The sequence below is a fragment of the Theropithecus gelada genome, chromosome 1 (genome assembly GCF_003255815.1).
Source record: "Theropithecus gelada isolate Dixy chromosome 1, Tgel_1.0, whole genome shotgun sequence".
NCBI lineage: Eukaryota > Metazoa > Chordata > Mammalia > Primates > Cercopithecidae > Theropithecus > Theropithecus gelada.
In genome coordinates this window covers 143,665,189-143,737,277 of record NC_037668.1, presented here as the reverse complement: position 1 = coordinate 143,737,277, position 72,089 = coordinate 143,665,189, and the positions used below count along the sequence as shown (strand labels likewise).

Genomic DNA, 72,089 nt, shown 5'->3' with positions numbered 1-72,089 from the left:
CCTGCCTAGGGCCACACAGCTGGAAAGGCAGAGTCAGGACCCAAACCCAGGCTCCCAGATCCCCAGCCCATATTCTCTGCACAGTACTATCCTTCCCCTAGCATATTGTCCCTGGTGTAAGATGTCTGTCATATCAAAACTACTCTCATTGTTATAGAAGTTAAAGTAGAAAGAAATTCATTTTTAGAATAAAGTTATACAAACTATATTTTTGTTCTTTGTACTTCCTGGAAAAGAAATCATGTTTTGTTAAGTTGCCTTTTGCCTTATTAAAATATTATTAAGATACTTCAGACCCCCATCTCTCTCCTGTGCTCCCTTCCCTGCCACTGACTGTATGACCCCTAACTGTCTTCCTAAAAGCCTTGTCAACTGCACTCTGTTCACCTGATTGTTATGCCTTTATTCTTATAAGTATGGCTTTTTGCTTATATTTTAATAGAATAGTCATACATACATACATATATAAAGTTATATATATGTGTACACACATATACATACATATGAAAGAACTTGAAAAAATTCATGGAAAATGGAATTAAAAGATAAATATAAAATACATAATCTTTGTTTCTCAACATAAACTCTATCAAATTCAAAACACAATTGTAACTGATAATACCAGCCATTTAGTCCACCCCTAGAGAACTGAGGGCCCTGGGAATTTAACCATGTCAATGCAGTAATTTTTACATTATTAACTAGAGAAAAATGGGTGCCCTTTAAAGATTTTTTAAGATTAGGAAACAAAAAGAAGTCAGAAGGAGCCAAATCAGAATTGTAAGTTGGATGCCTAATGATTTTCCATTGAAGCTTTCACAAAATTGCCCTTGTTTGATGAGAGAAACAAGCAGGGGTATTGTTGTGGTGAAGAAAGACTCTCTAGTAAACTTTCCTGGGCATTTTTCTGCTAAAACTTTGGCTGGCTTCTCAAAACACTCTCATAATAAGCAGATGTTGTCATTCTTTGTCCCACCAGAAAATCAACCAGCAAAATGCCCTGAGCATCCCTCAAAACTTTTGCTATAAGTTTTGCTCTTGACTGGTCAGCTTTTGACTGGACCACTTCCACCTCTTGGTAGCCATTGCTTTGATTGTGCATTCTCATCTGGATCGTACTGATAAAGCCATGTTCTATCTCCAGTTACAATTCTTCAAAGAAATGCTTCAGGATATTGATCCCACTTGTTTAAAATTGGCATCCAAAGCTCTGCTCTTGTCTGCAGCTGATCTTGGTGCAACAGCTTTGGCACCCATCAAGTAAAATTTTTGCTCAGCTTTAATTTTTCAGTCAAAATTCTGTGAGCTGAACCAATTGAGATATCTATGGTGTTGTCTATTTGTGCTATTAATAATTGGTCCATTTCAATTAGGGCACAAACAAGATTAATGTTTTTCTCACAAATTGATGTGGATGGTCTGCTGCTATGGGCTTTATCTTCAACATTGTCTCATCCCTTATTAAAACAAGTTATTTATTTGTAAACTACTTATGTCTCTGTAAGCATTTTGTAAAGCATCAGTGATTTTACTATTTTTCCACCCAAGGTTTTTTTCTTTTTTGAGACAGAGTCTCGCTCTGTTGCCCAGGCTGGAGTACAGTGGTGCAATCTCGGCTCACTGCAAGCTCCACCTCCCAGGTTCACGCCATTCTCCTGCCTCAGCCTCCCGAGTAGCTGGGACTACAGGTGCCCACCACCATGCCTGGCTACTTTTTTGTATTTTTAGTAGAGAAAGGGTTTCACTGTGTTAGCCAGAATGGTCTTGATCTGCTGACCTCATGATCCTCCTGCTTCAGCCTCCCAAAGTGCTGGGATTACAGGCGTGAGTCACTGTGCCCGGCTTTCCACCCAAGTTTTAACACCAATTTGATGGTTTTTTTTTCCTTGCTTACATTTTAGCAGAATTCATGCTGCTCTGTTAGGGGCTCTTTTCAAATTGAAGTTTTATTCTTCTTAGTGCCTCAAACTGGATTCTATTCAGACATGTTAAAACAAGTTAGTACAGGTTCACTTTGGTACAAAAAAATCTTAAAATTCATACATAGTTTCCTCAAAATACACATTTCCCATGGACATTTTGAAGACCCTTGTGCATATAGAAATACATATATATTTAAAAAGCAGGAACGCAATATCACAATTTACCATTGTTGTGCACCACCTATGGGTAGACATGAACTAAAGAAATGTAGGTACCCTGAGAACAAGGGACTCATCTTCCTGTACACACAGTGTGTTTGCTTTGTTGTTGCCAAAATCCATCACTGTGTCTGGCATAGCAGACCTTAACTAAATGGCTGTTTACTAATGATTGAAGAGATGGAGGATGGAGTGGGGGAAGGAGGAAGGGCCATGTAGTTTTTGATGTGTGCTTTTCAGGAGCCAATGAATTTATCTTTTAATGTGGTGTTACTCTGCCACCATTAAGGAAACTCTAGCTTCTGCTACTTGCACACCAGTCCAAATCTTTGGGTAGGACTCGCAGAGACCAAATTAATGGATTGAAATCAAGAAAATTCATGTACGTGGCACTTTGTTCATGAATTCTCCCAACCATTGGTTACATTAAATGTCATTTCATCAGTCACCAGTTTTAACATTTTTTTTCAAACCCAAGCCAGTTTCCAAATCTAAAAACCTGATTGTGTTCCACCAAAATAACAGGTTACATGGAAAACACCTAAGTATAAATTTTGTTTAAATGTAGTTATCTAAACAGAATAAAGCAAAACAAAATTAAAAGTGGCTTGGTTGAATTGGATTTTTCAAAAAAGCATGAGACGTACATATAAAGAGAGCCTTGGTCAACAGTATTTGCTGAGGACCATCTGCTCGCAGAAGCTTGCAGTGGTTGTTTGGGAACGATGTTACCCAAAGAGAAGATATATTTCTGCAAAACACAGCTATACAATAAGGCAAAAATGTACACCTTAAATGATATCTTATGTTTTTATTGTATAATATTCTGTACAGAGGCCATAAGAGAAAGAATGAAAAGAACTAGGGTAGAAACAAGAGAAAAAACAGACTTGAGGAACTGAGGTTTATGTAATCCATCCCAGACCTTTAAATTATATTTAGAGCATTTCATGGAGTTCAGACACATCATAAGAGTGGGGAAAACATGACATTGGTCACAAAGCTATTAAGAGACTGGCATTCTAACCATGCCTCTGCCTCTTAATGGCTTTATGACCTTAGGCCAGACATTTAAACTCTTCAAGGTTCAATTTTCTCATCTGTGGAGAATTGCCTTGGAATTGGTCATCTTGGTGTTTCCTTCAGTACTGATATTCCAAGATGGTGGTCAATCTTGTTTTAAAATATTTTCTGTGACCTCCCCAGGTACTCAGTTTCACAATTTAATAACATACTTGTATACATGTATTTAATTGGAATCTCCCCTCCTGCACTTTAAACTAATTTCTTTAGTTTGGTCCTTGGCAGAATTATAGAAGAAGAGGCATTTACTTGATGATGAAACACCATGTGCTTAAAACAAATAATTAACTCTTTTTTTTCATAAAAGTAATATACACTTACTGTACAAAAACTTAGAAATATAGAAAAGTAAAGAAAATAAAATAATAACCACTTGTAATTCCACCCCAAGAGCTAATAACTGTTTATATATGCATTTCTTTCTGTTTTTTTAAACATAGGATTATGTGCCAAATAAATTTTGCGCATCCTTTTTAAAAATTTATATTCTCATGAGGATGTTTCTTGTCATTAAAAATGATTTAAACACTGATTTTTTTTAAACGATGATTTAATATCCTATTGTATTCAAAGAGATAAAGTTCATTGTTAGACTTCTTTGTTTGTATGGAATTCTAGTTGATTTTAAACTATCATTTATTTTAACCAAACTAATACTAGTACATGTTTTAAAAGTTAAAAGATAGCTACAAAACTCTTAAGACAGGAGATGCTTCCCCTTCCTTCTTTTCTTCAGGGCCCAACTTCTAATGACAGATATTTTTTAACTCTTTGTTTATCTCTTTGCTTCCATATTTCAAAATTACGTGCTTATATACTTACTCTCATTTTTGTCAGTTTTGTCACCAAGGTTAGTGACTTCATAAGATGAGGAATGAGGATTTAGCATGCCTATCCCAACGACTACCATATCCCCTCTTACAATTCTCTCACCAGAATACAATTATAATTTTTGGTTAAATAAACATTGACACCATGATTATAAATATATTCTTTACTGCTGAGACAAGTAGTATGCTATGATTAAATTTAATTTTTTGCATATGCAACATTTTACTTTACTAAAGACATCTTTCTTGGAGCCCTTTTATTGTCCTGTTCTAATTTCACTGGTTGCTTTCTGGACCAGGTCACATCTGTTGTCCAGATACTTATGATTGCAATAATCTTGGATAGTCTCCTCACCTCTCTTGTGTTCTGTGTCCCCTATTTTTCCAGTTGTCATGTCCTGCTCTGTTTTGGTTCACCCTTTCATTAAATGAAGCACATTCTTCAAAAGTTTCATGAAGAAAGGAGAATGGGAAGTAGAATTTTGAGGCTTGGCATATTTTAAAAATGTCTTCATTTTTCCATCACCATCACAGTTGATGTATAGTTTGGCTGGGTATAGTATTTTAGATTGAAATCCTTTAGAACTTTGAAGACATTGCTGCACTGTCTTTCAACTTCTAGTGTTGCTTTAAGTAGTTCAATGCCATTTTAATTCCAGGTCTCACATGTGTCATCCTTTTCTTTTTCTCTCTCTGAAAGCTTTTAGAATCTTCCCTTTATTGGTTGTGTTAATTTGCAATTTCATCATGATCTGCCTTCAAGAATTTATTTATTTACTTATTTGTTTATTCATTCAAGCTAGGTACTTGGAAATTTTTATTATAAAAACTCACGTTCAGTTACGGACTTTTAAAAAAAATTGTTTCTTTGATAATGTATTTCCTTCTGTTTGAAAATGTTTTGCCAATTTTCACAATAAAACAGCATCTATTTTAATTAACTTTTTGATAACTAATAACAGTATGACTTAATTCACTGCTGATATTTTATTTTACAAATAATATATTTATTGATCTTGTGCTTGATTCAAACACACAGAAATACAGTGAACAGGTTGTATTTCTTTTCTCTCCCTATATTTCTACTCCCTTCCTAAGATAGCCATACTTAAAAATGTGCTGTGCATCTTTCCAGTCACCTTTTTTAACATATATGTAGACTCGCATTTGTAAAGTATGATAATAAAATCATACTACACTTTTTATTTTGCAATTAGATTTTTTCCACTTGTCAATAAATCCTGGATAATTTTTGGTGTCTGCACATATACATTTCCTAGTATATAGCACCACACTGATTTATCCAATTATATATCTATTAAGATGGTTTCATTTTTCTTAATGATACTTAAAAGCAGATTATAGATTAAAAATATTAAACTTTTAAAATAACATTTTACCATAAACTATCATATGCTTTGATGGCACTCAGCCCTCAAGCTGATGAATTACTCTAGACTATGGATCAAATTCACTGGCCCTCCCATAGCTAAGTAAGAGACAGAAGAGAAAATCAAAGATGCAAGAGACAAAAGATAAGTATTGTGGTTTACATCAGGGGTTCCCAACCCCCAGCTTAGTGGACTGGTACCTGTCCATGGTCTATTAGGAACCCAGATGCACACCAGGAGGTGGACTGCTGGCTAGCGAGAGTATTACTGCCTGAGCTCTGCCTCTTGTCAGATCAGCAGCGGCATTAGATTCTTGTAGGAGCATGGACCCTATTGTGAACTGCACATGTGAGGGATCTAGGGTGCACGCTCCTTAAGAGAGTCTAACTAGTGACTGATGATCTGAGGTGAAACAGTTTCATCTGAAACCATTCCTCACCAGCCCCACCAGGGAAAAACTGTCTTCCACAAAACTGGTTCCTGGTGCCAAAAAGGTTGAGGACCACTGGTTTACACAAAGCTCACACTTACCTTCAAGAAATTGTACTGTGTACTGGGGGGTGTATCTCTGTTCTGCTGAGAGGTGGCTCACCACAATCTTAACTGTGCTTTACTGGGGACTGGTGATTCAGAATAGTCATCTATTCTGTATTGTGTGCAGTCTCACCCCCAGCAAAGCAGGTAATAAATATAACCATAATAATGGTAATATCATTTGTAGAGTACTTTATATTTGCACAGCTCTTTCAAATGCATTACCTCATTTATTGTGCACAATGCATAATAATAGCCATGCAATTTGTCCTCGTGGCTCCCATCAGCCACATATTTATTAAAGCTCAGAGTCTGGGATTGTGTCAGCCAGCTTTTCAGGCAGGCAGACCTGGATTCACAATTTCCTTCTCAGTCACCAGTTGGCTTTGTGACTTTGGGCCACAACTCAACCTACCTTAGTCTCAGTTTTCCAGGCTAGCATTCATGCTATGAAGTATGGTTGTTTTAATTAAATATATTGTAAAAACATCTAGCACAGAGTTCAAATATTTTAAATTTGCAATAACTTAGAAATTTGCTTCCCTTTTACTCAATCCAAATGTCTAAAGAAAATAGACATACCCCTTTATTTCTTCTTGTTTTCGGGATTTGCTTCTTAAAGGAATGCTAACAATGTCTAGAGACCTATGCTCCCTTTAATAGGCCAGATAGAGGGCAGGAAGAGAAGATAGAAGTCATCAGGAGGTAGGAGTAGGGTGGGGCTGGGGAAAAGCTGTTGGCACGGGGAAAGTAAACGGGGTCCATTTGAATTCAGAATAAAGTGTGTTCAGGTGGTAGGGCTGCCTCGTATCAAACCTGACTCAGCTATTAGAGAACTTAGACTCATAACGTCTTCCAAATTGATGAGTTCCAAATTTTAACCACAGACACCTGTAATTAGGAGATTGTGTGACACAGGTTTCAACATAGCCTCAGTTAGTGTTTGTCTGCCTGTAAATCCTCTCTGGGTTCTGGAGCCAGGAACTCACAGAGCCTCATCCCAGAAGGGAAAAGTGATTCAGGAGAGATGACTCACTTGGGTGATTTGTTTTAACAGACACAAGCTGCTTGTATTCTTTTTCCTTCACCCTGTAATCTCCTTTCTACTGACTCTTTTCTGTGTTCTCTGCACTTCTTTCAAAGCATTATAGGGCCTGGCTCCATGAGGGACAAAAGCAAAGAACAGTTGATATGACATCTCAGAGAAAACCAGCCCTCAAATTCCCAAGGAGCTGGATGGTGACTGGCAGGGACTGGTTTTCCTATGAACTATCTCTATTGGTGCGAGCTATTCCTTAACATTATTTGATGAATCTGATTTATGATTATTTTCATCTGAGAGTCAGGTGACAAGACCAATTACAGTCTGTCTAAAAAGGTCAAAAAAAAAAAAAAAGAAGAAAGCAAGTCATTTCAGCTGGCTTTATTGATATTCAGTGACAAAGGCCAATTGTGCCTACTAGCAGTTTTTAATGATCTATTGATATACTCAAAAAGTACAGTGATGATTCCATTTAGTGCTTTAGATTTAAAGAAATGTGTCCGCAATATTAGCTAAGTCTTATTGTTTATTAGACATGTAAAGTGTCATTAAGTGACTTTTTTGGTTTCGTTTTTGTTTTTGACAGGTTAGAATGCAGTGGCACAATCTCAGCTCACGGCAGCTTCCACCTCCTGTGTTCAAGTGATTTTCCTGCCTCAGCCTCCTGAATAACTGGGATTACAGGCATGCGCCACCATACCCAGCTAATTTTTGTATTTTTAGTAGAGATGGGGTTTCACTATGTCAGCCAGGCTGGTCTCGAACTCCTGGCCTCAAGTGATCCTCTTGCCTCAGTCTCTCAAAGTGCTGGGATTATAGGTGTGAAACACCAGTCCCCGCTGGTTTTTTCTATTTCTTGATCTGGAAAAATTGCCATAATTACATCAGGTTTCTTTCAAATCAGTTTGTCTATTATAATACACGATTGAATGAGTTAATAAGCTTCAGCAGATATGGGTTTTTCTAAGGAAAATAGCATAGCATGTTTGATATGACCTCACTAAATAAACCCACTATCAATCTGCCGTTCCACAGACTTTTAAAAAAAAAGCTTTATTGGCAGTAGATTTCTCAAAGCAGTTCTAATTGTTGTTTGCCATTTTTGTATTCAACTAATGTTTACTTAATCTTACAAATTACACTATACAAATTTCCGTTTACAATAGTTTATAGATACTATTTACCATACCAGCTTTCCATTTATCTTGAAAAATGTACACAAACCTACTCCCCTTGGCTGATCACTCACTTCTCTTCTTTTACACTTTCTTATGTCCTTAGAGTAAAAAGAATGCACATTATTTGCTTGTAACATTAAAATATAGTTTATATATATATATATATATATATATATTTTTTTTTTTTTTTTTTTGAGACAAAATTCTGCCTTGTTACCCAGGCTGGAGTGCACTCTATGAGATCACGGCTCACTGCAGCCTCAACCTCCTGGGCTCAGGTGATCCTCCCACCTCAACCTCCCAAGTAGCTGGGACTACTGGGTGCGTGTCACCATGCCCGGCTAATTTTTTGTAGACACTGAGTTTCGCCATGTTGCTGAGGCTGGTCTCGAACTCTTAGGCTCAAGCCATCTGCCTGCCTTGGCCTCTCAAAGTGTTGGGATTATAGGCATAAACTATGGTGCCCAGACTTGCTTTCTATATTAATAGTAATCTATAAAAACAAAACAAAGAGGAAAAAAAGGAGATTCATCATTTTTTCCAATCATGTGTTGTCTTTGCTTTAAACTTGTGGAGCATTGTTTTTTATCATGACTGGTAAGAAACAGCTCTTCAGAGACAATGACTAGATTAGTTAGGATGAAGGTGAGACTCAATGTGAGAAGAAAGAGAGAATAGGAAATGTTTGATATAGATGAAGGCAATGAATGAAGAACATTGTCCTCTCTTCTGAGCCCCCAACTCCACAGCTTCCAGACAGAGTTTCATACTCTAGTTAAGAAAAACCAAGTGATTTATTTTTATTTATTTAGAGATAGAGTCTTACTGTGTCACCCAGCTAGAGTGCAGTGGCACTTTCATGGCTCATTGTAGCCTTGAACTCCTGGACTCAAGCAATCGTCTTGTCTCAGCCTCTGGACTAGTGTAGCTGGTTCAACAAGTGTGAGGCTAAAGTGATATTTTTTTCCATCGCAAAGCAATTACTTATCTACTGACTGTTGTCATAAAGCTGATAATGTATAGTTAATCAAAAGGTAGGTGTGCTTCTTATGTCTGAGTTCTTAGCAAAGCCTTTCAATCTCATGAAATTTCTGTGTGTGTGTGTGTGTGTTTCTTTGATAATTAACTCCCCTCTGCAGTCTCTGTTCTCTCTTTCTGGAACTCCCATTAGTTAAATTTTCTACTTTTTCTCTTCTGTTTTTCTTCTTCTTCCACTTTCTGGTGTGCTTTTATTAGCATAATCTCTCAACTGCTCTCTTGAATGTACAGTACAGAGTTTTTTATGTTCTTATCTTCTCTATATCATATTCTGTGTTTTTTATAGCATCTCTTTCTTCATTAATACACTATCTTTTCTCTCTGAGACCCATAATTTCTTCATAATTTCATGAGATTTTATTCCTGTCTTTCATTTTCTTAGTTTCTTTCTGTATTAGTTCAGGCTGCTATAGCAAAGTAGCATACAGTAAGTGGCTTACAAACAACAGAAATTTATCTCTCATAGTTCTGGAGGTGAAAGTCCTAGATCAATCTGTCAGCATGGCCAGGTTCTGGCAAAAACCCTCTTCTGGGTTGCAGAATGCCATCTTCTTGTATCCTCACATAGCAGAAAAAGAAGAGAGAGCTCTCTGGAGTTTCTTTCATAAGGGCACTAATTCCAATTATAAAGGATCTACCCTCATGATCTAATTGCTTCCCAAAGGCCCCACCTCCTAATACCATCACATTGGTGGTTAGGATTTTGATATATGAATCTGGGGAGAGATAAACATTCAGTCCATTGCATTTCTCAATTTCTTATTTCATTTTTTTGTTTCTTTTGATATCACTTTTAATGTTACATCATTTCTCCACACGTCTGATGATTCTTGGTTCTCTCTTTATATTCAAGAATGAGTCACTAAAAATAAGATTAGAACCAGACACAAAGTTAAAAAGAAAAATTCCCAAACAGAGAAAATATTTCTTGCCGGGCGCGGTGGCTCAAGCCTGTAATCCTAGCACTTTGGGAGGCCGAGACAGGCGGATCACGAGGTCAGGAGATCGAGACCATACTGGCTAATATGGTGAAACCCCATCTCTACTAAAAAATACAAAAAACTAGCCGGGCGAAGTGGCGGGCGCCTGTAGTCCCAGCTACTCGGGAGGCTGAGGCAGGAGAATGACGTAAACCCGGGAGGCAGAGCTTGCAGTGAGTTGAGATCGGGCCACTGCACTCCAGCCTGAGTGACAGAGCGAGACTCCGTCTCAAAAAAAAAAAAAAAAGAAAGAAAGAAAATATTTCTTATATATGATACAATAATGGTCCATGCTTATATATCTAAAAGTCATGAAGACATCAATAAGAAAGGACAACTGTCCCAATAAAAATAAGTAAGTGCTATAGATAACCAATTTTCAAAATATAAGTAGTTAGCAACATTTCAAAATGTTAAAATAGTGATAAGATATACATGTAAACAATAGGATGCCACATTTAGCATCAAATTGTTAAGGATTTTTGTTTGTTTGTTTTTTCGGGGTGTTCTTTTAGTGATGATTCCAAATGTTGGCAAGGATGGGAAAAGGATACTCTCATACATTGCTGATAGAACTATGAATTGAGAAAGATGTTCAGGAGAACAATTCAGCTAAATTCAGTAAAGTTTTGAGAAATAGTGTACCCTTGGAGCCAGCAATTCTACTTCTAATAATCTTAAAGAAATAGTCATGTTTGCAAAGATCTATGTTTATTTCAGTGTTGTTTAGGATACTGAAGAAGGGACACAATACAAATGTTTAACATCGAGGGACTAACAGGATAAATTATGGTTATACCCACCTGAGAAATGCTATTCAGCTATATGGAATAACGTTATTGCAATATATTTTGTGACAAGTAAAGATGTTAATGATATATTATTAAGTCAAAAACTGTGACTTGATTATATCAAAATAGAGATCTATTGAAAATATTTATGATACATACATATATAGAAAACATCTAGATGATATATGTAACCATTATTATTTATAAAATGTGGAAATATAGTTGATTTTATTTTCTTCTTCATGATTTTATATAATTTTCAGATTATTTAAAATAAACATAATACTCTGTGTATAATAAATCAAATTCTGAAAAAGGAGAGACAGAGAGTAAAAATGGATTTAGGATCTCTAAGAATGTTTACAGGGTGGGAGTTGGGAATTTTTGGTTCAGCTGGCTTTACCATAGAGTAACAAGATAGGGACAGTCATTTTATGAGAGAACCACGCATACTAGTATCTACAAGCATGCTGGGCCCATGTATGTCTTTCTACAAGGAGCAATCTTCTGATCATTTTCTGGGGGAATATAAGATTGGCAGCCGGTATTCTGGGAACCAAGGCTCACCATAATTAACTTGTCACTTAATTGTCCCATTTCCAGGCTGGCATTTTCCCCACTATTTTCTGCCATGACTAGGTGCTCAAGTAGAGCCTTCCAGGTTAAATTTCCCTGAGAAAGAGCCTCCACTCTCCTGCCCAGGTGAAGAAGGGTTAATTGACTGGTGGTCAGAGATAGAAAGAGGATTGGAAATCTAACTCTTCTTTACACAGATTTTTAACTAATGTCCTATTTTAATCCCCATACTTCCTCTAACTTCAGAGTACCTACTGCCTCTAAATTTCCAAACGTTTACAGGGTTCTGAAATTCACATTGACTTTTTTCTTTTGCCTCCCTCCTCAATATTCTTTCTGGGCTCTGATAAATAATTACCAGTCATTCATCTATTTCCAGATTCCAAAATTTTGTTGACATTTCTTATTTGGTGGGCTCATCTTTCTTGTTCTCTTCCTCCTTGTTGATTTGTACCCTTCTATTTTTTCTACTCTCATTTTAATAAAATTTCAGAAGGAGCAGAGATAAATATTTGCATTCAATGTGGCACATTTAACAGGAAGTCCCATGGATATTTATACATTTTGCTCCTATTCATAAATAACATTGGGCACAGATGTCTCACATAAGAAGCTTCAAGGGTTTGGCAAGGCAACTTAATGCTAACTTGGTGAAGAGGATACACATGATGTCACTTGTATTCACCTGACCTAGCTACGAGCTGGGACACGAAGATATTTCTTTCCTGATTAGTCTAGCCATGGGGAGGAATATGCAAAAAGCACATGGCAAAAACAATATGCCAATTTCTCTATAATAAAATGTTGTGCTTGGATAGGAAGGAAATTGCAGCTGTTCCATACAGATGGCAAATAGCTGACTGCTTTTTAGCAGGATTCAGTGAAATATCTAAAGTGAATAGGCACATCGAGAGAGAGATGTGTGAGTTAAGTTCCTACTTCCCATTTCTTAAAAAAAAAAAATCCCTGGATAGTTAATACTTACTTAGATTTTGTTCAATGAAAATTTTCCAGGTATGGTGACTCATGCCTGTAGTCCCAGTGCTTTGGGAGGCTGAGGTGGGAGGATTGCTTGAGGACAGGAGTTTAAGACCAACTTGGATAATATAGTGAGACCACTAACCCCCTACAAAACAAAAAGTGAAAACTTTCCCCCAAACCACTGACCCAAGTAAAGAATTCCTAAAAGCCAATTTGCTGGGTATTGTGTCCCAAGATGCTCTTGGACTTACCCAAGATAGATTAGATTTTTTAAAATTATCTCTGTAATTGCCTATGCCAAAGTCATCATTACCACATAAAAGTAGTGAGGTCAGATGCCTACATGTGAATATGTGTGTGTTTGTCTGCATACATGTGCATATATGCTGTTTACTACTATTTTATGTGCATCCACTTTGCCTCCACATCTACAAAATTAGAATTTTCTTAAGGGGAGAGATAATGATTATTCTTCAAAATTCTTATTTTTTTTATAACTAAACATATAGTAGGAATTCAATAAATACATGCTGATTTTCTGATGTACTATATTATTGAAAAGGGCTGTTAGGACCCTCAATAACACCAAGAGTATATCTGGATCTATGTGACATACAAACAAGTTGACTGAGGAAAATGTTATAATAGTTAAGAATTATCAGTGAAATCAACCAGTCACAAAAGGACAAATTCTATATGATTCCATTTCTGTGAGGTACCCAGAGTGGTCAAATATCTGTGAGGTACCCAGAGTAGTCAAATTCATAGAGACAGAAAGCAGGATGGTGGGCAGGGGCTGAGAGGTAAAAGGGGAAATAGAGAATTAGATTTTAAAGGGTACCGAGTTTCAGTTTGGGAAGAAAAGTTCTGGAAATGAATGACAGTGATGGTCACACAACAGTGTGAAGTTACTTAATGCCACAGAACTGTACACTTAAAAATAGTTAAATTGTTGAGTTGTATGTTATGTGTAGTTTACCCACAATTAAAAAAAAATTGTCAATAGCTTAGGAGGCTTTTTAGTACCAGGAATGCCTGGAATCTTAGAAAGATCATGTTGTTTATCAGGGTAATTTCAATCTCATGAATCTCTAGGTCATTGGATCAGATCCACTGGGGTCTGGTGAAATGAAAACTCATATCTGAATAAAACAAAAAGAGAGCTTACTTCTTGCACATTTCCCAGAGGTTGTTCTGTGTCCGTGCTATGCTATCATTTAATCTTTTTGAGGTGAAGTTAAAATGGGTATTCTTAAGCTTTCAGAAACTGTTCACTGTTTGAGATTTCTAGCAAGTTCCCCCCAAGGAGTGAGCCCAGGTCACATTTGTACAAATGTGTTCTTGCTGGATTGGCAGCTGGGGATAGGGCATTGGGTTGAGAGTTGAAGGAAGCAGATTTCAGCTATGGAGCTCCTGATGATGAAGAGACTCTTGTTTCCATGGCATTTTGTTCTCCAAGTCTCCAGACTTTTTCTTCTTCTCTTGTGACTTTTTTATCCTATGGAACATCCAAGAGCAGTGTAATCCATTCAAGGGCACAGCCCTGAGACCACTCAGATATTTGCTAAGTGGATTGTGGCATGACTTACATGTTCACAATTTGGAAGAGCCAGTAGTAGGGGGTCTGCCTATGTCATGAGATTCTAGAAATGTCCCCAACTTGGATTTGGGAAATCATCCATGCCATAGTGAGACATGCTCAACTGTCATCTGGGAGACCACAGGAAACTGCTCATTGAACAGCACTTCATGAGTTGTGGACTTAGTGTGACCTACAGGAAAATCCCAATTGTGGGCAAGGTTAAAAGCAGGAATTTAAAGCAGGAAGAAAGCGTAAGCTTGGCTACAGGGAGGGGCTAGAGTCTCAAGCTATGAACAATATAAAGGTGTCAGAGGCCCACAGTTGGTTTTGACTGGGGGCAGACATAGCTGATGAGGTAGACATGATGTCTTAAAGTTGCTGGTCCAGATCAAATAACACTCAGCAAAGCAAATTATAGAGATGGAAGTGAGCTAGTAAATACCATGTGGCCACATAATATACAAGTGTCATAACATGTATAAAGGAGAAAGTTCATTTAATTAACCAGATGTCTTATCTACAGGAAAACAAACCTCTGCCTACATGAAAATGTTCAAGTCATTAATTAAATTTTTCATGTTTCCTCCAGTGATCCAGCGATACAGAGGAATAGCCTAAGAAATCATATGATAAGAAGAGAGAACAAGGAACTAGAATTTCCCTTTTCAGAATGATTGTTATCAGTTTTTTTTTGTTTGAGTCTTATCTCTGCCCTCTCATCTTCGGTACTTGATTAACTAAAGGTCACTTCCTGGTTTCACATTGCCAGAGCTCTCGCTGGGCTTCTTCCTGGGTCGAACTCCTCGGTGCTTCTTGCCTTACTGAATTTTCTCCAACAAGGTCTCCCTGCACCATTATTTTGTCCATTTATCTGCCCTCAGAATACCCTCCAAAGCCTTCTTAACTTTCTGAGAGCCTGGGCCTAAGGCCCATCCAAGCAGGCTCTTCTTTCCCCAAGGGATGGGATAAAAGAACATATATTTGCAAATAATAAAGAAACAGGGAGTCATTTCTGACATATTTGCTTGGGGAACAAAAATTAGCTACCTCATAGCTAACAGTTAAAGGACTCAAAGACTCCATTCTTTATAACCCTTTGTTTGAAGACAGTTTGGAGCTAGGAAAAGAAAAGGAAAAAAAAAAAAAAAAGACACACACACATACACACATAAACACACACACAAAGAATATCTAATTTCGTGAATGTCATTTTCAAATTCAAGTCTCAAATGTTCCCTGAGGCAAGTGGATTGCAAAGGCAGCACAGTGATGAAAACTTAATAAAATACCCAGAAAGATCATAGATCACGCTGGTTCATCAGCTGTCATAGGTAAGGAAACAATAATGACATTAGTCTAATATTTAGGAAGTTCTTGGCCATGTTTCATTCTCTGCAGTGACAGCTACCCTGGATTCAAACTTCATCAGTGTCTGCCATGAGCTCATCTGCGGTCTCTGGTCATTTCTGCCGTACACTTTCTTCTTTCTGCCTCTGTTTAAAAAAATGTGTTTAGCCACAAAATCTATGCATGTCAATGTCTTTATGTCATGACTTTAGTCATTTCCCATTCCAGGCTCTCATCTTTTCCAGCCCATTTCCTCTGCCACCAGTTATACCAGAAATATGGGTTATATAAATGGCATCTATTAAGACATTCCCTGGCTTCCTCATTCCTGCAGGACAGGCTGAATCTCTTTGAATGGAATACAAATACTTTGCAATAGAAACTGACTCATTTCACAGTCTCACTTCTTGTCACTGTGCCTCTGACCTTTTTTGTCCCCTTGCCCCCACCTTTACCATGATCTATGCTGCCACAATCCCAAACATATGTGACTCATTGACTTCTCCATGCTTTAGCATGTGCTTTTCTGGAATGCCCTCTCTCTTTTTCTCCTCGGGAACAAAGATGATTTGGCCTCCACTACTTTCAAGTGTCCTCATCTCAGAAGCCTTTCCTAAATTTATGCTGGGATAATCGCTCTGATCTCCAGAGATACGGTATCATACTGGAACTGTTGTTAGCACATCTGGAATCTACTCCTAGTCCCGTCTTTACTCAAAGACACACTGAACTGAGAACTCCTCACTTTTGCACCCCCTTTTGTTTCACAGTGCTTGCCACCATGTGCTCAATTAATGTTAAATGGAGAAAAGAATAATGAAGAAAGGGACACAACTCAAAAGGAGTGGAAAGGCTGTGTGCTGTCTTCATCTGAGCAAAGCTTGTCTTGGCATCAGGTGCTGGATACACACCCCCTATGCCTTCTCTTGGAGCTCCCAGAACAGCTTACTTTGAGAGAGTAGTCCATCATTGGCTTCTTTCCTGCTTGATTTCCTACTTGAAGTTCATTTCCTCATCATACTTTCTATGTGTATGTACATCTAGTGTGACCTCAATTTTTCTTTTTTATTTGGAGGTAAGGACCTCCCTAAAGGAGGCTGGATAACCTTCACATCCTATCCCATAAACACCCATTCTCAGAAGTCCAGGATCAGCAGGTGTTACTTCTCCAAATTCCACATCCTGAGAAAGTCACAAGAACAAATTTATCAGTCTTCTTCTGCTTTGCTGGTGGGAGCTTTTGTTAACACAATTTTCTGGAAAGGAACTTTGAAAGCTGTATCCAGAGTCTTCAAAACCTTCCATCCTTTGATTCAGCAATCTCACTTCAGTGATGGGAGAAAATATATATTCATAGGTGTTCATCCCAGAATTATTTATATTAGAAAACAATTTAAGGTAATGGTTTAAGTAGTGGCACAAGCATTACTCAGTAAAAATTTTATCTTAGAAAAATATTTAATGACATTCCCGAAATGGTCAGGTTAACCTGTTAATGAAAAAACATACACCACCACTATCATTTTTTCCATCCTCATAGTTGCCAGTGTAAAAGAGTTGGAGGCTTTTTCTTTTTACCCCAGGCATAGCCTCATCCTGAACAGGGTTAAGAGAAGACCCTGCTCAGTCAGCTGATTTAAGGCTAAAGTTCACAAGGTTACTCTAAGCTTCTCCAATGTCTCCTCTCTACCTTTCTGCCTCCACACTGGGACACTATGGCTCCCTGGGGTGTGCCCTGAGGTGTACGCCCCTCTGCTGGTTCTGCAAAGCACCCTGTTACCTGCTGCCACACTCCTGATATTCCTGAAAGATGAAACAGGGATTTGCTCCCAGCCTGAATCAAGTGTGCATTCCTGCTTCCAAGAGCCAGAAGAGATACTGCAGGGCCACTGCTTTCCCAAAGCCTTGAAACTGAACCTGCCAACTCTGGCCCTGCTTTGCCTCCAGACAAGGGAGCCTGTACCATCTACCTCTGGAACACAGGGTGCACCTGACACCCTAACACGCACCTCTGAATCTTACTACTGAAAGGTTCTCTAGGGAGAAATTTAAAAGCTGAGATGATGGAAGAAAGATTAAAAGTAGTCACATTCCTGCCATAGGAATCTCTACCCTCTGTCCCAGGTACTGTTTTTCTGCTAGCTTTTTCCACATCTTTGAGCCTTCTGGATTCCTTCCCAGTAGGGGTGAAGGGAGGGATGAATGTGGATCCACATGATTCTGATGGTGTTTTCTTCTCATTCCTGCACACTCTCCTCAAGGAAAAACATCTGAAGTTAATGACAACGGGTCACCTAAACAGAGAATAGGGTGGACACAATTAAACACAGATGCCCTGACCCAGCCTGTTCTCTGAAAGAAAAAGCAGGGATTTTGTTTTGAATATTTGAAAGAGATCAATGTCGCAGTACAATCTATCGCCTCTCTACTTTCTGTTTCCCAAAGCAGGTAGAGTTGGAAAATCAGAGGGCTTTATGGCCCAGGGTCAGAGAATAATGACTGTTGTTTTTTCATTATCACTTGTCCCATATTTTGCGAATCATTTCCGGTGCTTTGTATGTCACATTTTTCCAATATTCTCCCCTCTTGTGGTGGTATTTCTTAGGAAAGTCTCCCCCTGGAGAAAAATTGCTGTGTGCACCCGTCCATATGCTTCCTCATCTGGTGTAGCTGTCCTTCTGCACCATTTTCTCCAGCTTGACAGACATGGTATCACAAGTTTCTTTATTTGTAATAGACCTGCTATGACACTGATGGCCTGAGCCACCAGATAGGCAGTATATTTGTGTCTTCAGGCTTTTGAAAGTTAAACCAATGACATGATTGCCTACTTGTCAGTGGTTCCTGAGGTCTCAGCACACCTCCCTGGCTTCTGTGCCCTGAAGGTGAATAATGGTTGTAATAAAATTATGGAGTCAAACCCTGTCTTCATTGTGAGGTCCCCAGGGAGCTGGAGCTGTCCAGCCAACATGCATCTTACGAGGTGGTCCCTTTCATCAATATCAAGGGAGAAGCAGAAACAAAGGACAGAGAAAATCTACTCAAAGAGCAATCTGGGAACACTTATGGGGTAAAAAATGTCCAGGGGAAAGGTGTATGAGGTGGTTAAATCCTGACAAGGTCTCTGTGTAGATGCCAGGAACGGTGTTCATGAGATGATGGGGGTGGAGGTGGGGATGGGAGCAGGAGCAGGAACAGTAGCAGTAGATGTGTGTCTTGTCTTTCCAGAATGGACCTCAAGTTACTGTCATTAGAATGTAGCAATATTTTTAGGCAGAACATAGTCTCCAGACAGAGCTATTATAATTCACTGTATTATTTCTTATTCAACAGTAGAGTTACAAGAGGTAATAAAGCTGGAATGAAGTCACCTTTCAAAGACAAGGACACTTTTTCCCACCTGCCCCCATAAGGTAAGTAGTGGTGTCAGCTTCTTCAGTTTGTGATTTGCAAAGTATGTTTTTGGGAATTGCAACTTGAGTTCTAATATTCCCTTCTTCACTCTTTCTAGGTCCCAGACAAAAGAGACTTTACCAGCAGATTCTGGAAACACAGGTAGCACAGTGTTGGCAGAGCCTCTTATCTGTTGGAAGAAGTAACATGATTCCCTTTGTATTTCCCTGCTGAGTGAATCATTTTTGAGCCCAGGATTCTTTAGAAATTCTCCCACTTCAATGATTTCAATTTCTAAACATTTATCAAGCTAGTTCCATGGGTCATTATTATGTAATTCACATGACAAACATAAAGATTCATAACATGGTTCTCAGACTCAAGTAGTTTTGGAAAACCTGCCACATGCAAAACCATAAACAACCTGATCCCAATTTTTCTCACAGTTGTACCCATGGAGAAGTTCAAGAGAGCTTTAAAATACCTTGCGGCTAGAAGTTTCCCACGGAGATATTGATAGTATGGTGATCACGGTTGCTGCTAACTTAAATAATAACTTGCCATTGTATATCACTTATTTGGTTTTACAAAATATTCTTTCATGTTTTATAAACCTCAACCGTATAAGCCTCCTTCTAAATGTAGTACTTTTTGTGCTTTGATTCATTGTACTTTGCTTTATTGTGCTTTGTAAATATTGCTTTTTTTCTTTTTAACAGATTGAAGGCTAGTAGCAACCCAGAATTAAGCACATCTATTTGTGCCATTTTTCCAACAGTATATAGTCACTTTGTGTCTCTGTGTCACGTATTGGTAATTTTTACAATATTTCAAGCTTTTTCATTATTATAACTGTTGTTATAGTGATCTGTAATCAGTGATCTTTGATGTTACTATTGACTGTTTCAGGACACCATGAAGTGAGTCCATATAAGATGGCAAACTTAATCCATTAATGTTGTGTGTATACTTGCTTATCCACTGACTGGCCATTCCTTCCCCTCTGGCCTCTCTATTCCCACAGACAACAATATTGAAATTAGGGTAACTAATAACCCTACAATGGTCTCTAGGTGAAAGGAAGAGTGAAAGGAAGCAAAGGGAAAGAGGTGAAAGGAAGAGTGGCATGTTCCTCATTTTAAATGAAAAGCTACAAATGATTAAGCTTAGTGAGAAAGGCATGTCAAAAGTGAGATAGTCCTAAAGGTAGGCCCTTGCCAGTTAGCCAAGTTGTAAATGCAAAGAAAAGTTCTTGAAGGAAATGAAAAGTGTTATTTCAGTGAACACACAAAGAAAATAAGAAAGCAAAACAGCTTTATTGCTGATATGGAGAAAGTTTGAGCAATCTGAATAGAGCAAACCAATTACTACATTTCCTTAAGCCACACCCTATTCCAGAGCAAAGTCCTAACTCCCTTCAGTTCGATGAGCCCTAACTCTCTTTAATTCTATGAGAGAGGTGAGGAAGGTGGGAGAAGAGAAGTTGGAAGCTAGCAGAGTTTGGTTCCTGAGGTTTAAGGAAAGAAGCCATCTCCATAACATAGAAGTGCAAGGTGTCATGCCATCACACTCCAGCTTGGGAGACAGAGCGAGATTCCATCTGAAAAAAAAAAAAAAATGAAATGAAAACAGTGCAAGGGGAAGAAGCAATTGCTAATGAAGAAGCTGCAGCAAGTTATTCAGATCCAGCTAAGATCACTGATGAAGGTGGCTACACCAAACAATAGATTTTTGGTGTAGACAAAACAGTCTTATTTGGGAAGGAGGTGACATCAAGGACTTTCATAGCTAGAGAGGAGAAGTCAATGCCCGGCTTCAAAGGACAGGTTGGCTCTCTTATTAGAGGCTAAGGCAGCTGATGATTTGAATTTGAAACCAATGCTCACTTACCACTCCAAAAATTGTAGGGCACTAAGAATTATGGTAAGTCTACTCTGCCTGTGCTCTATAAGTGGAACAACAAAGCCTAGATGACAGCATATCTATTTATAGCATGGATTACTGAATATTTAAACCTATTGTTGAGACCTACTGCTCAGAACAAAAAAAGATTCCTTTCAAAATATTACTGTTCACTAACAAAGCACCTAGTCATGCAAGAGCTCTGACGGAAATATACAAGGAGATTAATGTTTTCATGCCTGCTAACGCAACATCCATCTGCAGCCAATGGATCAAGGGGTAATTTTGACTTTCAAGTCTTATTATTTAAGAAATACATTTTTGTAAGGCTATTGCTGCCATAGATAGTGATATCTCTGATGGTTCTGGCAATGTAAGTTGAAAATCTTCTGGAAAGAATTTACCATTCTACATGCCATTAAGAACATTCATGATTCATGGAAAGACATAAAAATTTATAGATTAACAGGAGTTTGGAAAAATTTTATTCCAATCCTCATGGACGACTTTAAGGAATTCAAGATTTTCATGGAAAAAGTGACTATAGGTATGGTAGAAATAGCAAGAGAACTAGAGTTAGAAGAACTAGAGCCTGAAAATGAGATTGAATTGCTACAATCTCATAATCAGACTTGAACAGATGAGGACTTGCTTCCTATGGATGAGCAAAAGAAAGTGGTCTCCTGAGATGGAAACTACTTCTAGAGAAGACATTGTGAACATTGTTAAAATGACAATAGAGGATTTAGAATATTAAATTAACTTGGTTATTAAAGCAGCAGCAGCAGGGAGTGAGAGGATTGACTTCAATTTTGAATGAAGTTCCACTGTAAGTAAAATGCTGTCAAACAGCATCACCTACTACAGAAATTTTTTTCCTTAAAGAAAGAGTCAATCAATGTCAACCAAACTTCATTGTAGCTTTACTTTAATAATTTGCCACACCACCTCAACTTTTAGTAACTACCATTTTGATCTGTCAGTAGCCATCAACACTGAGGCAATACTCTCCACCAACAAAAAGATTATGACCAACTGAAGGCTGAGATAATTGTTAGTATTGTTTAGCAATAAGTATTTTTAGTTAAAGCATGTGCATTGTTTTCAGACATAATGCTTTTGCACACTTAACAGACTACAGTATAGTGTAAACATAACTTTTATATGCACTGGGAAACCAAATCTCTGTGATTCAGTTTATTGCTGGGTCCTGGAGCTGAGCCTGCAATATCTTCCAGGCATGCCTGTGCTCTGTTCTCTGTCTGAGGTCTTCTTGTTATTCATTTCACGTGTTAATGCATTCACTCATTTACTCATGACCTGCAAGAATGTGTTTCTTTAGAAACTGCATTTTCTACTAGTGACTCTTCACCACTGAGCTTGAAGATGGGCTAATCATCCAGTATAAAGCACAGGGATTTAATTTACGTAATGATAAATGCCCATCGACTTAGCAGAAAATGCAAAAATGTCTTTTGCTACAAAGAGAGAGTCCATGGCTTGAAAGGATTGAGGACTACCATAATGGAAGGCACAAAAAGCCTGATTCTGTTCTTACTCAGAAACAGCCATATTAACTCACATGACCAACATACATTTTAACATATCAAAAATAAAACATAGTAACCATATATAATCATCACTATTTTAAATTGCTCTGAACATTGTGGCCAATGTAATAAAGCTTGAAATCAAAATAAGAGGAATGACTGTGTATGTAAAAGGAAAGGATATATTATTTGTAGAGGACCAAAATTCTACTTAGAAACCCCAAGAAATGACTTCTAGTGAAGATTGTGCTGTAATTGAAAAACAGCCAAAGGATGGAAGAGATATTGGCAATACATATAACTGAGAAAAGACTCATATTCAGAATTTACAAAGAAGTCCCACAAATCCATAAGAAAAGACAAATCACCCCCAAAAATCGCAAAATTTGTGTTTCAATTAAAAAGAAGAAAATGGTCAATAATCCTCTGAAAAGATGCTCAACTTCACTGGTTTTCACAAAGAAAGGGGTCTGCAAACTATGGCCTGCAGGTCAAATCTAACCCACAAGTTGTTGTGGCGGAGCCAGAGAGCTAATAATGTGTTTTTACATTCTTGAATGGTTGGTTGAAAAAAACACAACAACAAGCCCAAAGAAACCCAAAGAAAAAACCTGGCCCTTAACCAAAAAAGCCTGTTGTAAACGCATATTGAAACAAATTAAGATATCACTCCACACCCTTCAGATTGGCAAATAAAAGTCTTACTGTACCTCCTGCAGGGTTGGATGTGGAAGGAGAGCTTGCTCAGATAGCTATCTGGAGGATGCTTGCATTGGTACAAAGACTACAGAGAGCAAGTTGGCAATATTTAGTAATGTGGAAGGTGAGCATACCCACATATGTCTTAAAGAAACTCTTGCACATTTGCATAAGGCCACACATGTGGGAATGGAAGCATTGTCAATAGCAAAGGCCTATCAGAAGAAAAATGGATAAATACATTGTTGCATAATCACACAATCAAATTCAATATAACCGTGAAAATCACTAACATAGAGCAACTATATCAACATGAATAAATATTACAGTATTTTATTGAGAAAAACTGTAAATCATATATACACTATAATATAATTTCATAGTGTTTTAAAACATAATAATCAGATAGTTTTTACTAACACATAACTACTAAGTATAAACCCATAAAAGGGAGAGTTATGAGCCCAGAAAATAACTTTGCGTTCATAGACATCTCTGAGAAAAAAAGAGAAGGGACTACTGTTAGGGAGGGGTATGCAGAGTTTTCAAATATGTCAATAATGTTTCATTCATGGTTTTATTAAAAAAACAGTAGAGGCAAATATGGAAAAAAGTTAAAACTTGCTAAAGTTTGCTAGTGAGCATAATGGTGTTAATTCCATCATTTTTTTCTATGTTTGCAAAGAAAATGCAAGAAAATCATTGGAGAAAAGTATAATTAAGAAAGAACTTCAGTGGAGTCACTGAATACAAAGTAAATACATCAATGTTAATTGGGTTCTTTTTTTCAATATGCCATTGAAAATCAACTAAATGATAACAAGGAGAAAAGATGCTATTTTCAATAAGGATAAAAATATAAGGCAATGAGGGATACATATTTCCTGAAATGGATAAGATACATATAAAGAAAGTTGTGAAACTTTACTGAGAAATATAAAAGAAGTTCTAAATAAATGGATAGATTTATCATATACTCCAACATGAAATGTGAATATTTTAAACATATTTTAATGCAATTCTATTGAAATTTTTGAGGAAAAACAAGTAAATCAGTCTGAGAATATCTGAGAAAACATGAATAGATAAGCATAGCCAAGAGTACTTTAAAAAGTGATGTAATGAGGGGGTTTGCTTTAGTTATTAAAACATACGGTAAAGCTATAATAATTAAAACTGTAATGCAATTACAGAAGCTGATAAATAATTCAGTGAAAAGGGGTAACACTGTACTAGAAGTATGTGTGTGTGTATAAATATATACATGTATATGTACATATGTGTGTATATATACATACATTGTGTATATATACACATATACAAACATGTATATATGTACACATATTCACACATTTTTGTATATATCTGTCTGTATATAAAGTACATACATATATACATGTAATATATATTAATCATAAATGGAGAAGCATGGTTTGTTTTATCTAGTCTTTTTGGGAAAGCAAAGTTTTTACTTCTTATGCCAAATATTTTCTTAGAAAAATTAAAATGCTAATTTTAACATGTAAACCAATTTAGAAATCTTTATTTAAAAATAGAGTTTTATTATCTAGTCTATGGCTGAGGAAATACATTCTAGGTTTAAAAGCTATGGAAAAAACATGTAGAACAAAACTTATGTATATATATAAAAAGTCATTAACAAAGTTAAAAGTTAATTGACATAATGGGAGATGATATATGATGGGTTGATATCTTTCATGTATAAAGAGCATATGCAAGTGAACAATAAATATTCTAAGATACTATTGAAAAATGGACAAAGAACATGAACAGACATTTCACATAAAAAGGAAGTACTAATGGCTAGCAAAACTTGCCATGTTTAATCTAACTAGCAAAAGATTAAATGAAAATTAAAAACATACCACATAACATCTCTAAAGGTGATATGTGAGAAAGAGTTCAGCAAAGCGGATGTTCTCACGCACTGTTGATAATCTTGTAGGCAGGTACAACCTTTCTGAAAAACAATTTGTTTTTCAATAGGTATCAAGAGCTTTAAAAATATTTCTATCTTTTCATCCAATGATTTTATTCTAAGTAGTAGATTCTAATCATAAATAAAATGTTTTTCTAGAAACATATTTATCTAGGCACATAGAAATAATATTAGATATACCCTAATATCTGGTAATAGTAGAAGTATTAAATTGAGAATATTCACTCACTGGACTATTACATGACCATGAAAATGATGTTCTCAGTGAATTGCTAATGATTTCAGGAAATTTTCATTATAAAAGTAAATTAACAAGACTGGGCATGGTGGCTCATGCCTGTAATCCCAGCACTTTGGGAGGCTAAGGTGGGTGGATCGCCTGAGGTCAAGAGTTTGAGACCAACCTTGCCAACATGGTAAAACCCCGTCTCTACTAAAAATACAAAAATTAGCTGGGCATGGTGGTAGGCACCTGTAATCCCAGCTACTTGGGAGGCTGAGGCAGGAGAATTGCTTGAACCCAGGAGGCAAAGGTTGCAGTGAGCCGAGATTGTGCCATTGTACTCCAGCCTGGGCAACAAGAGTGAAACTCTGCCTCAAAAAAAAAAAAAAACAAGTAAATTAACAAATGTGACTTAAAATTTTTTTCCATTTTTATTGTAGATTAAAGGATATCCATGCAGATTTGTTATATGGGTAAATAGCATGATGGTGAGGCTTGGGGTCTCAACGATCCCATTACCAAGGTAGTAAGCATAATACCCACAGGTGGTTCTTCAGTCCCTTCCTCCCTTCCTCCCTCCCCCAACTAATGGTCCCATTCCCAGTGTCTGTTGTTCCCATCGTTATGTTCATGTGCACTCAATGTTTAGCTTTCACTTATAAGTGAGAACATGCAGTATTCAGTTTTCTGTTCTTGTGTTAAGTCTCTTAGAGTAATGGCCTCCAGCTCCATCTCTGTTGCTACAGATTTCCATTATAAAAGTAAATTTCACAAAATGTGACATTTTATATTTAATATGGTAATAACTATATATACCTACATACACACATAGGCATATGTGATGGGAAAAATGTTTCAAAAATTAGTAGTAGTTTGCTTCAGGTTGTGAGATTACGGATGATTGTTTTATTTCTTTATATTTTTCTGTATTTTCTAATTTTAAAGCACTTACATTAAATTCATAATCATATATTAAGTCAACAACTTTCATTAATGTATTCATTCAACAATTAATGATCTGTTAATATTTAATTGACAAACGCTTATAAAGTTCTTACCATATGCTAAGCAAAGAAACACACTTTGTGAAAATAAAAGTCTATTGAGCTGATGTGTTGGCTCTCAATAAAAGTTGTTTGAAATTCTCACACTCAAAAAGAAACGAAATGAAATCAAGTGTATTTAATATTGCACCAACTGAACCATCAGTGGAATTGAAACATAAATGTATTTGTTTTCAGGAATGAGAAGATTTGTCTTTCTGGGTGTGGAAGTGATTTGAAAAGTCAGAAAGTCTGTAGAAATAGCTGATCCTTGTTCTTACAGATTAGATCTAAGACTTCATCAGTTTTCATATTCAATGAGGTGTCTCAAAATTTAGTTCATATTTTCCATCTCCAGAGACTTATTTGTCTCTTATTTAGTGAAGGTACCTGGTAATGAGCTTGTAGTTAAGAGCTGATTTGAAATGGAATTTTTATAGAACCAATTTTTTGGTTGCTTAAAGTTAATTGCTTTGTACCTAATTTAGGTTCCACAGGGAGTAATTTTGATCTCCCCCAGCAAACTTTGTCTTAAATGAGGCTGATCTATAATCCTATTACACATGTCTGGGTGTCCATCAGTAAATACCATGGGTTGCATTAAGTTTCTAAAGGATACTGTGTGGTTTTAATACCCTCCAAGGACTTTACTTTTAGCAAAGAAGTAAGTTGTTTTCCTGGAGCCAGGTCACTCCACTGTACCAAATAAAAGTTATGGGAAAATGGTGAGGTTTGTATACCTTTTCTTGCCCAAGCAATAGATCACAGTTGCCTGGCAGCCTGCAAGAAATACGATGCTTTGGGAATAAATGAAATAGAAACATGAAACACTGCAATGAGAATGGAAGGGCGTCAGGATTGCAATAATCAGAAAGAATCCAGATATTGCCATGTGCTGGTGTACAGCAGGGGTTCTCAAATTGTGGTCCCTGGACTAGCAGCATTAGCCTGACCTGTAAACTTTTTAGAAATGCAATTCTTGGGCCCACCTAACATCTATTGAATTAGAAACTCTGTGAGTGGAGCCCAGCAGTCTGTGTGGTAAAAAAGGCCTCCAGTTGATTCAGATATACACTGAAGTCAGAGAAAGCTAAGCCAAAACAATCAAATTTTGCTGAAATAGAATCGTGAAGTGAGTATGGTATCAGGTTTTATCTGAGATTTGGAGGCAGAGAGAGACAGACAACATTGGGAAGTAGGCTGCTAACAGAAATTCAAGCAAAAGGGCTTTAATAACCAGTTTTCATTTGGAAAAGCAGTGCAATTCCAAGTCAAGCCAAGTCAAGAACCAGAAGGTACAGGTAGGAAGACAGACAAAATTATGGGACTAGACACAGTTTTCCCTTTCCCGCCAGGTTTTTCCTGACATCTTTTGCCTGAAGACACGTTAAAGTTACTCGAGGTCTCTGACACAGGAAGAATCTCATTGAAGATGGAGCCTAAAGGAAACAACCCTTTCATTCATCTAATTTCACTTGTAAGACAATGCATTGAAAGCTAATCAAACTGAGCTCATAGGGTATAAATAGGTAAGCTCTGGGTAGCACATAAGGGGAACAAAAAAACCTTTCAGAAAAACTTGATGACTCTTTGACACCATTCCAATTTTGGTGGACAATGGAGGTTTCATTAGTGTGAATAGAATAGATCGTTAACAAAGCATTCGATGCCTCTCTCAATAGATCTTATTATAGCAGTAGAGAGCTATTTGACAAAGAGAACTATGCCAAGGATACCAAATTACTTTACGGAATCTAGAGTACATGAAGAAGATAAAATATAACTGTGAGGGCTTGTGACAAATAAGTTTTCAGACAACTTGGCTTTAGCCATGGATTCCACTGATCAGAGCAGCCTCCAAAAATAACTTAAATATTAGTTGTTTATTGATTAAGTATTTAACAGAATTGGATCACCATTTGGTCTCTGGCCCAGCGTATCAGTGGTAGGAGTTAATCAAGAGGATAAGTTGCCTTAGAAGAGTGGCTTTCACATTTAGCATGCATTGGAATCCCCCTGGAGGGCTTGTTAACACAGACTATTGAACTCTACCCCCAGAGTTTCTGATTCAGTAGGTCTTGGGTAGGCTTGAGAATTTGCATTTCTAGCAAACTTTCAGGTGATGCTGATGCTGCTGGTCCAGGGACCACGCTTTGAGAACCACAGGAGGAGAAAAACCACTGAAGAGTAGAGATGCATTTTGAAGATTACGCCATAGGAAGGATGCAGAAAGTAGAAAGAAGCACTCCACTGCATAAAGCTGAAACTGGCATCCAGGAATGAGAGACACCAGGCAAGCTTTGGATGATTACAGGAAATAACTTCTGAAAGGTAAAAAATGAAGTCAGATCTCCTTACACCTATGGTAGCTTTTTAAAAGTTCCCATTTCATCAAGAATCAAGACAAGGATCATAAAATTGTCTTTGAGACTGTCTGCCCTACCTGGTTGCTCTTTAGCTGGAATTCAGCCAACCTGGCTGCTTATTTCCAAAGTTAGCCATAAACTGTTTAGGTGCATGAGAAATTGCCCACTACTGAAGCTGACTCTTGTGAATAGTCTCTGGTGTGTGGCTGCAAGGGAAGGGTTTTCTTTTCCCAAGATGTTTGTCTTTTCCCAAGTTCTCCACCACTTACCCACAGATGCTACTTGTGACACATACAGTTAGCCTCTGAACTAAGACACAGTGCACTGGTGTCACCTTCTCCTCAAAACCTTTGGCACATCTTAGTTATCTCTCTGGTCTCTGGATGGAGCGTTAGGTGCCGCCTGAATGCTGGAGAAAGCTTCCACTCTGAAAAGGATTTGAGAGCAGAGAAAAGCACTCACTTGTCAGGCTTTTGTAGAAGTTGATTTTCTGTGCCTGATTGTCACGACATCACTCTGCTCTGAGTCAGTCATCAGGAGTCCCCTGACTGCCCAGTGCCCAGTGATGGGCAGCTTTGACTTGCACTGGGTAGAGGATGGAAGGGAGGTGGCCCACAGAGGTAGACTGTTTACCCAATCTCCATCAGGGGAATTTTCTTGGCCACACTCTGCTGAAACCGACTCATGAGGAAGACAGCAAGCCAACAGTTCATGGGAGGTAGAGCTGTTCCTATTGTTCACGTGTCATTTGACTCAGCTGAATCATCTCCTCCACAACCCAGAAAGGAAGGTGCTTCCACCAACACCTTCTTCATTTGTGGGAAGAGATGGAGTGGGAATTTTCAGCACCTACCTCATTCCTATACCTTTCCCACTCCAAAGAGGGAAGAATGACTTTGGTTATCAGACACATTGATGAGAGCTTGATAATCACTGGCTATTCCTCTACTGGGCAGGGTAAAAACTCAAGGTCCCTCCTTCTCCTACATGCTCCCCATTTCCTGATTCATCTTGAACTAGCCTTTATTTCAGAGCAATGGATCAGTCTCTGTAGGTCAACCCCTTGGTGGGACCACCTCAGAGCAGGGAGGACTGATATCCAGCTTCTCAGCCTGGGACTGGGTAGATAAGTCCACCTTGTAGGGAAGACTTGGCTCTCTATAATTCTGAGTGGGAGGTCAGAAACCTAGCGATATTCTCTAGTCTTCTAATTGTTACAGAAAGTCAAACAGAACTGATGTTGCAATCCTCATTTAACAATATGTGTATTTTTTATCAACCGGAATCCTCAATGAGAAGCAAGGTGGGCATTAGGATCTGGGACTAGCCCTCCTCCCAGTCACTCCCTCCCCCTCAATTCCCAAGAAGTTCTGAGGCTGACACTTTCCCATACATGCTTCTCTTGTGCCAGGATTTATCAGGAGGTGTGGAGGTTTATTGGGAGCAGGACAGTGTAGGCAGGAAAGGGACTGAGACTTAGCACTAGACATGCCCTTCAGAGTGGGACAGGTCAACTTAACAGGAAAAGTTGGAGAAGGCACAGATACAAGGAGTTCAGCCTTCCACATAGCGGTTCAGCTAAGTAGTTGGCACCAGGTGCTCCAAGTGGAATTGCAAACTATGCAAAAACATGAGCAGGGCCCACTGAAAATTGGGGACACGTAATTTTTGGAAGTCAGGGCAGGCTGCCAGCTTCTGGCAGATTTGTCCCCAGAAATCCATACCCCAACACTAAACTAAGATACAGAGCTAAAGCCTCCCCTGATCTTAACCTCAGATAAGGAGAGAGGTACTGATATGAACAAGAGACAGGGAAATACTGGGTAGAAGGCAGTTCCCTGGCAAAGGCCCCACCCTCAAGCCTAGAAACCCATGGCCCTAAATAGAAACAGATATTCCTGTTTTTGCACCCAAATATTGCCTTTTGGCCCACCATGTCCCACTATCTCATACCCATATAAACCCCAAATTCCATGCTCTACAAGTAGATGAGCAGAGGCAGAAAAGCGGGCCCAGCAGAGAAGGAGAGAAAAGAAGGAATGTCTGGATGTCAAGAGGAGTTCATCTGGGGATGGCTGGAGAGGAGACTGGCTGCAGGACAGCCAAACTCCAGGGGAAGATCATTCTTCCTACTTCATCCCCTCTTCAGCTCCCCATCCCTCCAGCTGAGAGCCACCTCCATCTGACAATAAAGTCCCCTGCGTTTACCATCCTTTGTTTCGTCCATGTGACCTAATTCTTCCTGGATGCTGGACAAGGTTTCGGGTACCAAGAGGGTACTGAACTGGTTAACACTTAAGCCATCTGCAGACAGCAGAGCTAAAAGAGCACTGTAACACTCCCACTTGGGCTTCAGGAGTTGCAGGCACCCACCCCTAGATGCTACCATGGGGCTGGAGCCCAAAAGTGCTGGCCCCAGCTCTTGGATCTGCCCATCTGCATGCTCCCTGCCCATTAGGGGTTTGAGCAAGGCAGCTGAACAGAGAGCCACACCCCTGTTGCATGTTCTGTGACGGGGTCAGGAAACTCTCCCATTTCAGGACAGTCAAGAGCAAGAGGAGACGGTTGAACCAAGGAAGAGATGAGAACCAAGGTCGAAAAGTGTAACACATGGCTGGGCATGGTGGTTCACGCTTGTAATCCCAGCACTTTGGGAGGCCGGATCACAAGGTCAGGAATTCGAGACCAGCCTGACCAACATGGTGAAACCATGTCTCTACTAAAACTACACAAATTAGCCAGGCATGGTGGCATATGTCTGTAATCCCAGCTACTCAGGAGGCTGAGGCAGGAGAATCGCTTGAACCCGGTGTCAGGCCTCTGAGCCCAAGCTAAGCCATCATATCCCCTGAGACCTGCAGGTATACATCCAGATGGCCTGAAGTAACTGAAGAATCACAAAAGAAGTGATATTTAAATGGCCTGTTCCTGCCTTAACTAATGACATTCCACCACAAAAGAAGTGAAAATGGCCAGTCCTTGCCTTAACTGATGACATTACCTTGTGAAATTCCTTCTCCTGGCTCATCCTAGCTCAAAACACTCCCCCACTGAGCACCTTGTGACCCCCACTCCTGCCCGCCAGAGAACAACCCCCCTTTGACTGTAATTTTCCTTTACCTACCCAAATCTTATAAAAACGGCCCCACCCCATCTCCCTTCACTGACTCTCTTTTCGGACTCAGCCCGCCTGCACCCAGGTGATTAAAAAGCTTTATTGCTCGCACAAAGCCTGTTTGGTGGTCTCTTCACACGAACTCCGGAGGCGGAGGTTGTAGTGAGCCCAGTTGGCGGCACTGCACTCCAGCCTGGGCAACAGAGCGAAACTGCATTTCAAAAAAGAAAGAAAGGAAGGGAGGGAGGGAGGGAGGAAGGAAGGAAGGAAGGAAGGAAGGAAGGAAGGAAGGAAGGAAGGAGGGAAAGAAGGAAGTGAAGGAAGGAAAGAAAGAGCAACACTCTTCACTGTCTCCCAGGAAGAAGTTTGGGTATAGGAGTTTTGTCATTACAGTGGGAATGTTATTAGACTAGAGAGCTGCAACCCAGGGGTGAGGGCGGAAGCCCATTGAGGACCCCTAGGCCTAATCAAGAGTGAGGATGACTCAGGTGACACACAGGGAGCCCAGTGGCCAGCTGGTTCAACCTAATCTGGAGAATGACTCAACACCAGGATGCCACTGCTGTTGGGGGAGGAGGAGGAAGTGCTAAACCTGTTTTAATATTTCCTGTCTCAAGCCCACATTGTTCTGGGGATTGAGATCTGAAGTTGAGGGGTTGGGGGTCAGGGAATCTGGCTATAGACACTGCAGATCTGCAGAGGGAGGGTATGAGACAGGCTGAAACTGCTGCAATATGTACTCACCCTGAGGGCCTCAGGACCCAGATGATCATCTTAATTTAGATTGCTGCTTGGCCCAAGCAGACATGAGAGTGCCTGCAGACAGCGGCTCTGGCACTGGTACCCATGGTAGCAGCTGGCCTCACTGTGATGGGAAACCCTCCAGCTCCCTCCAAGATGCAGTTAGGGTTTCTGGTCTCATTCTTGGAAGAGTTCTGTTGAATGAATTAAACTGGAATCATCTTCCTTTCCCGGGAAACTGTTGTGTCTTTTGTCTGCTCTGCCTCTGGGTGAAATCTGTAGTCCTTACTTGCTGCTATTTTCTACCATCCTAATAATAGCTCATTGTTAGGCAGACATGACGCAAATACACTTCTCACCATCTTGGGAGATTTGGGGGGGTCTTACCTTCTTATTTAAGTTATTTGTTTAATTATTTCTTCTTCTTTTTTTTTTTTTTCAGTTTGTTCTCTTTGTTTTCCCTTAGTTGGTAAAGAAGACAAGTTGTTGATGAAGGAAATTGGCAAAATATCAGCACATCTTGAGTTCTTTGGTGATCTGCCTTCTCCAGAATCTTCTGATCTGTCCCTACACCTGTATGAAAAGTGCTTCACACAATGAAACTGTCCTTACTTGGTGTCATAAGTGAGCTTACTAAATTTGGTGTGTGCCATCAATAACCCCTCACCTTTCCATCTGGGGTAGCAGCTACAATTACCTCTTTTTTTTACTATCTTGTTTTGCCCTAGAACAGGCAGGAACATCTTATATTCAACAGCTTATCTTCATAGGTGCAGGACAAAGACATAACTAGAAGTCATCCCTCTGCTTACCTGAAACAAATGCATATTTGACATGCATTGGGAATCAGGCACATCCACCCCTGACCCTCTGCTGGGAGCATTTTTTATTTAAGATATTTTTGGTTCATCTCTTGAACCTCCTTTCTACCTCCAGTTATCCCTGAGTCCCACTCACACCCCTCTTCTTTATTACTCCCTAGAAAGGAAGTAGAAAGGCAAAAGACTTTTGCCACTGAGTCACTGAAAAGAAAGAAACCTGATAATCTAGGAATTAAGGGAAGCCAGGGAAACATATCCTCAACCCTTAAGGTGAAGCTCCCAGTAGTCACCATTCCAAGAATATGGGACCTCAAACTCAAACACCTTTCTTGAGACAGAGTCTTAATAATGAAATCTGGGAATGGGAATGCATGTGTTTCTTTGTCTATCTCGACATTTTTTTCAAGACCATTTTTGTAGCCATCCACAGCTGTTTTGTAGGCACAAAGAAAGGGGCCCTACTTCCCAGGCTGTGGCTATGAAAAGAAGATAAAAATTTCAGGACTCCAAACTCACTATGCCAAAGGGCAAAGTTAAGCTTGGGAACGGAGTCACTCAAAATTGCCTTTCATGTTGTTGCTAAATAGATAGCTACAAAGGTAGAAGGTTACAGGCCTCCCCAGGGAGCCTCCCTCACAATTCGCTCACAAGAAAATTCTCTGTGCACCCCAATGTGCAGAAATGTATATCAAAACATTCATTGAAACATCTCAGCCCTGGATCTAAGATTGGGTGAGGTATAGGAAGAAAGGGTAATGTACCAAAAAAAAAAAAAAAACAAAACACTAGAGTAAGATATGGTTTCTGTCTTCTAGAAGTTAAAAGCACAGCTTATCTTCATAGTTAGAGAACAAAGGCAGGATTAGAAGTCATCCCTATGCTCACCTGAGACAAATGCATTTGAATACTTCCTTTACTCTATGTTTACTTTATCTTACCTAAAAATGCAGATTCATTGAGCCGGAGCCAATACATAGTTGACTATTCCTCTATCCCTTCTTTTCACATTTAAAATGTGGATTCAGTGAACACCAATCTAGCTTCAAAAGAATGTAATTGCTTGCCTATTCTTCCCTATTTTTTTTCCCCGAATCACAGATGTTCCTGTGACTTTCCGTGCCTTTTTCCCGGGTGCATTCTCAACCTTGGCAGAATAAATCTCTAGATTGATTGAGTCGCCTCAGTCATTTTCTTTGGTTTTACACGGCCAAAGCATACCTTCCCTCTGTGGCCTTCCTTTGGTCATTAAGGATATTCTTTCTGCCATTGGGTAACCAGGTGGTACTACCTCAACCAGAGCCACCATCTTCACATGGGCACTTCTGCACCTTACTCTAAGATGTGGTTGCCACTGAGCAAATATGTATCCATTTGACTTCCAACTCTTTTCTTTCAATTAACATTGGCATTTTTTAATTTGCTTTTTTCATTGACAAAAAAATATATGTATGGTATACAAAATATATACATTATCGAACCGGGAAATGAAGCTACTAAACATACACTTTACTTCACACACATCATTTTCTGTGGTGAAAACACTTAATACCTACTCAGCAATTTTCAAGTAGACAATACATTGTGATTAGCCACCATGTGGTACAATAGATCTCTTAAACTTATTTCTCCTCTCTGGAATTTTGTATCCTTTGAACAATATCTCCCTAATTCTCCCTAATTTTCAACTTCCTTTGTTCACAATGTCTTCAATTCTTCCTCCCGGTCTCCATCCCTACCATCCAAATTCTCTGTATGATTCAGGGTTCAAAAGAGGTTCCAACCATGCCATGAGACTCCTCCCCCCACTCTGGTTCTTGCTAGTAGCTCTTTTAATTATGTTCTCTAGCACTTGTTATAGTGATTCATATCCTGGATATGCATGTGAATCGCCTGTGGACTGTTTAAAAATATAGACCCTGACTAGACAGACCTAATCAGAATCTCTGTGTGTGAACTGCAGGCATCTGTAGTTTCACAAAGCTTCTAATGCACAGCGAGGGTATGAGAAAAACAGGTAATATATAAATGACTAATTTTAGTGTTTAACCATACCATGCCTGTTGCTACTTATCTGTCTTTTTAACTTCTGGAAGACAGAAACCATATCTTACTCTAGTTTTTGTTGTTGTTGTTGTTGTTTTGGTACATTACCCTTTCTTCCTATACCTCACCCAATCTTAGATCCAGGGCTGAGATGTTTCAATGAATATTTTGATATACATTTCTGCACATAGTAAAATCACCTAAGGGTTCAACAAACATTTTTTAATAATTTCACTGTGCCAGGCACTGGATCTAGGAAGATGAAAGCAATATGAGTCCTTTTAGACTAGAATCCATAGCTAACAGGTAAATGTTGTTGAGACTGTCATTTTGCTGCTGGGACACATATAGGCCGAGAAAGGTTTGCCATGATTAAAATGATTGACTTCTGAAAGAGGAGAGTGGAGGATGGAAGGAGCCTCTGGGTTTACAAAGGATAAAGGTTTCAGAGTATTTTGACGAGGTTCTACTATTTGTGCCATCATCCATTCCACACCTTCCTATGCTGTGCAACGAGCAGGGATAGGTTATAAACCAAATATCTGCACATCTCCCTCCAAATGGCCACTCATTGGAAAAATAATGTATAGCTTTCCTGCTAAAGGAATAGAGCAGGTACATGAGGCATATAAGTGAGAGCGCATGCTATGGTGTAAACATGGGCTGCATCCAGGTGTCTGTGGATGGTGTGTGTGCAAGGTCAGCTCTACCGCTTTCTGCAGGCTGCTGGTATCTCCTTGTTCCATCCCTCAGCTCCTAAGGCTGCCCAGACAATATTGGGAAAATCATGCGGGGTTTCTCTTAGGTGTCCCACTCTGTCCTTCCCATATCCATCTCCCCTAGAGTATTTTCTTCTTTTATTGCCACATATCCCCCAAATCTCTCTTCTCTTTAGCAAAAACTTTGTGTGTGTGTGTGTGAGATGGAGTCTTGTTCTGCCACTCAGGCTGGAGTGCAGTTGTGCAATTATAACTCACTGCAGCCTCAAGCTCTTGGGCTCAAGGGATCCTCCCACCTCAGCCTCCCTAGAAGCTAGGACTGTGGGCACCCATCACCATGCCCAGCTAATTTGTAAACATTTTTAGAGATGAGGTCTCACTATGTTGCCCAGACTGGTCCCAAACTCCTAGCCTCAGCTTCCCAAAATGCTGTTATTAGAGGTATGAGCCACTGTGCCCAGCCCTAAAATCAATTCTTAAGAATGGATCATAGAACTAAATTTACAGAAAGATGTACTTCACTGATAAAGCACTTGGATCTTATCAAATAAATAAAAAAAGTAACATTTATTGAGTTCCTAATGTGTGCCAGGGTCTACCATGTTGACGCATTATTAGCAAATTAAATAGGGAAGATGATTGAAGGGTTGGGGTCTCCTACACCTCAGCACCTGTGACACATAGATGGCTGCTTCCTCTTCTTCCTCCTAAGGTGAGCCTTGCCTGCTGCCTCTTGAAGGACCACACACTTAGTCTTTATTTCAGATCCCTTTTGAAGCAGATCTTAGAACCTCTTTGTGTCTGCTTTTTTCCTATGAGCAACTAGTTTCTTTTGCTCCCAACTCCTTTTCCAAGAGGCACAAGGTTATTTTCTAAACTAGGCCACTGGTAACCCCTAGAAAAAAAGTTTCCAATGATGGCTGCCATCTTGACAAATGGCCTTGATTCCAATGCACTCTTCTACATATGATCTACATACATGCAATATCAATCTTAATTTACATGTGATTTCAATCTATATGCAATATTACTTTGTATATGTAACATCACCCTTTTACATGCAATGTGGCAGCGATCCATTTACTCTAAGGGATCATAATACTTCCTACCTGATAGTGTTGTAGTGAAGATTCAGTGAAATAATACAGGTAATGAACCTACAACAGTGCCCAGCATAGAGCAAGCACTCCACAAAGGTCCTCACTGTTGTCATCACTCTCCCTTCTGAAAGACTGTTGATAGTGTGATGTTCCTCAGACTACCTTCATTAGTTCCAAGCTGCCCAATTTCCTCCATCCCTCCCTCTTCCCACATACTCTCCCTTCTTCCTCTTTTCATAGAATTTCCATCAATGGTAGTGGTGGTGGTATTAAGAGCAGAAACAGAATTGAGAATAAATGGAAAGGTATTTCAGGTTGCCTCCTTAGCCATAACTAATTATAATTGTTTCCTTAGCATCAATAAACATGAAGACTTCTGGCTGTAAAGGCATGTCAGGCACTGCTCCAGTTGGAGTTTCCAGCCCTCTCCTTGCTTCCTGTCACATATGACTCTGCAGGCTGCCGCTAGACACTGTGGCTTCCTGTTAGACCTGCTTTGTGTGAACTTTGCTGTCATTGGGAATTTAATCACCTTTCTGAGACAGGGACCACTGTTTTGTTAATCTGAACCAAGTTGTGATGTCAGAAAGGAAAATTAGCAACAGTTGGGTTCCAGTGTTATGAACAACTACTTAGGGTGCCCTGTCTCTGTCTAGAGAAAGAAAAGTACAGTGATCCTAAATGTAAGTAATTCATCATGACACAAAGAAAGTTAAAGGAAAATTAACTTCATAGCATAAAACAGCAGTGACATATAAACCTACAGAATGAGTAGAAAAGATACTCAAGTTAAAATTGTGGTTGAGAGGAGATCCATGGAGTGAACTTAAAATAAATGTATCATTACAGAAAGGGTTGAGAATCTCTCAGGCACTTTAGCCTCTGGATGTCCCAGACTATTTGATGCTGTTTATGTTCTATGCTAGGACAAAACCAAACAGGCCCACTGAAAGCCAAGCCAGGTCACTGGTGATGTTCCTAGGCCTGGCTGCAGGAACCTTTAGGGGCTACATGCCCTTCCTTTGGAGAAAAATGTTATCCTCTCTTACCTTCTGCTCTTGACTAAATAGATTCTATACCATCATCCCCTTAAGAAAAACGGGCAGGATCCAATCTCAGTTTTCTGTCTGTGTAATGCAGATATTAGGTGCCATTAGGCAGCACAGCCTGGAGTTCTCATTTTCTTTTGAATGTAATAGCTTCTTGCAAGTAACTTAAAAGCAGTTGTGCAGCTACATTTGGCTTTAGCAAAGGGAGAAATCTATGAAAATTTAAAAATTAATATAGAACAAGGGAGACATTATGTGATTTTTAAAGGATTGTTGTCAAGGTACCTTGTATCTGGGTGGGGAGAAAGAAACTATCAGGTTTAGGCTGAGAGTTAGATTTCACTCTGCTTAGTGGGGTTCCTGTCCAATTTGTTAGTACCCTGGTGTCAGAGAGACAGGGGTTCCCCTGAGACAATTTCAGGTTTGTTTGGTGCTTTGAGAGGCCAAGCTGGGGAGAGGTTCAAGGAGGTGCCTGTTACCACCAATGAGAACAAGGGATGCATTTCCAGGGGCTTGGTTTGGAGGTGGATGGAGTCTACCTTCCATAGGGACATTGGCTATTTGGGGACAGATATAGGCTACCAAGGTCAAGTGCTTAATCCTCAATTCAACGCTGAAAGAAAGATGTTTCTTTCAATAGACCAAATTTCCTCATACTCACCCAAGAACTTCCAGATTTAAGAGGGCACTAACATGTAGTGAGAACCCAATAATGTATATATTATTATAGATGGATGGAGGAATGTCAATGCCAATAGCTAGCCACAGGACACAAGTTCTTTGCTAGTATAGTTAGGTGAAAAATAATCTAGACTCATGAGTGTCGAATGGGCCCAGATAGTAATTCAGGGTAGGTCGTTGACAAAATGGCAGGTTTGAGGGATTAAGTTCAGTAGATACAGGATATTTTCATATTCATTCAGGAAATACATAAGAGGAGAGCACCAGGGGTGATTCTAAGTGTTACACATGGCACAACACCCAAGTAAAGACATTGAATTAGTGATTTTAAAACTTCTCACCAAAAAAACTCATGCAGGGGAGTTTCATCTTCTCACAGGCTGCCTGGATTCACCTCAGACAGGCAGCAGGCTGAGAGAGGGCCATTGAGTTTTAGTGGATTGCGTCTATAGCTTCTGATCTGACTCTCCACTGAGGAAGTAGAAGTCTTTGGTGCCCAGGAAATTAGAGTGAATGGGAGATGACAAGGTCATTGCTGAGACTGTTTCCTGTGCAGGGATCAAGTTACTTTAGAACCTGGATCTCTCAGAATGAATTACTCGGGTCTCTGAACCTCAAACTAAATAGATGAGCTTTATATTTAGGCCGCACATTTCAAGACTGAAATCAAAATTGTCATTTTGACTACAGTGTCTCTTACTTGGAGCCATGGCAAACAGGAAGGAAAAAGGTGATGTGGGGCTTCCCTAGAGCTTCTAGAAGAGTAGGAAGAATGACCACTCTCATTTGACACCTCTATAACAGCTGCTGTGTTGTGATTAGATACATTAATACGATTAAAGATTTCATCTTCTTATGAGGTTCCCAGACTTTTTCAATTTTGTTAAGAAACAATCAGAATCGTTAAATAACTCTTCCAAAGCAGGTGACAGAGTCGAGATTTGAATCCAGGGTTTTGATATTGCAGCCCATCTTCTTTTTCTAGAGCTACCAAGGGATTCATGGCACATCACACCTAGGTGTGCTATGGCGGGAAGCAGAATGCCAGGGGAATGTGTACTTCATTCATGTCATTGCAAATTAATTTATTTGGGTTATCTCTTCTGGCACATCAGTTAGCAATAGCAGAAGATTTAAATTAGATTTTCTTTAAGGGGATGTCCATGACTAGATTCTTGCTTGAAGACCTTCAAGGCAGGCACTAGTGGTGGGGCCTGACGTCTGCAGCATGTCCTTGTGAAGGAAAATCTGAGCTGGCCCCTCTACCTTCTGAGTTACTATGCTAAGAAAGGAAACAGACAAACAGCAGGAGGTTGCAGTTCCCAGAAAAGGCATTGTTCTTCTCCAACCGCCTCTGCTGTCTACCCTGTTACCTAAACAATATTACTCTAAATACCTGAAATAGTCATCTTCCAGGAATACACCTGATACTTGCAAAACAGGACAGGTTTCTGTCCATAGGACTTTAAGATGCAAGTAAGTTTTGGGTTTTCTCTGTATGCCTCATTGGTCCTCGTTGTTTCCCTAACACCAGTTCATTTTCTGATTTTTTTTTCTCTTTGGCCAAGTGCCTCGTTTTCACACCGTGTTAGTAACAACCATTGCGTAGACCAGTGGCATGCATGGCTGCCTTGCATAGATCCCACTCTTCAACTTCATGTTTGAGCATATGCCATGTCTTACATCTCCCTGTCCTGTGAGTGATGTTGCAATCAATACAAATAAACTTCAGGGGCCCTAGGCTATAGGTAAACTGTGCCAGCATAAATCCATGAGGTGTTGAGAATCTCTATGTCACATACTCTGATGCTCTGTAATTCTATTTTTCTGGCTACCAGAGCCCTCCCACAGATTCCAGGGCTTGGTTTAGAAATCTCCCTGCCTTTCCCAACTTGCCTCACAATGATCCCACCCAAAAATTTGTACTTCTCAGGGGAGACAATGGAACAATGGGAACTATAGGGGTTATGTTATTCTCACTATTTGACTCAATCTGAACTGTGTCCACTGTAACAGTTAAGGTGTAGGAAAATAGGCAAATCTCTCTCAAAATCATCCCTGGACCACCAGCATCAGAATTAGGCACTTGTTAAAAATGTAGATCCCCTCAGGACCTCCTATTTATTCAGAATTTCTGCAGTCAATACCCAGAAATCTGAATTTTAGACAAGCTCCCTTTGTGTAAGAGCCCCTGCAGGAAACTGATGACACACTCAAATTAGGATAGTCTTAGGAGAGTTTCAGAGAGGTAGTCAGGGTAAGGAGAAGTCGCAAGTGCTGTGCGCTGTTAAGAGCCCGGGTGCAGCTATGCAGGTGCACGCGCAGCAAGTGGGTTACTGGAATCTGGAGCAGAGGGACTGTGGGAAGGGCCATAAGATAGTACGTGCTTGGGATTTTGCCATGGAGGGACACAGCCAGTGCTTGATGGCCTGATAGGGGTATAAGCACCTAACCCCACTTTGCCAATCTTCTGCAAACCAGAAGCCAGAGGCAAGAGAGCCTGTTGTTTTGCTACACAGGAGGCCACCCCTGGGTGAGAAGGATGGTGAGTGGATTTGCGGGACAAATGGAGACTGCCTGGCCCCTGACCCACCCACAGCAAACCTTGAGAACCACTGGGCTAAACATTTCTCTTGTCCCAGGCCGATTAAGTCCAGTCTCAGTTCCATAAATGAGACAGAGGGTGAAGGGAAGTAGAAGAAGAGGTGAAAATGAAAGATCCTATTATGGGAAATCCAGGGAAAGCCAGAGATCCAGGAAAAGAGGATTAGGGAGCTGCAATTGTGCGAGCAAGTCTAGACTTCACTTCCCTGGCGTGCTCCGAATTCCCCTCATGCTGCCCTGTGCTTTTGGTCACCTTCCCCTGTGTGTATGTGTGTGTGTGTGTGTGTGTGTGTGTGTGTGTGTTTTCCTGCCTCCTTTTGCTTGGCACTTTTTCCCTAACTCCCCAACCTAGCATGAGACTCTTCTCTTCAGTGCTCTGGGAATTGGAGGCAGCATTTTGCATGTTTTAACTCTTCCTGTGGTCTCCATGATCTGCTACAAGTGGTTCCCATGTTCATGGGCACTTTTTCAAGACTTCATCTGACTGTTTCTGGAAGAGTCTGTGACTACAGTAGTCCTCCCTTATCCACAGTTTTGTTTTCTGCAGTTTTAACTACCCTGCAGAACAGTACGACGAGGTATTTTGAAAGAGAGAGAGAAAGATCACATTTACATAGCTTTTATTGCAGTATATTGTTACAACTATTCTAGTTTATTGTTGTTAATCTCTTACTACACCTAATTTATAAATTAAACTTTATCATATATACACATGTATAGGAAAGCACATAGCATGTAAAGAGTCTGGTACTATCAGCAGTTTCAGGCATCCACCAGGGATCTTAGAATATATCCCCCATGGATAAGGGGGGACCACTACACTTTCTAGCAAAGCTGTGACATTGAACAGAGAGCTGAAACACCAGTGAGAACCACTAGACCAAAGGTGAGTGTTGGGGGAATCTTTAGAGAAAGCTCTTTTGGCATTTTTAAAAGAGTTTATTGAGGTGCTTGATAAATTCAAGATTAACTAAATTGTCTCAGATTATATGTTTTCAGCCCAGGGATTGCTGCCAGCTCCCTAAAAGTAACCATTTATCTTATGGGTATTTTAGCAGTTCATATGGTGGAAACGGTCCCAAATCCTACCTTCATGATTTTTTAAAAAATATGGTACACTTCACTAATTTGCATGTCATCCTTGCGCAGGGGCCAATGCTAATCTTCTCTGCATCGTTCCAATTTTAGCATATGTGCTGCTGAAGCAAACAATGAAAAAAGTATGCATTTTTTCAGTAAGAATGCATTTTTTTCAGTAAGAAAAATGCATACTTTTTCACTTGTTTGATGACACACTTTGCCCTCCAACTATATTTTCTTTGTTACACACAGCTACACTTTGCTATGCCCCTGCATCCTTCTTGTTGCATCGGATTCCATGTAAAGCAAAGAGAATAAAAATTAGATTATCTCCCATCTACCTGGGGAAGTCTGACGGCAAAGCATAAAATCCATTGACTTTTCCCCTGTTTTTAACTGAAAATGGAATTTGAATTTTACTCTCTTCTTCACACCCTAAATCCAACCATTTGTTCATCTAAGCGCATATGCATTTCACCACAAAGACTCAAATCCACTGGGGAAGAACAAACCGTAATAGTTTACATTTATTGAGCATTTACTACATACCTGTCATTATTCTAATGCTTACTGTAGATTATTTTCTTTAATCCTCACAAGCACACTGTGAAGCAGGTACTTATTGCCACATTTCAAATGTGGAAGGTGAGGCACACGACAGTTAAATAACTTGCCTAGGCTCATACTCCTGCTAAATCTTAGAGCCAGGATTAAAACCAAGGCAGTGTGACTTGAGCCTGTGCCCTGAACCACAAAACCATGCTGTCTCTCTGAGTATGAAGAGTTTCTGTACTTAAGTTTGCCCTTCTGTTTCCTTTCATTATTCATTTTTATCAACAGACATTCATAGAGTGTCAAGCACTGGTGGCGAGAAGCTGAATAAGACTGGTTCTCCTTTTGAGCAGGAACATGGGAGGTCTACAAAACAGGGGAGTGATAGATCCCTGCAATACATGTGAGAGGCAGAATAAGAGGTAGGAGTAAAGTGCCCTGGAAAGACAGAGCAGGAAGTGACTTTTCAGGGAAGTTTTTGGGAAACATCGTCGTTGAGGTCACAGTTAACCCTGTCAAATAGCAGGTACGTGATAGATCTTTCAATGAATCGCAACAGAAATTCAACAAGAAGAGAAAATAATGATAAATGAAAGAAACACCAAGGGCAGAGAGTGGCTCTTGACTTTGCTCCCCATTTTGAGACTCCATTTGTGTATAGCAGATTGGCAGCAGAATGGGAGTTCCTGAGATTTAACTCTCATGAGATGCCGTGGGTCCCTGTGTGCCTGAATCAGGACCTAGAGGTGGCTGAGAGTCCAGCTTACTGGTGGAGGGGAGGAAAGGTCTATTTTCTTCGCACATCCATCGCTAGGTTCATGGGTGAGGTGCCCCTTACAAAAGACAGATTTACAAGAGAAAGGTATACAAAGGTATTAATATAAGTTTTATGTGGATGGGGAGCCTTTGGAAATGAAGATCCAAAGAAAGAGAGAAGTGTGTTTATTTTTGGGTTGATGAAGAGTGGATAGTCATGGAGAAATATGATTGGAGGACAAAAAGGTATGACCTGATGGTAACAACCTGAGGGGAACTTAGCAAGGCCTCCTTGTTCAGATTCTTCCTGGCCTCTGTGTCTTTGAGGATAAGGAAGTTCTCTTCCTCTAGGTATCGGGATGGCACTTTTTTTTTTTTTTTTAACTGAGTCTCATTCTGTCACCTAGGCTGGAGTGCAGAGGTGTGATCTCAGCTCACTGCAACCTCCGCCTCCCAAGTTCAAGCGATTCTCCTGCCTCAGCCTCCCGAGTAGCTGGGACTACAGGCGCATGCCACCATGCCTGGCTAATTTTTTGCATTTTTAGTAGAGATGGGGTTTCACTGTGTTAGCCGGGATGGTCTCTATCTCCTGACCACATGATCTGCCCACCTCAGCCTCCCAAAATGCTGGGATTACAGGCATGAGCCACTGCACATGGCCTGAAGACACCTCTTGAATGAGGATCTTATGGCCTCTTTCAGGTGGTCAGAAAATTCTGTCTAGGTTTTATAGCCTGCTTAAGGGAAGAAGGGCAAGAGAAGGTCAGAGAGTGTCCTTACTGCTTCTACTGTTTTCTAAAATGCCAAGGGGCCATATTTTAGAGCAGCCTGTCCTGAACTCCAACAGCAAGGGTAGAACAGGGCAGGATGATATCCCAGTCAGGAAGTGAATGAATGGGACTCACAGCCACACTGAGTGTCTCTAGTGACACCAAGAGCTCAGGTGAGGCTAAATCAGTCAGGACTCCCCAGGGGCCCAAAGAGGATGGTCAGGAGTAGGACAAAGACCTCACTAGTCATAGAACAGAGATAGGAGGGATGTTTTCTCTGCACATGCCAGTTATAACAGTTGAATATGCACTCCCCAGTACTCCCAGAGACTCTTACGTTGTGAGAAAGTCAGTCCTTTCAGAATGTGGAAGACTTGTCAGTTGTACCTGCCAAATCCACCTGTATACTTTGCTATAGTATCAGAAATGATTCCTTTTTGTTTTATTTTCTCTCTCCCCATGGACCAAGATGGATTTCCAGCCTGGATGCTTTAGTGGGGATTCTACCCAGTGGTGGGGGGAAGGACCACGTGCCCTTCCAACCTTGCGTCAGCAATCCCATGAGGCTCACCATGAGTCACTGCCAGCGGCCCAGACTCAGCTGTGTGGAGTCTCAGACCCTGGGGCGAAACCAGCTAAGTTCATGGGTCTTTCCTGTCTGTGTTCTCAGTGACTCACCCGAAACAGATAATAACAGTGAGGTTGAGCACACCATGTGACTGGTATCAGCCAGAACAGGTCATGCTGTTAACCCTTGGATCCCAGGCCACTGACTGCCGACTCCCAGGCCCTAGGACAGGCCCATGACCCACTTGAGTGGTGTCTCCTTCCTTTCTCTCTGGGGTCCTTGGTCAAGGTTTCAGTTTTGGAAATATGACCTTCCCTTGTAAAGGATCTCAAACTTGGGGTGGTTACTGATAGAGACTGCACCAATAACTACTACCCAGGAGGGCCCCATTGTCCCAAAACACCACCAGAGCACAAGTGAGGAGTTTTCATTCATCAAATTGGGTGTTCTTCAAAGTCGCCAAGGTGCAGATCCTGACTCCTTTCCTGGTTCTTTCCATCAGTTGGGTGATTCCCAAAGTCTGGGGAAAGAAAGAGAATGGAGGAATTTAAGAATGGAACAGATGATTTCTTCCACCTCAGACAAGCAGACTGTGAGCTCACCGTGTATCTTAAGTATTTGTGGGAAGGGTCCCAGGCAGGACCGTAACATGTCAGCACGTGACTTAAAGGCTTGGTGACAGAACAAGGATCCACGCAGCTCAGCTGCCCTGCCAGGGTGTCCTCATTGGCTCACCAGCTTAAGATCACGCCCCAAGGATGCTGCATTAATTATGAAAACCTCTGGTCAAGGCTGAAAGCCTGCAGGATGGATATGTACTATGACCTCATCATTCACATGGGATAGTCCAGAGGTCTCTAAGACTCTCCAAAACATTGTTATGATGCAACCTTTACCCCATAATATGTGACAGAGCATAACCCAAAATTTAAGTGATCCTTGCTGACCTTTAATGAGGTTAAAGTGAAAAAACAAAACAAACAAACAAACAAAAGGCAAGATGAGCTGAGATGCTGAGACTTGGCAGTGATCTGAGTCCTGAGAGTTGCTGATTCTTCAAGATACACGTTACGCCAGGTCATGGGGCAGGGTGTATATGTACATATGTGTGTTAGTGTGAAAGAGTGGGAGACTGGGTGGGAGACTTGAGTAGGGAGAGGGATGGGACATGTTGCTATGGAGAGAGAACAGTGAAACAGGCAGTATGACCAAGAATACAATCATATCAGACAGTCGAGGATCTGGGTCTCAGCCTGACATTCACTACCCAGGTGACTTTGACAATTCATGAGTCTTCTCTCTTTCACCTGTAAAAAGTGGGATAACGAAGGTAAATTTGCTCAGTGAGGAGATAATATGTGTAATTGCCTAGGAGAGTTCTAGTCACATAGCAGATCATCAGTGAAGGTCCAGCAAGCCAGGCCAGAAAATTTTATGAACAGTGAAAACTGCAGCCCAAAGTTCTGTGTGTTTCTCAATAGGAAAACACCTGTATCCCATTTTATGGTGTACAAACACTTTCACTTATGTCACCTCATTCTTCCTCTCAGAAACCCTCTAAGGAAGTTATTGTAGTGATGAGGAAACTGAGGCCCAAGGCCACACAGTGGGCAAGGCTGGAACTGGACCCCAAGTCCTATGCATCCTTCTGCTACCCCATGAGGGAGCAGTTGCAAGTCATGAACACACACCCATCATGCAGCATCATGGGTGTGGCACCGAAAGGATGAGCTCGAAAATGCAACATTATAAAGATTTTGTGTTAACTGCAGAACCTCTAAAAACCAGGCATTGATTCCTTCACTCTAGAAATATTTATTAAGGATCCACAATGTGCTGGGTACTGATCCCAATGCTGAGGATACATCAATGAACAAACCAAACAAAGCCCTGATTCCCAAGAGACAACAGTAAACAATAAGAATAGTAAGTGAGTAAAGTATGTCATATTTTAGTGGTAAGTGCTTTGGGAAGAGGAAGGTGTAGAGCAGAGCAAGAAGGATCTGGATTGCAGGCCACAGGGTGGTTGCAATTTAAAATAAGTTAATCCAAGTCGATCAAACTAGGGAAAATATTTAAGTTTGGGGGCAAGGGAGTGTTCCAGGCAGAAAGGAAAGTCAGAGTCAAGGCCTAAAGCAGACAGGTGCCTGGCATATTTGAGGAAACCTCAGCACCCAGAGCACAGGGCTGGCATCATGAAGATGGATGGATTGATTATGATGGTCGATCACCAGCCACAAGTTCAGTTTTATGGTTTCTAGAAGAGTCTATTCAAGACTACAAGGGTCTTCCACTGATACACTCACAAATCTGAGCCTTTGGGCTAGTATATTGGATGAGATAGTATCGTTTTAGTAAGGATTATTTTCTCTATCAAGGGAATCTTTTCAATAGTGAATTGTATTCTTGTACTTAAAATATTTCATCTCTAAAGCTTCCATTGATGTCCGACTCTGCAGAAATGACTTGGAGGTGTAGACAGGACCTTAATATAGGGATCTCTATTGATGACACTTGCTTGACTTGCTGCTGTTTAGTTATATGTTCATAAAGACAGCCCGTAGGTCCCATCTCTTTACTCAGGCACTGAAGTGCTCCCGGCATCTGGCCCCTCTTGACGTTACCTCCTCTGCTGTCTTTTACACATCCCTCACTATAAGTCAAGCTAGAAACCTGTGCTCTCCAAATCCTGCCAGAACCAATTTAGAAGAAAAATATTTTATCTGTATAAAAGTTTGTATAAAACAATTAAGCATACATTGAAATCTATATTTGCATTTAATTTTCTGATAGCTTTAAACTAATGTAAAACATTTTTAAATCTTTTTGGCGAATAAAGTTTGTCCCAGTCCCCTCCAGACAGTGTGCCTTTCCTGGTGTTACCTGTCTCTCCTTTCTTTGCCATAGCCTACCCATACTTGGTATCAGTGATCAGTGTGTCTGCATAAGAAAAAATTTAAATCAAAAGTGTGTGGTAAACGTTGCAAAACAGTTTTCATAGAAAATAAAATATTTTTAGATACAAGTTAATGCTTCCCAGAATTAGCAGCAGATAAAATTCTAGGAGACCCCTGTATCTTTCCCCCAAGCAGAGAAGGGCACTGCTAAGTGATCACTGGCAAGAAGCTCCTGGGCTACAGCACACTTTGCAAACTGCAAAATCACAACAGCAGAATTTCTGGTGTTTGTACTATAATTCTGGATATATTTACTTGCCATGTGTTTTAGACTTAATCTAGTCTTTTTCTCTTTCTCTCTCTTACACTGGCATTTTTCTTCTTAACACCATTCGAGGTGAGAAAAGTTGTAAGAAAATAATTAAAGTTTGAGTCTTGGTTCTTCCCATCTTTAAATGGATAATAATAACAACAGTAATAATAGCAACACTAATAACAATAGCAACACTAATACCCATAGCAACACCAACAATCGATAAAAGACTCTAGGCAATGATTGAAGTGATAGTATTGGAGAGACAAGTTGACATGCAAACACCGACTATAAGAAGAAAAAATCTGAGGAGAATAAAAGACAAACCAATCCATAAAGTAATTTAGACATTGATTTTTAGAATACCCTTTACTTTCAAGTTGCAGTTTCAGGCCTCTGTTAATTTTACTCTAGTTTAGATAAAAAGTAAGGGGTTTCTGCAGCCATAAGAGTGTGCTCTTTGCGGAGTTCCACATATCATTATTTCCTTACAGTGCCAATGATTCTGGAAAAAGTGAGAAAGAGATAGTGAAGAGGGAAATGAGAATAAAGGAAGCTGTACCTAAGAATTAAGTTTATCACCCAATAAAATACTTTACTTTTAGACTGAAATTATTTAAAAATTCCCTGAATTATCAATAGACAGTGGCATTTACTATATTAAAGCATCTGAAAAAGTGTGTGTGGGGTGTGTGTGTGTGTGTGTGTGTGCGCGCTCCTAGTTACAAATTATGCAGGCAAAGCAATTTTCCCTACTTTCCCCTACTTTGGGGATAGGATTAAGTCTAGAGTAAGAGACAACTATTTAAGGCAAATGGTTCTATTGTAAAATTAGGATTATATGGCTCTGTAAGGGCAAGAAATAATTGTGGATTGGAGATGAGGTAGAAAAGGAAATGGAGATGTACACACATACACACACACACACACATACACACACACACCCCCCCCCCATAGTCCTTGATTCTTCCCACCTCCATCCCTAACCACATCTACCTCACATTACAGTGGGTCTCAATTCTTTTTCTTTTTTTCCACATAAGTACAAAGACTGTGCATAGATCCTGGGCTATAGAGCCCTCGAGGAAACCCCAGCCATGCAGCTTGGAGGGACCTGGGGCCTGAGAGGCAGGGAGATCAGAGACACTGGAAGAAAAGGCAGTCAATGAAGAAAGGAAGGTAGTTCAGATGATTTTTTAAATTGCACACTAACTCTTCCAGAAGAAGAGAGAGTAGAGAGAGAAGCCTGGGGCTTAGGAAGAAGGAGAAGAAAGAGAAAACCTCCCACCCAGCAGATGCATATATTTTCCCCCTGTTTGTTCTTTTCTAAACCTGGTTGCAGGAAAAAAAAGCCCAAGTTCTAGTTACTAATATGTAAGATATGACCCAAATGTGGATATCTTCCCTTCATCATAAACCAGGTAACTATAATAACAATAAAAACAAAGCACTTAGAGGTTATGGGAAGAAAGTATTTCTGCTTTCAAAACTTTGATTGGAGAACTTTGTTTATTTGAAAAAGAGAGCTTTTAAGTTATACTTTGTTTACGACATTTGGTTTACACTTTCTTCCACTTATGCTAGATTGCAGCCGGTCAGAGCCAGTGTCCCCAGCAATCCTAAATAACTAACCATGTTCACATTGAAAGCATGACGCACTGTACATACACAGACACACACATACACACATGTACATATGTGCACACACATACATCCAGCCATTCTTTGAAATCCAGCTCTTATCCCTCCACATCCTTTTTGAACATTTCCTGGGTTTTCAGCCTATGTGATAATGAGAACTGTACCATGTTATTTGGTTGTTTATGAGTTAGTTACTTCTTCGGAACTATTATAGATTCTGAGCACCCTGAAGGCAAAAATCCCTTTTTACTCCTTGTCTCGCCTTTCTGTCTACTGCCCTCTACTCATCATGACACAGGCTGAGCATCTAGTGTGTAATGTAATAGCTTTGTAATTGTACAGACTATAATACAGACATCACCACTAAGCTTTATCTTCCTCTGACAGTAGGCAAACTCATGACAAGATCTTTTACTACTTTTTTATTTTATTTTATTTTTTGTTTTACCACATGCATCTTTTTAAAGGCAGTCCTTTAGGATACTTCAAAGAAATCCCTGAGTACATTTTACAAAATTTGCTCCCTGCCCACCCTCACCCACCAATGCAACACAACTTAGCAAATGCAATTTTTCTCCAAGTATGAACACTCAGAGAGGACTGGGTGGGACTAATTTCTCCCTTAAGTCATCCTGCCTGGGGTGGAGATCTGGCCCCTGTGGCTTTCATCATGACCGCCACCTGCAGCCTAACCATTTGGGACACACAGGAGAGGGTGGCTCTTTCTTGGGGAGATCATTGTTCAAAAGCCCCCCTATACCATTTGTCTCTCTGCCATGTTGCCTGCCAGCAGCAACGTCTGATGCCTCCACTTGGCAGTCACAGGCTGTGAGGTCATCTTTACACCACTTGCTGTTCCTTCAGCATTTAAACTCTCTGGCAGTGACTCAGTGTTTACAATCGCATTAACCTGTGAGGAACGCCGTGGCTGTGTCGAAGAACAAGGCTCTTGCTGGCACCAAGGTAAGTGTGGACATGTTCTTGGGAAGAGGAGAAGGGAGGGGGCAGGGAGCCAGGCGCAGCGTGATGGGATACCTGTGTGTGGGGAGCTCTCTTCCGCTCTTGGCAGGACATCCAGTTCCCAAAGAAGGAGAATGACCCTTCTCATGCTCAGTCTAGTTTGTGCTGTTGCTTGGAGGAGAATGACCAATTGCTGTCTTGTTCACAGGCCAGAGTGAGCAAATCCCCCATGCAACCAACACATATGCGTAGGGCAGGCACAATGACATCCATGCAAAAGGAGCTAACGTTACCTTTTAGGGGCCCAAATAAAACATACATGCTGAAAATCAATCTCACTCCTAGAGTGGGAAAAAGCAGAGAAAGTGCTTTCTGCTATGGAGGTGAAGACATACAGGAAGGATAGGCCTGAACAACTCAGAGGAGTCCTTCAAACTCCAGAGAATAGATGGTCATCAGCAAAATGCTCTAACAGTTTCTAAGTACAGTGAGCCCCCAAATTTAATTAACATGACTCAAATGTGCACACACATGACAAACACTATTTGTTTTGTCTGTAAAAATGATGGTTTCTTTTCTGAGGGTTCACTGACTGATTGGAGTGGGGAAATAATTTAGAACCCCACCAATTTCAAGCCTAGTTGCATATGATCATTTATACAGCCTTTTAATGAATGTTTAGCCAAGGTCAAATGCTGGGCTTTCAGATACTTCTGCCTTCTTCCTCCCTTCCAGGGAGACGGTATCGTTAGAACTGGTATCTAAGTAAATGATGCTACCTTGTGGGAGAGGGGAGGGCTATGGGTCCTCCAGCTTCTTTGGTTCCTAGACAACTCAATGGTTGCCCACTCTGCTGCCATTTGTGCACATGTATTAGGCTAAAGTTACTCAGCCCCTGAGGACTGTTTTTAGGTCCTGACCATGATACATAGGAACCAAGGGTAGCAACCAGAAAGCTAAGCTTCAAGGCTTCCAGCAACCAGACCATGCAGTACGCCCAAGCTGACCTTGATGGGGCTGCGCCCAGGGAAGGATGAATCTGCCTTCTCTCAGGGTACATACAGGGAGCAAACCAAGAGCCTCACAATGTTTAACATTCTAGAGTGAAAGTTTAGTTCTAAAGAAAGTGAGAATTCATAGTGACAATGTGATCATCTAGTCCAGTGGTATTCCAATACCATTTAGCAGGCACTTCACAAAAAATGAATTTGAAAGCCAGTATGCCAGATAGATAAAAGTAGGTCCCTTTCTACTTATCAACACTCATAGGGAGGGCCCAGAACTTTGCCCAATGTGAGCTCCAGGGCTTCACAGATATTTTTCTATGGAAATATCAATCTTTTCCAAACTCATTGTCTCCTAGATGAAGAAGCTAGGACATAAGTAATTGAAGTAAATTGTCATAGAAATTGCAAATGGGAGAGCCTAGACCCAAAATGTTTCTCCAGACTTTCTACTACATTATACATTTAACATCCCCAAAAGTTAAACTTGATCACAAGGACTAGGTGCTATTAATGTTCAATTGCAAACCCACATTTTGATGCCCCCAAAGTCAATGGCTTCTATTGGCAAAAAAACAATTTATTATCAGAAATAAGTCATTCTAACAGCCATACTTAAGTGCATAAAGAGTGAAAAATTCTGACATGTTTCATTCTGACTAGTCTTTACTTAAAAACGTTCTTATGTCTAGCCCTAATGATACATCCCACCAATGTCTGTAACATATAGTCATGTTAAAGTCACAGAAACACAAGCAGGCATTGCCTACTCAGCACTGTCTACTCTTCTTTCTGTTTAGCTTGGTCTATTCTAATTAATACACTATTAAGAGTAGATGAATAAACCTCAGTATGTTAGTGAACTGTTTTACATACTTGCTGAAGTAAAGCTTACTCGAGATTTATAGAACAGAGAAGCAAGTAAATGACTTTAGGCCATGATTAGAATGCCCATAGAAAGAATACAAGAAGAAACATATTTCAAGGAGGCACTGAAGATAAATGTATCAGGCACTTTTAGCCCCATATCAAGGCAATTGGCATTCAAACCTTCCAAACCCTAGCCAATGTGAATTAGTGGGGCATTTATTGCATGGTTGATGACTTATAAACACACTTCATTGCTACACAAGTTCAGGCAATTACTGGGCAATTATACCAGCAAACCACCTAGTAATTAAAAGATGGAGTCTTGTGTGGGCTGCCATTTGGACAGCAGTGGCTGCTTTCTTACTTCATTGACATGATCACATTCTCTTGAGAAGACCAAATGCCTTCAGGAGCCAGTATATAGATGACCCACTTGTAAAGCAACTGAATGACAAGAAGGAAGATGGCTCTTATTCTGAAATGTTCACAGCAGTTCTTCCTTAGTTAAGAGAAAAGCCATAAATGACCAAGAAACCATGTCTACAGATGCCTAAGCCCAAGGTGCACATGTAGGGTGAACATTTATGTGCCAAGTGTCTACCAAGTGCAGGGTACATGAGTAGTCTTGCAACAAGCAAATGACCCTTACATGAGATCTGCAAGGTTCTGGGCATGAGATTGAGTGTTTTACATACACCATCTCATTTAATCTTTACAACTAGTCTGTAAGGGAGGAATATATTATTATTTTTATTTTAAAGACAAGGCTCTTTAAAGAAAAGCTAAACAGCAAGAGCCCACCTTCTCTCTGCTAGTGAACGGTCAACTTGGGACTTTAACCTCCATCTTCTAACTGCAGATTCTCTGTTTATTCCTTTTCAGTATTTCCTTTCTCTGGGAGGAGGGAAGATTGAAAAAAATTTAAAGATGTGATTCTAGCCTTCCAGGAGATGACTGAGAGTGAAATAACTCTGGAACAATTGGAAGTAGCTCCTGAGCCAGGGCAAAGGAATATAATGTGGATTAAAGCACCAGTCAAGAGTAGAGGTCTAAACACATGTGTTCTGAATGTACACAGTTAATCCAGAAGGATGCCATAAATGAGTGTGAGTTTTGAGTCAGGGTCTAAAAATTATGAATGACTATTTTTAACCTCATCTACCACAAGTGTTTAATTATGTTGCTGTACTTCCATCAGCCTACCTCTGTGACTATTGGATGGAGAGTTGAAAATGTATTTTTCTTACCCTTGAAAATATGATGTGTTGGAAATTGCTGACAGGTGTGATCACATTTTGATTGAAAAACCAGCTGGTTTGGTTTGGGCCCTGATTTCAGGTGCTTGATAACTAAAGCCTTAATACATTTCCTTTCCTTATTATTTCAGAGAGTACTGCAAAACTGGGAGACAGTGCTGTTAACAGTTATCAAGTTCTGTATGAGCCTTACTAGTATGGAGACAAGCAAAGCAGACATAAGCGGTAGACATTTGGACCAACTTTAACAATTAAAATAGGAATTCATTTCTGGCCCTAGGAACAATGCAAAGAACAGGAATCCAGTTTCTACTAGCATGAAGAATCCTCAGAGGTTGGTTGAATGAGAAATTTCTTAATATCAAGTACTAGAGTGGGTGATGAGATAGAGAAGGAGGGATGCGGAAAGAGATCTGGTTTCACCTGTTACCAACAGGTTGGCTTTATCACTCTATACTTTACTATTCGACTTCACACAATTAAAATAATACAATGTATTTGAATGTGAAATGTATGCAAAAGCACTTTGTCATTTGAAAAAATTCTTCAGTCATAAGATACTGTCATATTAATGCCCTAGGTCCTTGGTATACAATTCCAGGTCAGTGAAATTCACATACACTTGTAAAAGTTCAAATATGTTCTTACATATTTATAATTACTGTCTTAGTCCATCTGGGCTGCTATAACAAAATAACATAAATTGGGTGGCTTATAAAAAACAAAGTTATTTCATTCAGTGCTAGAGGCTGGAAGTCCAAATTCAAGATGCTGACAGAGTCAATGCCTGGTGAGCCCTGATTCCTCAGAAATGATGTCATCTTGCTATGTCCTCACATGGTGGAAGTCACAAGGGTCTCTCTGGGGTCTTTTTTTATAAGAGCACCAATCCCATTCACAAGGACTCTCCCCTCACGACCTGATTACTTCCTAAAGGCTCCACTTCCTGATATCATCACCTTAGAAGTTAATATTTTAACATAGGAATCTGGAGGGGGGACACAAACATTCAAACCACAGCAATTACTAATAACCATAATCCAGGAATAACATATTACTTAAAATAATGGATTAATATTGACAGTAAAAATATTTTTTAATCTCTATATAAATTTCTAATTGGTTATCATTGCTCTAGAAAATAATTGTAATTCACAACCGAAAAATCCAATTCAATGACCCTGAAAGCATAGTACTCAAAGAATCTAAGTCATGGAAATGTAAAAGTCTCACAATATTCTTTGTTTATATTTTCCCTCAATGGAACCACTAACTTGGCTATGTGACATTGGTGAGTGGCTTGGCTGTTCTGCACCACTGGTCACACACCTATAAAATGTCCTAATCAGACAGTTCTTTGCCTCCCTTGGGACAGAATGAGAAAACATGAGATTATATCTGTTATTATGACCCTAGGGTGTCGCAGACAGAAGAGCTAGATAAGCCCACATTTCTGACATCTTTAAAGGTAATGTTAATGCTCAAAAATAAATATTTTTTTCCTCTATTTTTTTTAAACAAAGTTACGTTCAATTTTCAGTTGGTAAGCCAGGTGCAGAATGCCAGCTAACCCTTCCACCTCATGTTGTTGTTGAAGGCTGCAGATCTAGAAAGTAGTACCAATGAAACCTATTTTGTTTGGAAGCAGCAGTGTTAATACATCAATTTTGACTGACCTCCCTTGTTCTTCTCGGATTCCAGCCCCCATACCTGCTGTTCTGTGAATTCTGTTTAACCCTAATTAACCAGAATAGGAAAGCTGTGTCCTCAGTAGCCTCAGTGAGGGCAGTAATTTGACATGGAACATGAGGCCCAGCCTTCCAGGCTGGTAGCGCAGAGTGATGACTGGATCTCAGACATCCTGCCTACAATCAACCAGGTTTAGGAACGGCAAGCAGGCCATGCAGAACTGAGAGCCAGCAGACTGGGGCAGGGGGGAGTTGCCCAAACACACTTATCAGGGTTTTCTGACTTAGAAAGAAAAGCAAAGACCTATAGGAATGAAAGAGTAACCAACTGAAGGAAAGGTTACCCATAGCTGATGAGGAGACCTGGGGGTATGGCCTCGTGGAAGCTATTGAACAGGAAGTTATTAATAATTTTCCTCAGATAAGATTTGGGAGAATTCTAAACAGAAAAAAATGGACCAATTTGATTTTGCCATGTTTTTAGTCTGCATTTCTTATCATTGTCATCACTAGTTTATTGTTATAGCATAACTCATATAAGAAATATCCAAGCTAAGTACAGAACTGAAAGTCCCAGGAGGAGAATACTGGGAGAGGAAGAGCTGAGAAAGCCAAATGCCCTGAGATTTTTGTTTAGGGAGGTTCATGGCTCTGAGGACCCGCTTCCCCAGACAGAAGCTTCCAAGCTAAAGGGATGTGGAAGCTTTAGGAGAAGCCTGGGGTGGAAGAAACTGCCAACCCTGTCCTGTAAACAGGTTTGCTGTACAGGTAAAAAATATCACAGCTGTGACAGGGACATACTAGTAGAGAAATGCTACTGTACTAAGAATCCACCACACTTTCTCTCCCCAGCCAGTCCAGCCAAGCATGCAGCAGGCATGCAACCAAGATAGCTGCTTCTTCCTGTCCTACCTCATCCCCTCTGACAGTTCCATAATAAACTGTGTACACTTTCTGACACCCTTGCTTCTCTAGGTCATGCCTTCCTATGGAAGGGGAAGCAGTGACAAAGGTGAAAATCATGGTGGTAACAGAAGCCATTTACAGTGCTGAGTCTCCAACCCACAATCATTGGGCATCCCATGGCTTCAAGGTATGATCTGTTCTTGTGCCCACCTGCTTCCAGATATCTCACAACATTTTGCTGAGGATTTGTCTTGAGTTCCTTCCACTCCCTGCAGAAGGAGATGCTGAGACAAAGATTAGGGTACAAGTAGTTTCGTTGGGAGACAGTCACAGGAAGCACTGGTGTTGGGGGCATGGAATGTGAGACAGGAAAACTAAGGCAGCCAGTAAAGAGGTATTGAAGCAAACTACCATTGTGGGCAACTGAAGTTTAGTCCTTCTGGGGAACTCCAGGAGAACTCCATGAAACATACATTTCAGAGGACACAACCAGAAAGGTGGGAAAGGAAGGTATTGACACCTTAACCCCACCAGTATGGGTTGAGAGGTCTTATGAAATATAAATTAAGTCCCTGGCATTTCTAGCCTGCTGCACCAGTGGACAAACCAGTCAAAAGCTCTCAAACAGGCCGGGCGCGGTGGCTCATGCCTGTAACCCCAGAACTTTGGGAGGCTGAGGTGGGCAGATCACCTGAAGTCAGGAGTTCATGACCAGCCTGGCCAACATGGTGAAATCCTGTCTCTACTGAAAATACAAAAATTAGCTGGGTATGGTGGCACATGCCTGTAATCCCAGCCACTCCGGAGGCTGAGACACAAGAATTGCTTGAACCCGGGAGGTGTAGGTTGCAATGAGCTGCGATTGCACCACTGCATTCTAGCCTGGGTGACAGAACGAGACTCTGTCTCAAAAAACAAAAACAAACAAAGCTCTCAGGCAAGGGTTGATGGTGTAGGTCATAATAGTCTGTGATGTATGCATTATCCTGGGGGAAGAGTACAGGGTGACGAGGAGAGTTATACAATTCACAGTCTGGTAGATAATGACTGTTGGACAGAGAAAAAAATGTAGCATTCAAAATCAATATTTTAATTAGATCATTTCATATTTTTACAGAGAAGTAATCTTTTACAGAAAAAAATATATAAATTGTTTTCCAACTCACAAAGGACAAAAAAAATATGAGACCCTTGGGAAACGAATTCTTCACAATGCAGCTCTCTAATTGATCTATTTGGAATTCTTTCTTGTACCATGTTGCTGCATGCTAATTGGAAGGTGTTTTTAAGTAGAATCAGCTTGGATCACAATTGATTGGATGCGGTATAGCTGGCCTGCCAGATCTGGGAGGAAAGTGTGCATGAAAGCTCTGGCTTTACAAGTCCCACTAAGAGAGCATTCATCTGGATGAGGCAGAACAGCAAACCTAGAGCTCCAGGGATGACACAGCCCTTGGCCATCTTTCAGAAGTGACACATCATGTCTTCATTTACTGCCTCCTTACATCCTTACGGATTAGGGCAATGGATGGTGGTAGAACTTTGCCCACAGTCAGGAAGTGGCTTTTCTCAGCCCTATTTTCCATGTTCAAAATATGCCTTATAGAAAGGTGAACTGAATAACCGCTGATTTAACCCACTATCCCCAGACAGCTGATGGTACACCTACACCATTCTAACTTTGTCTTGCTGGGCCATGGATTCTTTTTTCTTTTCTTCTCCTCCTTCTTTCCTTCCTTCCTTTTTAAAATTTGTAAAATTTTATGGATTTATGTATTTATTTTTTATAGAGACAGAGTCTCGCCATGTTGCCCAGGCTACTCTCAAACTCCTGGGCTCAAGCAGTCTGCCTGCCTCAGCTTCCCAAAGTGCTGAACTTACAGGTGTGCACCACTATGCCCAGCCCTTCCTTCCTTCCTTCCTTTCTTTCTTTCTTTCTTTCTTTCTTTCTTTCTTTCTTTCTTTCTTTCTTTCTTTCTTTCTTTCTTTCCTTTCTTCTTCCTCCCTCTCTTTTTCCTCCCTCCCTCCCTCCCTTTCTTCCTTCCTTCCTTCCTTCCTTCCTTCCTTCCTTCCTTCCTTCCTTCCTTCCTTCCATTCTTTTCTCCCTTTTCTCTTTCTTTCTTTCCCATTTTAAGAAGTATGTAAAATTCAAAATGTTTCAGGAGGAGGCATTAGATGTACTGCACTTAAACTTTTTTTAAATGTTAAGAAGATTATACCTTACAACAGTGTTGCTAATTTGTAAGCACACACACCCATTTAAAAAACAGAATGTTTCTCAGGCCAGGCACCTGAAAATAGGGATTAATAAGATCATCATAAAGGAGAAAAATGAAAAAAGAGGAAAATGACCAGCCAGGCCACATTTTATAGGTCTTGTCTTTTTTCTCGGATAAAACAGAGGGCCAACCCCTGATTCTGAGGTACTAAATGCTTCTCTATTAGACTTACTATGCATAGTTGTTGTCTACAATCTATATTTATTAACTGCAAAATAGATGTGCCATGAGGATAATTTTGTGTCCCCAGAAATTTAACTGTTGAATTTGGTAGCATTGTAGCCTCATATTAAGCAGGCAGTATAGTGCACGCCCCCTCCCCCCACCCCAACTCCCTTCTTTATCTGGTCTTTTCTTCCAAAAACTATTCTTTGGTAATATCCAAAGCACACATCTTGATATTAAATGTTAATAAGTACTTTCAGAAGCATATAGTATATTTAATGACATTTAATAAGTTCTGGAATAGAACATTTCTTTGGCATTGTGGCATCATTGAAATGAATGAATGGTGACAAACCATGACTCTGTGTATAACTGGGGAATTTAGTGTAGAACTGTCCATTTTTTTCCCCAGAGGAATGTGTTGCTTTTGAGTCTAAAATTGACTTTAAATTTCCAGTTACTGAGAGTTTTGCTGAGAGACTAGGGTTATGCAGAGATTGTGCAAAACAAGTTTACTATTAAAAAAGATAATTACTTATTTACCAAGACCCAAGTTTGGATTATTTTCATGGGAATTCACTGATTCTTGGGTAGGGGAAGGTGAGATTGTTATAGTTTTAATTAAACTACACATTTATTTCAACAGTTGTTTTTAACTGTATGTGCTGTACAAAGCACTGGAATTGTAGCATAAGTAGGAGAGGAATTTTCCTTCAAAGAACTTACAAACTAGCAAGTGGCAGACAGTAATAAAAGTTGATACAGAGAAACAAGCAAAGCAGAAGGAGCAATTGCATGAAGCTGAGTCCTGCAAGGCTGCCTATAGGGGGCAGTATGTGGTCTCGCCTTAAGGACAAATGGAATTTTCACCAGGGAAGACTGTGATGGGGGATTTTCAGGGGGGAATGAATAAGAAGAGTAGAGGAGGCTGTATAGCAGCAGGTAGCTTTGTTTGGTTGGAAAACACTCCAAGTGAAACAGCATTGTGAAGAATGGAAGAGCTAATGAGGAACCAGCCTATGGAGTTTGGCTGCCTCTTTTAGTCACAAAGAAGGAGCTGTTATTGTTTTTTGTCAAAAGAACAGGATGATCAGATCTGTGCCTTAGGACACTTTAGATGGTGCAGAACAGGTACAGGGGATGTGGTGGGGAAAGAAATGACTCAATTTCAAATAAATCAAATAAATTACTTTGATGTTTATATGGTGTCTTAGTTCATTTTTTGATACCTGATACCTGATACTAGGTGACTTATAATGAAAAGAAATATGTTGTCTCATAATTCTGGAGACTGGGAAGTCCAAGTTTAAGGGGTCATCTTCTTGCTGTGTCATCTCATGATTGAAATTGTCATCCCATGATTGAAATTGTCATCCCATGGTGGAAGGCAAAAGGGCAAGAGGGAGCAGGATGGGGCGAAACTCACCCTTTCATACAGCACCAGTCCCACCTCTGAGAGTGCAGCTCTCAGGGCTTAATCACCTCTTAAAAGTCCCACCTCTTCATACCGGTGCAACAGCAACTAAAGTTCCACTTGAGTTTTGGAGGAGACAAACATTCAAACCATAGCAGATGGATTCAATTCCAGCATATTAAAGAGTACTGTATGGTAAAGAAATGCAAAAAAAAAAAAAAAGAAAAGAAAAGAAAAAAAGGTCTGAGGTCTACCCCTAGCTTTGCTACTAATTCATTTTGTGTCAGGATGAGTCACTTTACGTCACTGATCCATAATGTTCTCAGCTGTTTAGGAGAGGGAGGTGTGTGGATTACTCTCTTACTAAGGTAATTTGAATGATCATGTATGATGACTACATCCATCATTTCCTCCTTTGGTATTTTTATCTCAAAATTTCCAAACTGATTTAAACAAGATATTTAGGGTTATTCATTTATTTTTATTTTTTTGGCCACATTCAAAAACAATCTGTCTCCCTTGAGATGGCTACAGAGCATTTACCTGTCAGATTTCCTCTTATTCTGTTTTAAAATTTGTCACTTAAATATTTTATCAAGGAAAAAGAGAAGGCAATGCTCTACTGCCATCATGTCTCTATAATTTATAAACTCTAAACTTTAGAGTCTAAATACTTCTATGTGCTGGGAAAGCGTTCTTAAGAATAACCAGTAGCTTTGGAAAGTGGGGAGGTGTGGCATGAGGGACACCTGGTCCAAAGTAGAAGAGTGACATAACTTGTTTTTTTTGTCCAGGCCTTGCTTGGATAAGCCTCTGCCTACAATTTGATTTAATCATGGCTGTACTGTTAAAGGGCATTTTCTAAAAGAAGCCTTCAAGGACGCCTTTGACTGTTTTTTCAAGATGGAGAAATATTACCAAGATGAAAATTATGTAGGGCAAATATACATGAATAAATGTGTTACAACGGAAGTGACTTCTATAAAATACTCAGCGCTTAGAAAGAAATGAGAATTCTGTCAATCAACTACGTGACTATATATTTGGAAATGTCTGTAATTCTGTCAATCAACTAAGTGACTACATATTTGGAAATGTCTGTAGGAGATCCTGTGTTTGTTTTTTTTTTAAACTTTTGGTCCAGATGTTTATGTATGGTTTCTACATTTTATTATTTGATCTTCATTTTGTGTTTATTTTGTATATAGATCTTTTTTCACCAATTCATATAGTCTACTAAGAAAAGCGATCCTTTCTGGACTAGCGGGAATTTGACACAAACACAGAACCGTTGAAGGCAGTGATGCTCAACTTTTTATACTCTACTATCTTAGCCAAGAGCTTGTCAGTGCGGTCTGCAACCATGATTTTTCACAGTCAGATGTTTTCAATTTATTTCCAATATGATGTTGACTCAAACATTTGGCAGATTTATAATTTCTCCATTCTCCCCTGCCACTCATTCTCAAGATTTAGATTTTCTCATTTAGCAGTTGTAACAGTGCTTCACCCTTTCTATAAATCTTCATGAAGTTTCTAAACCCAGTGCCATGCAAATTGAGAATTACTGCCTAACATTATCTTTTGAAGAACTGAGTGTTATATTTTATAGTTCTGTGTTAATTAAGCTTCTGCCTGAGGGAATGAGGAGGTATGTTTCCACTTTTTTAACTTACAATGCACACAGCCTAATTCTCCCTGCTGAGGAACTTAATTGGGACAAGCAAGGTCTCCTCATCCCAAGTCTTGCCTGGGATCCCTGACTTTGGCCTGAAGGCAGGAGTAATAGCTCCTTGACATTCCATTTTTGCCTTCTTCCCAGTCCTGTGGCTGTAGTATGGGTAGAGCCCATTTCTGCCTCTGCCTCTGCCTCTGCCTCTGTGAGGGTAGAAGCTGCCTGGCCTGTCATCCTTATCCCTTCCATGACTTCTTCTCCATCCCCATTCGGCCACCAGGAAGCTCACCTACCTCTGAGCTCCTCTAGCACAGATCTGTGTCTACATGTAGCCCAGGCATTAAAAACACAAATAACCTTGCCCATTGTTTAGGAACTTGAAAGTAATTGCAGAATAGGAAAACATTAGCATTAAGGTTATATATGTGTGTGTGTGTGTGTGTGTGTATGTGTGTGTGTGTATATATACCCACGCACACACACATATATATACATATATACACACACACACATAAAATATATGTATGTAGGCCGGCTGCAGAGGCTCATGCCTGTAATTCCAGCACTTCAGGAGGCTGAGGGTGTGGATCACCTGAGGTCAGGAGTTTGTAGACCAGCCAGGGCAACATGGCAAAACCTCATCTCTACAAAAAATATAAAAATTAGCCAGGTGCTGTGGCATGTGCCTGTAGTCCCAGCTACTCAGGAGGCTGAGGTAGGAGAGTCACTTGAACCCGGGAGGTGGAGGCGTAGTGAGCCAAGACTGTGCCACTGCACTACAGCCTGGGTGACAGAGCTAGACTCCATCTCAAAATTTATATATAGATATGTGTATGTACAAAAATAATAATGCCTTGAATATATTGTATCTTTCTTCAAAATATTTCAAAATGTTTCTATAGGCCAGTCGCAGTGGCTCAATCCTGTAATCCCAGCACTTTGGGAGGCCGAGGCAGCTCGATCACTTGAGGTCAGGAGTTTGAGACCAGCCTGACTGATATGGTGAAACCCTGTCTCTACTAAAAATACAAAAATTATCTGGGCGTGGTGGCGGGTGCCTGTAGTCCCAGCTACTCAGGAGGCTGACACAGGAGAATTGCTTGCACCTGGGAGGCAGAGGTTGCAGTGAGCCAAGATCATGCCAGGGCACTCCAGCCTGGGCGGCAGAGTGAGACTCTCTCAAAAATGAATGAAACAATAAATAAATAATTTTATAATCATTTTCTTATTTATTATCAAAACTAAATGCTAACGCCTTTTGAGGATTTAAATAAAAGCTCCTGCTTTACAATTATTAGCATTCTGGTTTTAATCAGTCATCGATTCACCTGTTTTTAAGCATTGTGTTTTAGAATACCTACATGGAAAAGAATAGCTGTATGTGGATTTTTTCAGTCTATGCCTCTTCTTTCAATTCTCCTTAATGAATGATATCTACTTTCTTTGGGACAAATAACCACCTCTTAAAGAGTCTTTTCTAAAAATATGTTCAGTTTGTCTCAGACTTAATTTCACCTGAGCTATGGTTCTTCCTTCTTATATGGAGAAGGTGAATAGTTTATCAGTCCCAGCTGGAAGAAACTCATGTGGGGCTACTGGTAGATGATTAAAAGTAGAAAAAGCAGGAAAAGTCCAGTCCCTGAGCAAGGAGTCTGTGAGTCTGGCTCCTACCCTCCCATGAACTCTTTTTCTCTCTTTGGTGAGTTACTTTGCTACTCTATGTCAAGTTCCTTATTTGCAAAATGGGGTGATTGCAGCCCTCCTCAGAGGGTTTCACTGTAAAATTGCTGTGCAGGTGAATAAAGATATTAATCTTTGCCAGTCTGGCTTGCTGCAGGTTTTTTCTGAAGAAGTTGGAGAAACCCTTTTCATTTGGGTTATGTTTTAGTGGAGATTTTTAAGCACACAGTAGTTTCCAATGTTAAAGGATTCAAATCTGTGATTCACCATATTGCTTTGCAACTTCTTTCACTATTTCCATTCTGGAAAAGTTCTTACCTCTCAAGGTTTTAGATGACTTATTTCTATTATTCCCATTTTTCTGTGGTTTTCTTTTTAATAGTTAATTCACTTTTTTCCAGTTCTAATTTACTTTGTGTATGTCTGTACTATTTTTTTTCCAAAATGCTTATGGTTTTTATGCTACTATAAATGGAGAGTGGATAATCTCACATTTTTCCATTGAACTGTAATGCTTTATTTTTTACCATATATTGAATTATTATATATAAGAATCAGAATTCTGCAAGAATATTAATTCTTCCTCTTTTGAAACCTTGCAGCATCACATACTTTTGTTTCTCTAAAAAATTGTCTTGTGCCCTGAGATTGTAACCTTTTCCAGGGCGTAGGGACTATATCCTTTTGAATCCTCTTATTTTTCATCCTGATATTTAGGCCTTAACTCACAGTATGTTGTTTGAGTTGGATTTGGATAACATACATCAAAACATACATGGATAGAGGAAGGGAAAGACAGGTGCAACAAAAAAATGCCTTCCCTGAAAGCAGAGTCAAGGCTGCTAGTTGAGTTCTGGCTGCTGATCTGCAGAACAGCTTAGAGTACCATCTTTGGGCTTCTAGAGAGACCTGCCTTTATCAGGTTGTCCTGAACAAACAGGGACCCAGGAGAACCTATGACCCTGAGCCTTTCCCAGCCCTCCCGTCACACTTAACTTGATCCTCCTCCCCCAGCCTTTCCATTTGAATCTAAATGGCAGTACCAGTTACCAGGCGGAGTCCTGAGGGAGCTCAGTGCAACACTGATACCCTCAAAGTCACCTCAATTGCTTCCCCAACCCCCACACTTTATGTAAGTAGACTAAGAGATAATTCCACATCCATTAAACTTCATTTTTGGGCAATGGAAGTGCAGTGACAAACTGCTGCCCAAGTCCTGGAATAACAATCAGCTCTACCATTTCTTGTGCAGCTTTCATGAGCCATCAACTATTCAGTCTTTTGGTAGAGGCTTTTCTTTCTATAGACTTACATGCCTCGGCCATGTGTTATCTTAGGAAAGATATTTGTATATTTGTCATCCTTTCTGGCCAGAGGTACTCGAGCTGTTAATATTAGAACCAAATTCCTTCAAACTTCATAAACCTTGGTATAGAATTATACTAGACAGCCTCAATTCCTCTTATAAGAAATATGCTTGATATTCTAAGTCCCAAAAAGGATAATCCTCACTGGGACAGCTCAGGTAACATTGTGCTCCATCTCAATTTCATAAGGGATGACTGCAAATTGATGTCCTGCTCACTAAGGTCATGTAGAGTGAGCCTGGGTTGAATAAGTGTAGCACATCCTTGATCTGCTCCTCCGCCCTTGGAACAAATTATCTTTAAAACGCTTGCAAACAGTACACTGGAATTTGGAAAAAGTGAAATGGCTTAGGAAAATTAGATTCTAGTGGGTTTGTGTTTGAATCCTTTGTTGAGCGACAGACTTGGGCTAGTTATTTCATCTCTCTGAGCCTTGGTCTCTGCATCTGTTAAAAAGAATAATGGCTACCTTAATGGGTTGTTGTGAAAATTAGTCATATGTGTTTGAAGTGCCTGGCCTGTAGTAAGCTCTCAATATGATGTGGCTATTATTAGGTTTGGAGTAAGCAGGGTTTATTAGAGGTTCTTGGATGGTGTGGGCAGAGATCAGTGAGGATGAGTATCAAGTTCTTCCTGGTGTTCCTGAGGCCACTGCCAGAGTGAGGACACAGGATAGTATGGGCCATTAGGTTGCTCCAGCATTTGCATCTTTCTGGTGTTAGGAAGTGTATGACATTTGATGGTAAAGACCAGAAATTGTAGGCAACAGCTATGCTGGATAGCTGGGGTCTAGCCGGGTTTGTGGTCTTCCTACTCATCCCACCTTGCTCAGTATGTCTCTCAAGGATTCTTCTCTCCAGGTGCAGTGCTGAGGGTCAAGGCTGGTTGCAATATGACAAGAAGAAGAAGCAGGCACATGTGGTCTTAGATGGCTATGGCCACCTGACAGAGTCTCGTGGGCCATTCCCAGAGAAAAGTAAAGGGGCAGCTCACATCTACCCACATTGAGGCCTGGTGCCTCCTTTGGTAGAGAGGTAGAGAGCCTTGTTCAGCCACTTGGCCTTATCTTTATTAATAGAAACTTTGGTAATATCATCTGGGAGGAAAAATAAAAATGCTAGCTGCAGAGGATATGTATTTTAAGATGATACAGTTTATATTTAGCGAGTGGGATTACACTCCTTGGGAGACATGAAAGAAGAGGAAGCGAGATTAGACCTGAGCATCTGGCCTGGGCAAATGTCATCTCCCAAAGTGGCCGTGCCCATGACAGGTTCACACCAGTGCAGAGTAGAGCTCTGAGGACTGTGCGACACCCACAGATAACCCAACACCAGGTTTCTCTACTGCCCAAAGAGCTGAGGGGTGATAACCAAAGTCAGGGCTGCACCAGGGAGGGAGAGTGAGTCAGGCTATGGTACACATTCACGGGGCAAAATACCTGTGCACTTACCTAGGAGTGATTTTGGACAATGTGAAATAAACCGATGGATGTCAGGGCCTTGAGATATAGCATACCTCACCTCTGAGGTACAGATTATTATTCTATACCAAAGTGCTCTAAGAACTGACATCATTGTTTGAAGAAGAGCTGAGTGATGTGCAAATTTGGCATGCAACTATCACCCACCAATGAAGAAAGTGCAATCTGTTGTTGGATAACTTTTCAATTAAAACTTCCTTACTGTTTCCCCTAAAGTTGAATTACCACAAAAACAACAATGCTCACCCACATATTTTGAGCTGCTTTCCATTTATCTCATTGTATTCCCATAATATCCATGTAAAATTTGTTGAATAGCCTTTGACACTTTAATATAAAAGTTATAATATAGTCATTGTAGAATTTTTTAATCTAAAAAATTATATTAAAATATAAAAAATCCCTTCCACTCAGAGAAAACCACTGTTAATATTTTAGTGAGTCTATTTTCAATATATTTTCATGCATATTTTAAGTAGTTGAGATATGATGCATAAAAGTTGTACACTACTTTTCAGCTAATATTCTCCTATAGATGTTTACCATGCAAAAAGCCTATGTATGCAAAATTTGAAAATATAATTTTTAAACTGCACAGTATTGCATTGAAGGATGTGCCATAACATTCTTAGTAAATTCTCAATTTCTGGAACTTACTGATCACCAACATTTTCTCTTACACTGTTTCCATGAAAACTTCTGTGGATACATCATGGTCTGAGGTGAGCTCTAGGAGCTTGCTTTTACAAATGAGAAAGCACAAGTGCAGACACCTGGTCACCTCCTCCATGCATGCTTAGCCTGCAAAAGTACAACAGCAATGAAAGCACAACTTTTTCTCATGCCTGAATCATTACAAAGAGGCAAAGGGAAGGAAGAATGTCAACCCAGCCAAGGGAATGAAACAATCAGAGAATTACAGACCCAAGTTTGTACCTGCAATCATATTCATAAGCTTACAACTAGATCAAAACTAAGTAAAACATTTCAGACCATTTTAGACCAGTGGTTACTAATCTGTTTATTAAAACTAAATAGTTGAGTTTATTAAAACTAAATCAATAGGGCTAAGATAGAGCCTGAAAATCTGTATTAAACAAAAGGAAGGAAGAAAAGAAAAGAAAAGAATAAAAAAGCAGATTGCCCTTTCCCTTTGCAGCAAACTTGCTAGCATTGCTTTGAAGTTACTTGGTAACTTCAAATTGTCAACTTTGAAAAGATGATTGCCAGGTTCTACTTGTCCCTCAGCCCTGGGATGGTCAATACAGCAAGGTCAATGTCACCAGGGCAGATGGGTCAGTGGGCTTCCCGTGGAGAGTGCTGAGGCTCCAGTGGGTCTCCTGCCAAAAGGAAGAGCCAGCAGATGGATGGAACATGCAGCAATCTGAACTCAGGTGTGGGCACATTCTCAGTAGCTCCTGTTGACCATATCCCAGAGGCCTTAGCATCCATTTTGTGTCAAGAATGTGGAAAAGAGCTGGCCCTGTAACCCCAGCTTACATAGAAATAAGCCAGTAAAGTTTACCTGGAGACTACAACAAAATAGCTGAATATGGCTGGAGTTAAGCTTGGCAGCATCTCATTAGTGTGTTTTGGCGCCACACAGACAATTCCATGGTGAAAAGATTAGTGCATATGCTGGAAAATTTGGGTCAACCAGAAGCGTATAGTTTGGGAGAGTAGTGTTAGGGTCAACTTTTCGCACTTTTAAAGATGACATCAGAGTTTTCTGGGCTTATGTTCTCCTAATGACTTCCAGACTGAGCGTGCTCCATGTGCAGCCCGGAGGATGAAGCCTCCAGATGGTGCTAAGAAGCCCACCTGGGACTGACTCACCCAGCTGGATTTCCCTTCTCCTAACATCATGGTTTGTCATGAAAACAGGTCAGGTCTGCCTCTGAGGTTGTGCAGACAGCTGGTGGACGATTCAGGGAGCAGATCCCAGCTCATTCTCAATTCTCCTATCAGCTGGCCAGCTTGGGCCCTGAGATGGAATGACTGCTTGGTTTTGGGTGGCCATGAAAAGAAACAGATGCAATTCCCTCTTGCACAGTGAGGCTGTGCTGAGTGCTTAATGCATGGAAAGATCAGATGCCTCCAGGCAAAGTGTGATAGGCTTTTCTTGCCTGGAAATATATTGCCATGGCATTTGTAGTCACCCAACACCAATGGCATCCATCTAGAATAAGCAATGGAGATAATGCTGAGAGGTACAGTCCAGGAGGAAAGGGTGGCTTTCCCTTTTTTGGCATACCGTGAAAATGTCTATGATGTGACATCCCCACGAGGAGCATCTCTTCTTGGGTGACAGGGAAGAGAACAGTGAGAACCAGTGAAAAAGGAAAATGGGAAGATGCATGCACCTGGGGGTAAAGGCCATATTGGAGTGGAATCATTGGGACACATGGTTACTACTGTTCTACCTTGCCTGAAAAAAATCCATCATGTCACCTGGCAGGTGCTTACTTGATACCTTGTGAAAACTTCTTTCCCCGTTGGTTTAAATAGCAGGCTTTCACCTAAAACCAATAGCGATAATAGGCTGGAATCCGTGGCTTACCATTCTACTGGCAGGGGAGTCATCTCTGCATCCTCTTTCAGCCACATTGTATGTTTGCCATCATCTGTAGTGTTTATCTAACCCACCCCATGATCATGCCACATGCCCTATGGGCACTAAAGTTTTGCTGTGTGTTTAGGACCCTGACATTTTGTGTTTTTAGGACCTGGATTTTATTTTACTACCCTTTTCTCTGGTTCTAGGATTGTCCAATTTTGTCTCATTTTCTTCTTTCTCTCCATACTCCTCCTATCCCTAACTTCATTTTTTAAATCACCTCCAACACTCTCCTTGCTCACTTTTTACTCCAGGGACTTGTCTTTAGAATTCTAGTCTCCCTCTTTCTCCCTGTACTATCATGTTATGAGGTCGGAATTGTGCCAACCTACAGGAATGTTTTCACTTTAAAAGCCCATCATTGTGGGTGAAATAGACACTAACTACAAAGGCCAGACTTTTATACACACATGCACACACATATATACATACTGTTTCCAGGATATTGAATGTCTTGCAGCAACAAAATGCCACCGTTGCTATCATGAAACAGACTTGAGGAAGCCTAGAGGCAAAGGCAAACATTTCATACCCACATTATAATACTGTTGCTGGCTGACAGTCTGTTCCCCACTGACCTGGGGCTCATTCTCTAGCTGAACCATGGCCCATCACTGGGGCAGATTCTGATCAGCCAGGATGGTGGAAATTGACAAGTGGCCCATGAGTGGTTGGTCTCATCTGAGTCTGAGGAGGTGTTTCATTCTTGCTATACACAACTTAAAATCTGATAATTGTGAGATACTCATGAAGCAAGATGTTGCTTTGACACAGAAGGCAAAGTTTAAGAGCCTATTAAAGACCACACTCTATTAGTTCCTTAAATATGTCCTTATTCAAGTCACTATGGTACTTCTCTGGTATTATTCCTTATGAAGAGCTATTCATTGGGTCATATGGGGTAGAATATAGTATCAAATCATAACTTCTCCATGCCTCTGTTTCTTCATCAGAACAGAAATAAAAATAGTATCTAATTCATATATCTGTTGTGATAATTAGGTAAATTCAAACATAAATCCTAGAGTAGTGACTGGTAGGTAATAAGCCATAATATACACTAGCTGTTTTTATTAAATATGATAATGTGTTTATGGGTCTTGCTAATTTGACTATGGGATAAGTAGGTCAAAGAAACATTATCTATAAAAATGACCCTTTTCCCTCCATTTTATAGCTGGGGAATGGTCTGTTTAATGCTAACTAGGGCTACTTTCTTGTTGTTTGCACAACGAGAGCCAAGTGTCCATCACTCAGATAACAGCAGAGTGAGGATCTCTCCAAACTAGATAGATTTGAAATGGTTTCAAGAATTTGGGTTTCTTAGTCTAGGATAAAGAAGACTGAAGAGGAGATACGACCACTGTCTTGAAATATCAAAGGGCTGACATGGGGAGAAACAGTTATATCTATTTTGTTTGGATCTAGAGGACAGAACCATGACCAGCTGGGTAGAAGTTAAAGGGAGACTTGAACTCAACATAGGAAGAATTCTCTAATCATCAGCGTTATATAACAAGATATGGGCAGTTCATAAAGCCATCTCCACCAATGGAAGTGCTGTGTGACCAAAAACATAGGACTTAAACTATCTGTACCTTGGTTTCTTCATCTGCAAAATGGGAAGAACAATACCTACTTTTGAGGGATGTTGCAGAGACTGAATAAATTTATAGGTATACAGTCTTTCGAACAGTGCTGGGACACATTTGGCATTCTATGGATGTTAACCATTGTATAACTGACTTATAAAGGTGAAAAGGGGCAAGTGTTACCATCCTTTACAAGATGGAAATAAGATCAATTATCAAGCAACCTGGTTTACTCTTAGGCAACTGATCATTATGGCAATGGGAATTACCTAAGCTGTCTCTGGCATCATTGGTATATCCCTCAGCAAGGGTACTCTCTGCAGGCTCAATTCTTACTGGAATCAACTGTGTCGTATATATTTTTAGCTATCTCCACAATGCCCAGGCAGTGAGCCTTCAATAAATACATGTTGTCTAGACATACATAGTGGTACCTTCTCATAGAAAGAGTATTGATTTATGCTCTGTAATTAAGTATCTCTACATCCTTCTCTAATCAGGATCGGTGAAGTCACCGTCTAACTGCTTCCAGACAGTCATTTTAAATTTATTTCTATCTCAACAGTCTCTGCAATTTAACTTGATTAAATACAACACAGGTTTAATTGGAACTTAGCTGCAAATTAAGAGCAAAGAATCCATAGAATTGACTGCTCTTTAAATATAGTTTAGCTCAGTAAGCTAATAGTTCTTTTATGGAGATGCCACACTGAGTAGACATTAAATTGTGGTTCAAACAGCAAAACAAACAAATAGTGTGTGGGCCTCTGAGTATTTATTGTGATTATGCTATATGAGTAATAAGTAATATTTGAGGACATTAGTCATTATTGGCTTTGCATACTTCCTTTGCATGTGGCAGCCAGGATAAACAAGCCCTCGGATGCCCTCCTTTTTCTTGTGTGGGCTCATAAGTAAGGACTAGGGGAGAGTTATTCCCTGTGTAGACATTTGGTACTGCTGATTTACATATATTTGCTGTTTTTGTAATCCAAAAATCTGGGGTGTTTATGGGTCTGAAATTCTGTGTGGCTCTGTGCCTGTAGAAGAGCT

General features: G+C 40.1%; 1 long non-coding RNA gene and 1 other non-coding gene across 2 annotated transcripts; both read right to left on the bottom strand.

Moving 5' to 3' along the window:
* Nucleotides 1-32,968: 32,968 nt before the first annotated feature.
* LOC112613016 lies at nucleotides 32,969-45,962 on the bottom strand. The gene is made up of 4 exons (XR_003116908.1): nucleotides 45,832-45,962; nucleotides 45,605-45,749; nucleotides 39,600-39,654; nucleotides 32,969-33,059 (listed from the first exon to the last, which is right to left on the bottom strand). It is a non-coding gene; the product is annotated as an uncharacterized LOC112613016 (long non-coding RNA).
* On the bottom strand, nucleotides 42,608-42,711 carry LOC112615242. Its single transcript, XR_003117308.1, has one exon. It is a non-coding gene; the product is annotated as a U6 spliceosomal RNA (small nuclear RNA).
* Nucleotides 45,963-72,089: the final 26,127 nt, after the last annotated feature.